Source organism: Apteryx mantelli, chromosome 3, assembly GCF_036417845.1.
Source record: "Apteryx mantelli isolate bAptMan1 chromosome 3, bAptMan1.hap1, whole genome shotgun sequence".
Classification (NCBI taxonomy): domain Eukaryota; kingdom Metazoa; phylum Chordata; class Aves; order Apterygiformes; family Apterygidae; genus Apteryx; species Apteryx mantelli.
This window is the reverse complement of record NC_089980.1, coordinates 127,541,676-127,613,764: the sequence shown is the minus strand read 5'-3', so window position 1 is coordinate 127,613,764 and position 72,089 is coordinate 127,541,676. Positions and strand designations below refer to the sequence as shown.

The following is a 72,089-nucleotide window of genomic DNA, read 5'->3' as shown; positions in this document are numbered from 1 at the left end:
CCTTTCTGCATATCCTTCCAATCTGAATTTTGCTAGAATTTGTTAATATTGAACTCAATATAAATACACATCTCCCTTTATGAAAGAAATAATGTTTAAATAACCATGTTGTTTATTTTTACCTTTGGAAGACATTCAGATATATCATTGCTATGAATATAGTATAAAATGTCAACAGAACAGAGTAATAATAACACCCAGCTGTTAGAACACTGTTTTGCAGATCTCGAGGTGCTTTATAAATGGAATCTGTGTAATTCCTCACTTCGGATAGACACAGAAGTTGAAAGAACAAGAAATTAGATTTTTTTTCCCACGATTACTCATATATCAGTTGTAGAAATCGGTTCGCTGGATTCCCAGCCCATATCTAGTGGGTTATTCTAGCTGCCTTTGAGCAATTAATACAAGCCATATTCCAGCCATAATTTAATTGGTTTTAGCTAGAAAACTTTTTGGTGCAAACAGGAACTACTTTTCACAAACATGTTTCTAACAAATGCCCATCAGTTGCAGGGTCAGATTGTTATTTTTTAAGATCTTCTTTTCCATGTTGTGAATGTCTCTAGGCTCCCGGCGGCTGGGCATTAGCTCTGAGCACGTTATGCCATGTTTGTGAGCTGGGATGACTGGCCAAAAGCCCACTGACAGCCAGCTGGGAACACTGTGAGTATCTCTGTGCATGGGACTCATCTTGGAAGCACCGCTACATTATACAGAAAAGAGAGTCCTGGAAGGGAAGTCAAGGAGACAAAGAACCAGACAGAAAAATCTCCTTGTTAGCACAGCTTTCCATTAGCATTTTTAACAGAATGGTCGTTGCTGCAGGCACGCTGATACAGCCAAACAAAAAAGTATCCAGAGAAAGCTTAGTGAATTCAACAGCATTACAGTGATGAGCAAGAGCAAGAGAAAAGAATTTACCCTGCTGTCTCTTCCATAATACTGTCTAGGGATTACGGCCTGGAAGTTGAGACTGTTGAGTTATATTCATAACCCTCTGGTCTGATGTATTTATTCACCTGCAGAATACTTAAATTAATGCTCCCCAACTTCTCAGGACTCTTTTCATACTTAAATAACATTTGGATAGTTCCTGCAGGATAGCCAGATGAAACGTGTTAAAGAGCAAGATACTGTAATTAGCTGCAGCAATTGAGTTAATATTGTCCAATGTAAAATCCAGACTGAGGCAAGCTAGGAATGTTGGCCTAAATACATGACCCCAGTACCAACTGGACAACAACATCTTCCAGGGAAGTACATTGCAAAGGTAACATATCCTTTTTCTACTTAAAATCTCTATAGAGAGAAAGGTTTGAAGTAGACATGATTTCAGATAACACAGTTGATAACACTGACCTTTGGTCCTGGAGATCTATAAAAACCTTTGCCTTTGTTTACTTAGAAAAATAAGCTTGCTGACCTCTGTTCAATTTTATGATTAGATTACTTGTCCATGGCTTACAGCCAACACTGAGCATGGCTCAGTTCAGCACAGAAGTGCTGTTCTGCATGGCCAGAGGAAAACAGTTGATTCGCATTAGGAAAATCCATGGACTTGCTCAGCCCATAGCTTGCTCAGAATCTGCCCATAGTAATTCAATTAATAAGATTTATATGCCCATTTTGGTAAAAGAAGAGAAAGAATGAATATTGGGTGAACTCCTCTGCCAGTTTAAGTGGGTTGGAGCCAATGGAATAGGCCTTGCATATGTTATACATAATGTAACTCATTATTGATTCATGGAGTATAAGACCAATGGGACCATCATGATCAGTTATTCTGACCTCCTGTTTAATACAAGCCACAGGACTTCCCTGAATCCTTACAAACACAAATCTCCTTTTTCCATAGACTGGAAAACCATAAATGTATATGTTACCTGGAGGTACTTCTGTTTATATTACTTATGGTTCTGTGAATAATTTGGGTTCATGCTGTAGGACTGTTAAGTGAACTGGAGCTGTTCTATCTCAACTGGATCACAAATGAAACACCCTATAATATGTGTAGAAGCACTTGTATGGTATAAATAATATTTTTAATTAGTCATTGAAATAATAATATAAAGTTCATTTTATTAACATTTGAAAAATAAATGTCTTCACCTCCCTTCATCAGTCTTTAAAGGAGGAAAGTTTTACATTCCCTGTGAAAAAAATAAGGTAAAAAATGTTTAGAGAAAGGGGTGATCTGACTGGTTAGAGATCACAAATCGCTAATAATAAAAAGCTCTGAATATCAGATGCCAAACAGCTGCAGAACCTCTTAAACCTAATTCCTCTTTCTTGGAGGATATGGCAAGTTTGGAAAAGAGACGATTGCCAAACCCACCATGAAATGTAGGCAGAAATTTTTCTTTGAATAAATCAGTCACCTTTGATAAAACCATACACAAGTATCTTGGCATGAGAGAATGCTGCAAATTAGTGTGCACAATGAAGACAGAGTCCATGAAGCCAATAGACACGAAAAACAAACCCAGCCCAGATATTCTAGTAAACAACCTATTCATTAGCAGGAGGTGATATGTGTAGAATTTATTGGATATATTGCTAGACATTGCTTGCTTTCCCATTACATGACAAGGTACTACGCAGCTTATTCCATTGCAGTTTGCCACCTGGTATAACAATGTATAAAATTCAAAGAGCAATTATTTGGAAAAGTCATATGAATGTTAAAAAAATATATGGAGGATGATTATGCCTGTGAGCCCTTTCCTCACACTTGCACTTTACAGGGCAGGTGTCAAAATTTCAATTTATATATTTAAGAATTATGGAAAGTTTTAAATTCTCAGTATGGAATATTCATCCCTAATAAGTGCCAAATGTCCCAACTTTACAGATACTGGAAAAGCAGTTCATCTACAACTCTGCATGAGCCCCTCAGAGTCCTAATTCTCTACTAGCTATGTAAATATAAATCGTTGTAGTAATAGTTACTTTTCAGCACTTTGTTACAGGCACATGGTGTATTGCAGAAAAAAAATAGACAATCCAGGCTTCTAGAAACCTGCAGAAGAGCTACACAACTCATGGTTTGTGAGCAGCATTCAAAGTTCCTGCTTCAGAGAATATTTATGCTGTGGAGCACCTTTCTCTCATCGATCCCTTTGCACTCCCTCTTCCAGAGCAGCAGTCCAATGATCCATCCAAAACGTGTGACCTGCAAGTGCTCAGGGAACAACAGTTTTTGAAAAAATTTTAAAAGACTTTATGCTTTCTTTTTCTTCTTTTTTTTTTCCATATATCACTGGAATAGGTCATGCAGCACCTTGTCATAGGGAAATAAGTAATATATGACTATGCCTGATTTACTCTGTAATCATTCTGTGTCTGATAAAGTCACATTCCTTCTGCCAAACGACACCCAGGATCATCCAGAATTCTTGATTAATACAGACTAGCATGATGGCAAAAAATTTTATAGAGAGACAGAAAAGAGTTCTCCTCGGTGAAGGAAGATAGGTTTGCAGAAAAACACTGGCCTGGACTATCTGAGAAGTCAGTTCAGTGCCATGTCTCTGTAAATCTTAGCTAGCTCCAGTCTTCAAGCTAGCTTCAAAAAGCAGCTTATGCCTGCCCTTGCTGGATGGCAGCGCACCTGGCTCCCGAGGCAGAATCTATAGTCTGCAGCTCCTTGGCCCCTTATTCAGCATGAGGGGGAAGGGAGATGCAATGCTGTGCAGAATCAGAATGATTCATCAAATCCAAGCCACTTAATAGAAAACAAACTACTACAGCTAATAGAAAATGCTTGAACAAAGGAGGACATATCCAGAATCTCTTTCCCAGGGACCAAAGCTTCCCCTCTACCTAGAGTTTATTCTTCTAAGTGCTACCGTGGAGCTGGGGACTCAGGGCTCAATTCAAAACTGAATCTAGAGCAGTCCTTTTTTTCACAGCTGAAAAAAGATCGCTTCCTCCTCATCTGTCACTATGGACAGCACACTAGTTACAATAGTTGCTTGGGATGAAGATTATCACTGCTCGAGTCTTTATCCTGCAGAGGTCATTGGGAAGGATCAAATATGGCTCTGTAATGTCACTGAGAGAGAGAAAGGGAATCTTGGATGCCAGTGAATATTTAATATCACACAGGCAAAATTGTGGAAAGATAAAAATAGCCCTTCCAGGAGAATCTTCTCATGTTCACTCTCTGGCTCAGTTTTTGACTCCCTGACTCAGTTTTTGTCTTTATGTTAACTGAATAGCTCGCACAGGTTAGCACTCCCTTCCCTCTGCTCCATCCTCCCCCATAGGTCCTCCACATAACCTACGGAAAAGCTAAGGTTTCTTGGGTACTACTTGGTGGCTAGGGTACTACTCCCAGAGGCTTCTACATCCTCTGTGAGTGCTCCAATGATAGTCCTGTTGGACAAAAGACAGGGAATGACTACATTTTGCCTGGAGCCCATTCTGTAAGGTGTAATCTGAGAGCAGGTAGGGCAGAAGAACGTCAAATTTCTGACTTTTGTCAGGGCATATGGATGAATTAGCCACTGAGTTGCCCAGTGATCTGAAGACTGATGCAATGAAGAGCATGCTGAGAAGCAAAAGATTAGGCACCAGAGAAACTTTAATATGGACTTGAGGATTATGGATGTTGGCTACAGTAAGGCGAGGTAGCAGCTGAAAAAAGGATGCTGTTGCACATATGAGTACTGAGATGTGATTAGTGAACTTACTAAGGTGAAATTAATTGGCTTAAGTTTTTATTTTGGAGTTTTCTTCTGTAACATTGAACAAGCTATGACACCTCTTGGTTGCTCTGTCTCCTGATTTTACACTGGGGTGATAAATTATCCACCCATGCAGGTATGCTAAGAGATTAAATGTATGAAGGGTTAGGCATTATCTTGGGCAAGGCATTTGCACAGTCACATCAGCTTCATTATTGTCTGCTTTAATAACTCCGTTGGTGAGAGAATAGCTCAGAGCAAAATTCTGACCTCCCTGTAATGAATGGAAATTTAGCAGTACTGGGCTAAGGAAAACTTTTGTTAACCTTCCTTGTAAAACAAACAGCAATAAATGTGCCTTTGCCATTTACATTTTCATGAGGAATGTCCAATGCCTTCACAAGTCATGTAAAGCAAACTTCCAGTCTACAGTCTTCAAGACATTACTGTGTAGAGCTAAGGTGAAAGATCCTTCTGAAAGCTTTCCAGAAGAAACTCATCCACTGAGACATATTTCTTTCCATCATTAGTCGTCAACCATGTACACTGGATATGCTGGAAAAACACATACTATTTCCAAGGTTATGTCTTTCCAGCTATGGAAATGGTAAAGTATTTTGGCAAAACGTAGGTGAAAAAAGTAAAAAAGCTATGCACGGATCTGTATCTTTCTCCTCTTTCTCATCCCTCTTTTTCTGCTGTTTCTCTTATGTACACCAGAGAGCAGCACTTTTATATGTCCTATGTGGTCCCCATCAACCTGTTCACATGCCTCCATGCTGGACCATCCCATATGTGAATGTTCATATCTCTCTGTGGTCCCCTGGCTATTAAGATATTGCTTCCATAGCTTTTATCTAGACATTACCTCACTTCCTAATGTATTCATATTTCTTACTGATGGCTTCTTATTAACAATATTAATTGATATATGGAGAATATATAATAATCCAAGAGATTCTACAAAATATTGTGTTTTTCCCCCTGAAATTCCAAAATAAAATACAATACTAAAATCTCCACGAAAAAGATTACTTTTTTAACAATATGTACTATTTTGCTAGAAAGGGAAGTTCTGAATAAATGCTTCCTTCTTTCTCTTTTTTCCTTCATCAGCCTATTGCAAGTTTTATTTCTGTGGAGCTTCCTGTTTTTGCTTGTTTGCCTGTCCTTTTTTTGTTGTTGTTTCAGTTTGTTTGATGTTACTCCCACGAGCATTTTGCTGAGATGAGAACATTTTCTGCATAACAGTGCACATGCATCATTTTTCCTTGGCTGTTTCCCTCCATTAAAACATTTTTATTGTCTTCAGCAATGCCCTGGACTACAGTGACACTACTGTTATTTTCATTACAATATCACTGAAGAGCCCTAGTCACATATGGCACCACAAGTCATTTGTGCTAGGAGAAAAGATAGAATCTGCCTCCAAAGTTGTATTAACATTTATACAGGTCAGATTTTAAAGTTATTTAAAAATAATTTTACATGTAACATGACCTTTAGCAGACTCCAGCCACGAATTAAAAACAGTATAGATCGTTCTTTCTCAGCAGCATCCTAGCACTCTGATAACACAACGGAAGTGCTAGTATCCCATTGCATTCATACTTTTTTTATCGGGGACCAAATAAAGTTTGTATCTGGTAAGAACTAGGTGAGGCTATCGTAAAAGGTGGATAGAGAAGACAGGAGAGGAGATCTTGGGTCACCTCACTCCAAAGAGGTGCTGCCAGTCAGGGCATCAGCTGAACACTAGGAAGGTCTGACTTTGGTCTTCTGCTCCCCTGCATGTTTCCTTGCATGACCCTGGGCACATAATTCATGATGACTGGACCAGGAGAAACACTTCAGCTTTGCAGCAGTGCGTACAGTAACCGTTCACTTTGAACTGTTCATTGAGACCTACAGCTACAGACGAGATACATCTGCACTGTTGAACAGTTCAGGCACACTCTCCAGCCCTGAGGCACCATCTGACCATGTCTATAGTATTAAATTTTTGTAGCCTTCAAAGCATGACAGTTGCATATAAACTGCCTGTAAAGAACGGTCTTTGGTCCTTGCTAAGTCCTGAACAGTGGTTGAGGGTTGTTTGGGAAAATGTGCCAGAGACTGTTGTAGAAATTAAAAAGGGGATATGATCAAGTTCCCATGCCCATGCCTGGTATTATCTAATTTCTGATAAAGACATAATCACTGGCATCCTAAACAATGCATTGGAAAAAATAGGCTCATAAGATCAAGATCCAGTGAAATCAGAATGAAAAACAAGGTCCACCTAAAACATTTAGGAGGAAAGGGTGCTTCCAATTCATCTTTTCTAGGACTCAGCCACTTCACTTTTGTCCACAGGGAGCCAGAAATCTCTGATCTCAGTTTGTCCACAAAATCCTCTTCTGAATTTCACCTATCCTTTCTCATCACATGTAACCCACGAAAGTTCAGAAGCTGAAATGCCATGCCAAAACAAGGAACGAGCACTAAAAATGCACAACCTTCTGCTTGCTAAGTCCAAACAGATAGTGCTACAGTCACAATGTCTTGCTGTGTCACCTATTGAAGCTGTTGTCCTTGGGCATCTCCTTGCTATCAGCTGTTCATCTCTTGCTGAACATAACCTTATTATAGGCAGGGTTTGCTACAGTGAAATCAAGTAATTTTGAAGCCATCATATAGACTTCTTTCACACATATATTCTGTCCTTATGTCATCTTCCTCTAGCAACTGAAGCTCAAGTAGTACTGTGCTGAGTCTGGCTCTAGCATAGTCCACAGTCCCACTGAACAATGGCATTGCTTGATTTTACCCTAGATGTCTGAAGCATGGGCTTCTCCAGTGAACAGCATGGGGCATTTTGGCAAGAACTCACCCTTGCAATAGCTCAGAGATGGCCATTGTCATCTCTATGATAGCAGCCATAGCATAAGATTAAGAAAAAGCCTAACTTCACAGACAATACCACTAAGACCTTCAAATATCCTAGCTAGATTATCCTGGTCAGTTCCTGCTATTTTCATTACTTATTACTGTGCATTAAGTATTACGTAATGTCTGTGACTTGTAAATATTTGATTATAAATTCAAATACCTGTAAAATTCACAGTCAGGTATTAGTCTTAGATAGGTTGAAACACAGATGTTTCTTGCTGGACTTAGTCCAGAAAGCCAGAGTTAACACCATGACTTCCCAGCAAAACAATTTCAGACTCTTGAAGGGCCAAAAGTATGGCTGGGACCAGTCACTCCTACCATGGGCTCAGTGTGTAGTCAGGGAAATCTTACAACTCCTTGACTGTAGTGACTGGACAGTGTCTGAGACTTTGCCATTAATTCTATTGCCTATTTTTCTGTCTCAGCCCTACTTATTCATAAAGAAAGGATTTATGTATACAAAGACCCAGTAAGAGAACACAACTTTACTGTTTAGAACTCCAAGCTGACTTTATAGTCACTGTGTCCATGTCCACACTAGTAAACTAAATGATACCCGAGGCACAGCACCTACTGATACAGCCTGGCTTGTAATCTCTTACATACTCCCAAACAGGGTGGAGGTATCAAAACTGCCTAACAGGAGTGGGCCCCTGATTGTGCTAACCCCCCAGACATGCTAGGGAGCAGTGTGATGACACAGGCCAAAAATGTGCCAAGAACTACTCCAACAGTTTGACAGGAGAGGTGATGGAGTTCAGCGCCTGCTCTTGTGTCTCCTAACTGTTTAAATGACTAGATGCACCCTGTTTGTCCCAGGGAGCTCTGTCTCTGCTCTTTCTCAGGTTTAAATCACATCTGCTTGCAGATGTTCAGCTTGTGTGTGAATGTGTGCAAGTTCTCTCATTTCTGAGCTGACCACATTGGCACTTTATCAGCCATACCTTTCCCATCCCATCCTGTCCTGTCCCTGTCACTAAGCATGCAAACTGCCCCACATCTCCCTTCTTTTGTTCACTCAGCCTGGGACATGCTACAGAGCCTAGTTCAAAACTGCACTACTGCAGCCAGTGGGGATTAACAGCCCTGCCACCACAGCTCATCATCCAGCACGTGGATCCCTCTTCAAATCCCTTTTTGTTCTTCTTGCTGCAGAATCTTCTGCTTTTCCCTGCTTCCCTCTAAAGGTCCAGATCCAACAAAGACAACTTTACCATGGTGGCCTTTACTGAGTGTGTTACAAACTAGAAACAAAGGGGTTTATGAAGAACATTTCAAATCATTCCACCTGTCATGCACTGCAGTGCACACAAGGTATCTTGGAGACATTTTCAAACTCCAGCATATAGCAGTTGTTAGTGCAAGACCGTGGAAGGTGTTTTTCTTATACAACAGGTACCAGGCAATGCATAAAAACATATTCCAGTCATATTAACTGCAAATGGTCGAAGTAACAGTTTCCAAATTTTGTGTATTTTACTACACTTTGTGCATGCCTAAAAAGTAAAGAAAATGGAAATGTCAGCTCAGTAAACCCTCTACTATAGCTCTTCCACTTATTCCAGAATAAATAGCTAAACCTTTTAAGTCACTCAGAGCATGAGGCGAATAACAACAGAGAATATTTTGTTTTGCTCCCCTTAGACCTCCTAAGTAATCACTTTCTCTGCTTCCTGAGCTCATGGATCAATGATAAATCCTCCAACATTATAACTGAGTTATAACTGCAGAGTTGTCAGTGCCATTACTAACTTATCTGCCCAGAACAACTAGTGCCTGCTTCCCTATTTGGCTAAACAGTCTTGCCCTCATCCTGCCTCAGCATTTCCTGCAAATAAAGATAAAGCCCATCTCTGTGCCTGCCAACCTACTTCTGTGACAGATACCAACAGGAAAAACATCAGACCAACAACTCAGAACAGTCAGCTGCTCACTGCAAAGACCTTCAGAATACAGAGTTCATTGCATCAGGACTTTCAGACATATGAACATTGGTTGGAAAAGGCTTACCACTTTCAGTCTCCTGAGGCTGACAAGAGATTATGAGGATGAAATCTATAAGAAGGAATTGTTTATTTGTGCTAGAAACCGAAAAAAGAACTCGATTACTTTCTGAACCATGAGTGGGATTTAGCACAGCAGTTTTCAGAGACACTTCCCTTATCAAAATGTCTTACAAAATCTGAGGGTGAGGAAATGGTTGGAGAACTCACAGCTTTTCAAAACTTAAGCTAAATGTGAAAATTGAAGGGGCTGAGAAAGAAAAGGCTAGAGATGCAGCCCAGGAACTGGCAGAGAACTGTCTTTCCATGAATAGGGAGTTGACTGAGAGAAACCTTGCAATGACCCTGGGGTTGGTGCGAAAGGACAGGGAGACTAATGTGTTTCTGAGCAGACTAGAGCCCTTGTGGAAAACATGCTTCACTGCCACTCTCCTTTCCTTGGCACTGTAGTTCAGCCTGAAGTGGCTCCATCTCTGGACCCAGCGACCTCCAAGGAGTCATCAGATGGGAAAAGCAAAGATCTCAAGGACCTGTGCTCCTTTTCACTGGGCACTGACGACAGCAGGGCCCACCTTGGATCCCTCCAACTCAAGCAGGACTTCACTGCCATATTCCAGCTCTCCAGAATCCTGAAGGGTCACCAAGCAGAAAACCCATAGCAATAAACAGCTGTAACCTATAATGTTCAGAGCTGCAGGAGCTGCCTGCATTGTACTGTCCATGATAAGTTAAAATTATAGTATTTGCCCCATTTTCCCTTTTTCTAAAAAAAAAATAATAATAATTTTGGCAACATTGATCCACCATTTTTCAGTGTTTGTGTCTTTACATTTGCAGTTTTTGGAAAAAAACAAAGAATGCCTTTACTTCACTGCTGTAATTTTAGTTTGCATTTCATAATAAAAGCATATCTATTAGACTTCCACAGAATAATTTCTAAAGCATTTTACAAAGCAAAATTCATAAAAGATGGTTTGTGACATAACAAAATATTTCTCAAATCCTAGTTAAAAATCTTTATAAAGCTAAACAAAGCAGGAATAAAATGGACACCATGCAGTGACAGCATAGTCTTCTGCACTTTAAATATTTCCTGAGCTAATCAATGACACTTTCATGAAATAATCTCTGAAAAGTTACAGAAATCCTAGTAAGAACCATATCTGCACTGGAATTTTAAAATACACCACTCTCCAGACCCTTATTTCCAGGAGCTGGAAAGTATGTGTGAACACCTGGAGCTGATGTTCCAGCTTAGAGACCTTCAAAGTTCTCTAGCTTACACTCAAGAAAATCACTCTAAAAATTGAACTGATTGGGTAGTAAATGGGGTAAAAACCATGTTAATTTTCCAAATCAAAATGCTTCCAAAGTCCAGTCAATGTCATCTCATGTGCTGTCCCTAATTGCACACTCCAGTCCCATCCTGAAACTAAGTTATTATTAAGGTATTAATCATTATTAACTATTATAATTCAGAAAATATGTTATCAAGAAAAGTAGAATCTATAGTAATCAAGGAGCAGGTAAGATTAGTAGGATATATCCGTGCCAACAAACTAACCAAGGCCTGGACACAGACCCACCACTGTCACTCAGTCATCCACAGAATTAAATTGGCTCCCTGGCAAAGTTTTGGTGAAGACCACCAAACACCCTTCCAGTCAATGCCTGGGTACAATTCAGATAGCACAAGCTAGAGATCACTCCTAGCTCTGTTTTGGAGGGGTAACTAAGTCAGCTGTGTGAATCAGAGTCATGTCATGCCAGGTGGCCTCAGGGCCAAATAACGGTCCTTGGCCCTTTTAATTTCCTAGTGCAGGTATTGTTTTTCTGTGCCTAGAGGACTTGGGAGCTTGTTTTCATTAAAAATAGAAGCACGAGTTTCTGCAGACCCTAGTACTGTGCCTCAGATCGTAGCATTATGAATCCCTGTGGAATTGCTTGATTAATACTTTGTTATCCAGACTTTCTGCCAGCACCTTGTCACTGCATCTCAGCCTAATCCTACAGCACAACCCCTTCCAATCAGGTAACACTCAGTTCAAAGGCCCCAAAGGGCACTGCACAGGGTGAGGTGCCTTCAGAAGTGTGCTGTGAGAATATTCAGTCTGAATGGGAAAGGCCTGTAAGTAACATATAAGTGTATGAACAGATTATTTCCCATCAGACAGAAAACAAAACAAAAAACAAAAAACAAACAAAAAAACATGGAGACAAAGATTAGATTAAAAGGTTATTGTTTTCCAAGTCCAGCACTCAGGAGTTACAAAATGAAACAATTAGAGTGGCCAAGCAAAGTTATATTTATTTGATCACTTTTGTATGAATTCAGTACTATACATTCTCTAATTGCACAGCAACACCCTCTTTTCTCATAGGATCTCTCTCATGTTTGAGATGAGTCTATGTTGATATTTAGGACCAACACTGAAGCTGATTTCAGTCAGCCCAAGCTGTATGTACCTCCTTTTCCTGTTTGCATCACAGCTTTCAGACGACTCCAGAGCACTACAATGTTTTCCTGAAGGGTCCTTCTAGAAATTAGTCTGCAAACTCATTTTTTCTTTTGCCAGATTTGTCTTGATATATGGGCAACAAAGAGAGGGTTCTCCTGTTAAGTTCCAGTCTGGGCTGTGGAGAAGATTGTGGTCTTGTCACCACAGATTCTTCTGTTCGTTCTTCCAAGTAGGACTTCTCATTGTCCGTCCTTCCCAACCTGAACTATTCCCAGTCTTGTTCCTTCCCCTTGTTTCCCTCATGTTCTCATGCCAACCTTGCTTTTGTTTCTCATTCCAGTTCTAGGCTCCTACTACAGCAGTAGGAGCCTAGAACTGGCCCTACTGGCCACAGTTTAACATACATGTAAGTCAGCATGCACCAAAAGAGGGATCCCACTCTCCCTCCCAAACATCCAGACAATAGGTCCTTCACCGACTCTCAGCCACTGTTTTTATGTCTACTCCCATATCCAAAAGCCTATGAATGCTATTGGTGTTTAATGAACAATTCACCCGTATTTTCAGTATGGGACAAGAAATGTGTTTTCATTATTTTCACAAATGTTTGTTCTACCCACCTGAGATTTCCCAACATTATTGGTTTCAGGTTGACAGTCACCATGGAAGATCACAGCACTGGTTGTGTGAGTTTGGCAAAGCTGTAAGGAACCAAAAATAGTGCTAGTGTCTAGCTAATGTCTGACCTGCTCTTTACAGGCAGAAGCTTGCACTTGTTTGATAGAAGCTAGGGCTTCCATGTTGCATTCTATCCTACCAAAAGACTCTTATTTAGTGGAACAACAAGTATGCGCTAAGAGGAACACATCTGTCTTCACAATGCTTGTTTGGCCCAGAGCCTACAGCCATGTCTCTATAGTTGGAGGTGGCTCTGTAGCTTTGGTAGAATGACTGTTAAAATTGACTGCCAAGTTCTGAGCCAGCCTGTTAGAAACTGTCTCCAGCAAGCTCTGTTCCTGATAATTCTTGTCCTCTCTTGTCATCTTCACAGGATGCTCCACCCAGTACTGACATCCCCTTGCTAGCGCTTGGATTTGGAGTCCCTTGTCTCACTCTTCAGTCCCATCTGTATTTGCAGTGCTCCCAGCACCTCCAAGTCTTTCGTGATTTTGGCCTCAGGCCTTTACAATCCTTTTGACCTGCCACTGTGTTTGAAGAAGGATGCAGTCTGACCAGTTCCTTAACTGGAAGGCAGCAGACACTGGGCAGGAGGAAATGCCTTTGATGCCTTTTCTCTTCCAGGGCATAGGAAAATTAAAACCAGTGAACTCAAGGAGGCGTTAGCTGCTGCCTCACATATTAGGTTTGCAGGCTAAATCTTGTTTCCTTAGGCTTCCAGATTTCTCTCAGTCACTGTTTCTCCTGTCACATTGTTTCTTCTGTCATATACTCAATGCTTGTGCTTGCCCTTTGGAAAAAAATACAGTCCAGCACTTCATCAGTACAATAATTATTTCAGGCTTCACTGTTAGACATAGCTGAGCAAGTGTGAGGCACAGAGAAGTGAATGGAAGTCTTCTTGATTTCAGTAAGCTTTGAATGAGGTATTTTTCCTTGATGAGCCCTGTTTCTTCTTCTTCTTTCACTCACTTTGGTATTTAATGTGCGTGTGAGTGCATGTGACTGTGTGCTTGTGATCTCCACCTCCTGGACTGTTAGTGCTGAGAAGGATACAAATTTGGGAGATAAACTCTAAAGACATCATCGATGAAGCATTGAAGCCAATTTCATGTTTTAATCCTGCATAAATTGTTCTGGAACACAGCCCACATTTATGATGTGTGAGAGAATAGAAAAATAATGGGATTACTCAGAAGTTTCAGATGATTATAAACATATGGTGCAGGACAGTACAAGAACAAAACATTCTGAGGGAAATATCATCAGTAAATGAAAGGTTAATAATGGAAAAAGTAAGTTTGGAACCTCATATGTGGCCTATTATCAAACACTACTGACATGAAAGAATTCCTGCAGAACTGTTAAAAGTGGACAGCTAGTAGTTTAATGATTGTAACAAGAAAACTTTAAGGCATTGGAAAGGAAACTATATGATTATAAAAGAAATCATCACATATTTAAGTCTCCTATGAAAAATGGTAGTTTTGTGCCTGGGGTTCCGGACTGGGACTCAGATCTTGATTTATTTCCCAGTTCTGCTACAGATTTCCTCTGTGACCTTGGGCCAGTTACTTTTGGAGAAACATGTTAAGGCTCCTAAATGAGTCCCTCTTTCAAAAGGGGCATAGCATCAGATTCATGAAGGAACAAGCGTGTGCTAATGCTGACTGTAGCCATGGCCACCCCCAAAGTGACAGTGTGCTGTCCCATCACTTTTTGATTCTGTACCCTGGGGGAAATGGCTGTCTTCTGAATGCCTGTGGAAAATGAGCAGGAAATGGTATGGAAGGGATCAGCTGCTGTCTGACTGTCTGCAGGTACTACTGAGCAGGCAGCCTTGGGAGCATGCTGCCTCTCATGGCTTCAAGCTTCTGCTAAATTCTCAGCAGTGACTCAGCTCTGGGAGAGGTTCTTGTGTGATTCCTGGCTCCTAGGCACATTAAGCTTTGCAGGCAGGAGATACCTGTGGTGACCTGGTCAGTACACTTACCATGTAAAAGACAGGGGCTCCTGGCTCTTGGATGTCCTGCTTGGTTCAGAAGAGAAGGAACAAGGAACAACCATCTCACCTGAGGACAAATGATTTGGATGTGGGAAGACTTCCACCTGGCTCCCTGCCCACTCCTCATCTGAGAGTTCAAACCGACATCCCCAAAGTCCAAAAGAAGTGGAAAGAAAGAGGGGCAGGGCAGGGGCATGGGGCCTCACTTCCTCCCCAGTTTGTTAAAGTTGAACTGTAGTAAAACCTAGAGCTCCTCTTCTCTTGCTGAGGTCCTCAGGCTTCAGTAACAGGATTAGGAATGAAGTAAGTGATTATTTGTTTGCCAGTGAAGGAATTAGCTTCCTAAGAAATCTTACATAGTAACCAAGCAAGGTTGTAAACCAACCAACCAATCAACCAAGTGGTATAAACTTGAAGGACCTAAGTGCTGTTGCCTCCAGACTTCAGAGAGTTTTGAAAAATGGACCTTATTCTTGTTCCCAGCCTGTGAAGTATGAATAGCAATAGTAGAATACTCTTTGTCTCCCTCATCCTATATTAGTTCATTGTGTACATAGTCTCACAATATGAAATAGGAATGTAAGAAGTAATAAACCTATAATATAGGTAGGGGAGACAAGGATGAATGTTCACTCTAGCTTTCCATATGCTATAACACTGATAAAAGGATCTTACAGGCATTTCTTTCTCCGCCTTAATATGTAGTATGGCCATAATTCAGAAACTGCTTTGGACAGGATTCACAAACTGCTGTGTCTGTGTAAAGTCAGCTGAAAGTAAATAACATACTTTCCGCTTCAGTGTCTTGGATATCTCCATTTGCCATGGTTTGTTTCTTTCTGCATGGAAGTATATGAAGCTTAAGGTATGTGGTAGATTACAAAGATGAAGACTATTAGGTTCTTGAGAATCAAAAATATCTTAGCAGAGAATGTCTCTTAAAACTATATGTTTTGTTGTCAGTGGTTTTGGCATAAGCAAAGGATCTATACAAAACGTATAAAAATGTAGGGTAAAGGTATATGCTTGTCATTCAAAATGGAATATTTTAGCAATCAATGATATTTGTTGACAGGAGTGCGAAAGTACACAGGCATTCAGAAACATCAAGGAAAATGTGTTTTACACTTTGACTAAAATGTTTTCAACCTGTGAGTCTTCACCTATACCTACTGCCTTCTCAGCAAGGCCAAGAAAGGCTGAGCTCACTGCTAGCTGAGCTTGATGTACTAAAGGAAAACTACTGTGAGTATTGACAGTTGCAAATTTACATTTCATCAAAGTCATTTGACCCTTCTGGGTGAGAGTGGAAACAATTTTACATATACAAGTAGCTAAAGTTAACAGGTTAGGTTCCATATTCATAAAAGAAATAGAAAGTTTCTGTCACTGTGACCTTCTGTATCTGCTTTTATAATCAATGTGATCAAAGCAGTCCTTGTGTCATGGGACAGAATTCCCTTCTGGAATATTTCCACAGGACTGGAGACAGCTGTTACCAAAACATATTTTTAAAAGCTGCAGGAAATCAGTCTGTAACTGATGCTTTTCTCAAGTTTAAGTCTTGAAAGAATCTTTCTGTTTCCTGTAAGGAAATGCCTCTTTTCATTTGATGTATCTGGTTGTAGAGGAGAATCCTTTCAATGTTAGACTATCACTGATATTTGTCTGAAATTGCTTTGCTCAAAATATCTGTTTCTAAATCTGTATGAAACTCATGAAGTTCAACAAAGGCAAGTGCAGGGTCCTGCACCTGGGGAGGAATAACCCCATGCAGCATTACAGGTTGGGGGTTGACCTGCTGGAAGGCAGCTCTGTGGAGAAGGACCTGGGAGTGCTGGTGGACACCAAGCTGACCATGAGGCAGCAATGTGCCCTTGTGGCCAAGAAGGCCAATGGTGTCCTGGGGTGCATGAAGAAGAGTGTTGCCAGCAGGTCGAGGGAGGTGATCCTGCCCCTCTACTCAGCCCTGGGGAGGCCACATCTGGAGTACTGTGTCCAGTTCTGGGCTCCCCAGTACAAGAGAGACATGGAGCTACTGGAGCAAGTGCAGCGAAGGGCCACAAAGATGATTAGGGGACTGGAGCATCTCTCTTATGAGGAAAGGCTGGGAGAGCTGGGCCTGTTTAGTATGTAGAAGAGAAGACTGAGAGGGGATCTTATCATTGTCTACAAATATCTTAAGGGAGGTTGTCAAGAGGATGAGACCAGACTCTTTTCAGTGGTGCCCAGCAACAGGACGCGAGGCAATGGGCACAAACTGAAACACAGACGCTTCCATCTGAACATGAGGAAAAACTTCACTGTGAGGATGACAGAGCACTGGCACAGGTTGCCCCGAGAGGTGGTAGAGTCTCCTTCTCTGGAGATATTCAAAACCCACCTGGACGCGATCCTGTACAATGTGTTCTAGGTGACTCTGCTTGAGCAGGGGGGTTGGACTAGATGATCTCCAGAGATCCCTTCCAACCTCAACCATTCTGTGATTCTGCGATTCTGTTGGCTACTGTATTTGTCCATGACAAACTGTGATTGAGCCATAAGCTTCTAGGCCAAGGAGGCCATTATGATCACCTAGTCTGACCTTAGGCATAACACACACCACATATTTTCACTCAGGGATTTCCGCAGAGAGCCTGTTTCTTCTGGTTATGTTCATCCTCCACAGGGACAGATTTACTGTCACTACTAGGACTACAAACACAAGGGAAGGACTACAAACACAAGGAAAGCATCTGAGTGACAATGGTGGCCCCTTCTGAAAATCACGGCTGTGCACCATCCTGGTCCTCCATTCTTATTTCTGGAAGAGCTACTAGTCCCAGGTCATTTTCCCTTTATTCTTTCTTCTGAACAATTCACTGTCTGTACATCTAATTACCCAGCAGCACCATAGGAACTGAGGATACTCAAAACACTGGTTCTGTGTTAGGGTTTTACAACACAGCCAATAACCGGTATCATCCAAGCATCAGACTGTGGCGAGATACACTAATGTGGTTCCGGGGAATTGAGGTGTAGAGAAATCATATAGACTGCAAAGAAGCACAGGTTCCCTGCCTGCAGACTGGCCATCTCTTTTCACAGCTCAGTGAAACTTCATCTCTTTCTTCTACTGTTGGCAGTACATTGCTATTCCTCACTGCTGCAGTTAGGAGGTAAATGATGATCCTTCAAACAGATCTCTGCAGAGTTTTGCTCCATGCTTCACTGAAGCATAAAATGTGGTGCACATTGCTGTGTTTTCTTCCAGGCAGACAAATGCATACCCTTCCCACCGCAGAATCTCACATCTGTGGGAACTCTGAAGAGGGTTTTCTAGTCTAAAAAGCTTTGTGCCCCAAAACTGCACACCAGAACCTATTTGTAGTGACCAGTGTTCAGAGTTATTGGCCCTATGAACCATTTCACAGGCTGTTGAGCATCCCCGCCAGTACAATGAACACCTACTATTTTCACATCTCCTTGCATCTCCTCCACTACCTTCACACTCTGAATAACCCAAATGGGCACTGGACCATTTGCATCCACTTTTACATTTTTGTGACAATCCAGAGAAGAAAGATCACCATAGCCAGTTTTGTTTCCTTTATTATTAATCTCTCTAAATCCATGATCTGAGGTGCTAAATACAGTAACTATGTCTTTAATTTGACCTGATGGGTAGAAATATCTGAGGATCTTTCAGCATCCCCTAGTAAGAAGTGCCTACTGCACACTTATTTTCTGTTTATGAGAGGTATAAATCACATTTATTTTAGTCCTGTTTCTAAATTTTAATTTATTTGATTCAGGAGGACCGAGGAGCTATCCTTTCTGTCAAATTTAAATAAATTAAGTTTGTTCATAGATTCATTCATTTCATAGACATTTCAGAGACACGTAAATTCCCCTAATAAGGGAATATATTGCAGGTTCTTTTAAAAAAAGAATGGGAAATAGTTTTAAGTGGTTTAACTGTGATCAGTCTGTGGGTCTACATGATTGAGGGAAATATCCATCTTATTCTGTTTTTAAATGAAGATTTTGCCTCTCAGAGAAACAAGATTTTGACATCTCAGGAGATTTTAAAGATTTTGCCTCTTGGAAAGATATCCTTTGGTCAAGAACAAGCTTTTGGCCTTAGTTCAGATTATATCACAGTGTTTAACAGGTCAAATTCACTGATTTCGATCCAAAATAAAACTAATTAATTCATAAGGTTTTTGTGGTTTGATTGTTTGTTTGTTTTCCAGTTCTGTAACTGTGATATGAAAGCGAGGGTAGAGATTTTGGTTAATGTCAGTAGGAGCCAATTAGGTAAAAGAGAATGCCACATTTTAAGAGGTGCCTTACATTCATTTTAGAAATCTGAATAGCTTTCAAAGCTAATTGTTCCTGAAGGAGGCATACTAACTGCCACAGGTCCTCTTCCTGTATTTATTAATGTTTTCTTTAAAAATGGAGTACTTTTGCCCTTTTGTTTTTGATGTGCTCAGTACTTAAATAGTAGAGCAGTAAAGACTACAAAGCAAATGAAATTATCTGTGACTAATATGCTAATCCAGGGTGCTGGAATTTCTTGTGTATGATTTGATCTGTTGAACAACATTCTGACTGCAGACACTGCATCTCTGTGCTTTTCATTTGAATCTATTTCTGAGATATACCATTTCTGTAAAGGTTAGTGTATGTGGGAAAAAGGTATTTGCAGTTTTTCATTCCGATTTCACCTAATAACTCTTTTTCAACACTGCGTTTAGAATGAGGAAACATTAATAAATGCAAAAGAGTGAAAAAATATTGCAATAGAAGAGAAAAAACACAAATAAGATTAGAAAGAGTAACCCTACAAACACTAAAGAGAGAGACTTTAGCAGATAAATATATGCAGTTTATAGAATTTGTTTTTTTCCAAATTTTCACAGTTCTCTAAAGATTCCTAAAATGTATCTGATTTAAAGCTTCCCTTTAGAGCAAAGAGTTCCCTATTTGTACTTACACATTTTTTTTTACAGGACAGGCAATGGGACCCACACAACATGAATTTTAGGTACTTACTGAACCAGTCCTCCTAAAGTAAGCAATTAAGTTACCTGTTTCATCTGTAGGGACAAGTTTCCTTTAAACTCAATGGAGTGAGATCTTGTATTTATATGGATAAGATAGTGTCCTCTTTCAGGTCTCAGAGATATAGGTCTGTTCTTTATGATGACTTTTTGGTTGAATGACAGTTCTCTAAGGAGTGCATTTTAGGGAGTCCTGCCTCAGTGCTTAGCAAAATAAGAGTCCAATATATTCTTAAACTTTCTCCTAGTGTATTAGTCTGAGGTGATTCTGTCCTTCTTAGACTTTGTTTCCGAGGCAACATCAAGCTGACTGTTATATGACACATGGCACATTCTACTTTATTGTGAATAGAGGGACAGCCTTGTATTCTGGCCAGGGAATAGGTGACCATTTAAGCAGATTGGAATGGTGCAACAGAGCTTTTCAGCTTTTCTACTTGCTGAGCAGAAAAAATATACCTATTTTTTATGAAAAATAAAGGATATCTGCAGATGTAAACTAGTCCTAAAAGAAGTGCTTCAAAGAAATGGAGGTGGAAAGAAAAAGATCACAGGGATTCCTTTAGGAATAAGAAGAAAAACTGCTTGGTTGGGTTGGGTCAAATAATACTTCAGCCAGATGCTATGTTACATGAGTTTCAGATGCTCTGCCCCCTCCCACCCCCACTAGACCCTTCAGACCTGGAATGGCCAAGTGAGCATGGGTACCACATGGATGGATGGGCAGCACATGGATGATATTTAGATGTCTAAGGATGTGTACGGAAAAAAACAAGCTCAGTAAGGTGCTATGCTAACCGGTAGAAGACTCTAATGTAGGGAACATATTAACTCCCTGTGCTCTCAGAGACATTTATGCACCTTACTCTTCAGTCTTTTGAAAACCTATTTCCAATTAGGCTTCATAACTCTGGGCCCTTTCCAGGATGTAGAAATCTATACTAAGTCTTTGTCACAAAAATACAGCCAAGAAGGTGGATTTGGTACTATCAGAGTTTAAAACATCCATATTGTGGGATGTTCATGTTCAGTTCCTGCCGGTGATGGAGAGGATTTGAAACTATGTTCTAACCTTTAAGTTAAATAGCACTCCAGGGAAGAAAGTTCTGTCAAATCCTATTGAAACTCCACTTTTTATGAAACACTGAGCTAGTGAAAGAAAATAAGAAGATGAATTCCTAGCTCTATGATTTAGGTACTCAGATGGAAAAGAAGAAGACAACGTACTGCATTCTCCAAAGAATATTGCATACAGGAACTGAAATATGAGTTTCTACTCTATTTAGGTGCATATCCTGGTGCACTGAGCACACTACTTATACTGGGTTTAGGCAAAGGAACACTTAACCTGTGGGTATTGCTGTGCTGTATGTAAGAGCTAGTCCTATGGATGATCAGTCATGGTTAGCTGGAGATAGGGCCAGTCATGCCTTTAGGCCTGTGCTGAAAACAAAACACTTTAGGATTAGGCAGTAGCTTGGTAGCGGGAGGGTAATTCTGGTATGACGTAAATGATGTAGGTACCAACAGCCTTCTCTAACTTTAGCAGTGAAGAGAAGGTTCATCTAGTTAAATGTAAACACCTATATCACAGATGCTTTCTGTGAATATATATGAACAGATCACCTAGACTTGATTCATAATTAGTGGAATGAAACCTGAATCTCTGGAAGACAACTCAGTTCATTCTGGAGTAGTCAGCATAAGAAGACTAACTCTCAAAAAGTGTCTGTTTCTACCCATTGACTAGGAAGAGAACCAAAGAGAATTAGCTTTCGATTGGTACATTGCAGTTGTCCACAACTAGGTGAGATGAATTCTTCTCTGAGTTCCTAGGGTTGAAGGATAGAAAAGGAAAGACTATGGGACATGAGGAAAGATCTTGCAAACTCTTGGGTTAAGGAGGGAGAGGGTTGTTCTTAACTTTCAGAAACTTAGAAGGATACAGATAGTCATAGATAGGTCCTTACTGTGAGAACAGAAGGACCAGCTGGGATATGGTTTTCCATGGAAGGACGTTATTGAAAAAGAAAAAAATATACACCTTCCCTCTGTCACTCTGCCCTTGTCTCTGAGCTTGACTGTCCTTCCAAATAGAAGGTATGACTACCATCTGTTCTCACAAGAGTGAGAAAGTAATTTTTAACTGCATTTGGACAAAAAAAAAAAGTGAACAGTGAAAAGCAACTTGTTGCAGCTGATCAGAAAGCTTAAGATGCACTGATTTGTGCTGAGGCATCTTATCACTGACTGGAAATGACCCAAATTGTACCAGTAATGAGTTTGGAGATGATGTATCAAATACAGGGAAGTCCACAGGAATTACTAGCCTATCTCAATAAGATGTTCTTGAAAAACCTCATAGGAACTTATCTGCCTCTGCTGTATATAAATCTGTCACAAAGATTTCTGTGCTCATCAACGGGCCTGTATATGAAAGAAAGAGGTCACAATATGTGATTTTCTAGATGCTTTTCTCTGCCTGATTCATGTACCTCTGAAATGCTATACATGATTTGTTCATTGTGTGGAGGTACTGTATTACATTAAGGATATGCTTTGTGTGTTCAACCAAAGGGGTTAAGTCCTGTCCTCTGTTGCACACAACAGCTTCAGTGAAAAGTTTTGGATAAAAGCTGGTATTATTTATTTCTGAAACCAGAGCAATCATAAATGTCCCATAGGTATAAACAAGCATTTTGCAAATATATGAGCAACACTACAATAGATACACGGTTTGTCTGGACAATAAAGAGTATGAGAAGTATTATATCCAGTGTCCACTTCTCCTGCAGTCTTTGTAGTATGTCCCCCTTCTTCTTACTTTTTGCTTAGCTAATATATATTTTGAATTTGTACAATGGGGATTCTGACTGCTAAGAGTGCTCTAAGCAATTCTCATTGGCAAAACATCCAAGGAAAAATACAGTGGAAGAGTGATTAATCTTGTGGGCTTTACATGCCCCCTGGTGGAAAAGTTCTTCTGTGTAGCCGTAAGGATTTTATGCAAAAACATCTCTGTAAACAGATGTGTGGTTTATGAAACATATCTGAGTTTCATTCTCATTTGAGGTACTGCACTATTATCAGTGTATATCCCATGAATAAGAACGCACAAGATCCCAAGTTCCAATGAGCACCTGGACTCATTTAAGTGCTGCTAGCATGATGTACATTGCTAGTACGGTATAAATTGCTGGCCTAAAATTTCTTGCAAGCAAATGATGCCAAGCTCTTAATATATATAAAATGAACTCTAGTAACTTAAGCAAAATAATCACAATTTTCCCCACAGTCTTTCCAGGATTTCAAGCTGGAGGGTTTCGAAGGATACACAATACCTTGTTACAAACCATATAATGTTTTAAAAAGTATCCAGCTGACAACCTTGGCTAACATCGTATCTTCTATCTAGATTACTTCAATATGTCATGTCCATATCACACCACTCTGTCCATGGTCCCAATGCCAAGGATTTCTGTCTTGTCCAACCTTTCCATCTGGAAGTAATGAGCTTAATATTCTGGCTCTACCCCCATAAAAGCCATGTCACAAAAAGTAGCAGTCTTATGAACTGTTGTATACCCTGAAGACAAATTTGAGATCCACATAGTCTCTCAAAGTTCTACTCAGATTCATTTAAAGACAAATTTTCCACTCTACTCCCATAAGACCTACAGCATACCATAAGACTCTAAGAGTGATTTGACAAGTATTTATGCTTAAATCCTGTCCTAGACATGTCAAAGGACCATACTTAACAGATAATGAAGGGTTATGATGTTCCTTTGGGGCAAAACACATTGGGTTATGAAATTTGCTCTTAAAATGGCTGCTCTTCTCATTGCAATTCCTGTGAAAGGCTAAAACAAAGAAAACAGAAGTTCTTTGTTTTCAAATCTATTCTCATCTTGTATAAAGTGAATGCAACATCTCTAAGAGCCCATTCCACATATGGAAAAATAATGAGGCAGGTATTCCCAGCTTGAGCTTTAGCTCTGGCGACAGCTCCATGTTCATCAGTATAGCCTGGTTGCTGAAAGCATCAGCAGTGCTTCTTTCAGTGCCTCTGTGCTGAGCTATCTAGGTCTGCTCTGAGGATGGTCTATGCTAATTTGCTTTGGTTTCTATTTTCTTTCTTTTATCACAGAGTGATAAAAATGGGACATCATGCCTAGCAGAGGTTTCATAAGCAATAGCTTAAGAAGTATCAAGAACTGTTATACCACAGATGATGAATTATTTTCTCATAAGCCATTTTTGTCTCTTCTCCTAGTCCTATCAGCAGTTTGGAAGACCTGGAATCCTGAGCGCAAAGCGTGACAGCATTCCTCAGAGAAGTCACCAGGGCTTCGTTAATATAGAGGGGGAAATTCATCTCACCTACCTTAGGCAGTTGTTTAAGATGGAATGGATCTTCCAATCCCACCACGTTAACTGTAAAGAGAGAAAGCCCTGGATAACCAGCTATGAATAATGTTTAAATAAATAAAATAAGGTGATATAAATCCCATTTTTGATACCAGGATGAAAAACAGAACTTGTTGAGTCAGCTCTCATATCTGTCATATTCTTACATTATAAGAACTCATTTTTCTAATTGCTTCAAAAATTAATTGTGTTTAAATTGAACATTTTAGCATTTAATTTTTAGCTTTGTTCAAAGCTCATCAAAATAGAAACCAATTTCAAGAATATTAGCTTACTCTTAACTAGTAAGATGTACAGGTACAGGTGAATTAGTCATATGTTTGTACAATCAATACTGTTGTTATTGAAGGCCAGAAAAAGATGAAGAATTGAAGAATGCAGTTGTTCTGAAACCAAAATGCTTTTCACAGTCCTGTCAGGTTTGCTGAGATTAAATTTTGGCAAACAGGAAGGGATATTCTGACATTGCCAAACTGTCCTATTTTATAATTTGGGAACCAGGCATCGGATATTTCCTTTCAGAACAGTTTTTCATGTTTAATATTCTTATGATGTGTTTCATTTTGTGTTCTCAATATAATTAAAAAGTCAATCAGAATCAAACATTTCTCTCTGAGACTTTTCATTTGATGTGAGACACTTTTCTTAAAACTTTCTCTTCCAGATAATTTCAAAATTTTTGGAAGTCATGCCTAACTGGTCCAGGACCAAATCTGAAAATCCTCTGCAAATTTGTCTTCTGCATAGATATGATTTATTGCTGATCTCCCACCAAGACTGTGTCAGTCATAAACCTCTTAAAAAGCTGAAAGGAAAAGAAATTCACTGTTCCTCAGAGACAACTTCATGCTTGCTGGACCAGGACTTAAAATGTGTTTTCTCAAATGTAGGAATACTCTGTACCAAAATACTTTTCTCCAAGAGATGCTGAGGAGAAATTGGTAATATTTTTAATGTCACTTTTCAAAATTTAAAGTAGTTAGAAGACATAAAATGAAATATTATCATCTCCAAAAATACAGCTGTGTTAGTTTATATCATTAAAAAGCCTGACTCATTAAAGTTCATGGTTGCTATCATTTCCCTCTGTGAAGAGCATGTTCTAGAAACCAGAAAGGGAGCTGGTGGATGTTATTGCTAGGCCACTCTCCATCATCTTTGAAAGGTCATGGAGAACAGGAGAGGTGCCTGAAGACTGGAAGAAAGCCAATGTCACCCCAGTCTTCAAAAAGGGCAAGAAGGAGGACCCAGGGAACTACAGGCCAGTCAGCCTCACCTCCATCCCTGGAAAGGTGATGGAGCAGCTCATCCTGGAGGCCATCTCCAAGCATGTGGAGGAAAAGAAGGTGATCAGGAGTAGTCAGCATGGCTTCACCAAGGGGAAATCATGCCTAACCAATCTGATATAGCCTTCTATGATGGAATGACTGGCTGGGTAGATGAGGGGAGAACAGTGGATGTTGTCTACCTTGACTTCAGCAAGGCTTTTGACACTGTCTCCCATAGCATCCTCATAGACAAGCTCAGGAAGTGTGGGTTAGATGAGTGGACAGTGAGGTGGCTTAAGAACTGGCTGAATGGCAGAGCTCAGAGGGTTGTGATCAGCAGCGCAGTCTAGTTGGAGGCCTGTAGCTAGCGGTGTCCCCCAGGGGTCAGTAATGGGTCCAGCCCTGTTCAACTTACTCATCAATGACCTGGATGAAGGGGCAGAGTGCACAGGTTGCCCAGAGAGGTTGTGGAGTCTACTTCTCTGGAGATATTCAAAACCCTTCTGGACGCGATCCTATGCAATGTGCTCTAGGTGACCCTTCTTGAGCAGGGGGGTTGGACTAGCTGATCTCCAGAGGTCCCTTCCAACCTCAACCATTCTGTGATTCTGTGAATATTTCTATATACCTATTGATTCATAGTTATCAGAATTGATACATTTTTTTATTAACATCAGTTTGTATAACAAGGTCTTGAAACACAAATTTGCTATAAGGAGCCAAATCTCTCAGTCTATTGAGTTCATTTTATGCTGCTTCATAGCTCACTTCATAGCAGTGGAAAATGATGCATACTATCTGGAGATTCCTTCTGAATATTTCCTCTAAGAAGATAGATTCTCTGATTGTTGTAAAGCCAGCAGAGATGTCTTCGCTATCTGGGTCACCTTTGCTGTACTGCTTGGCATGAGGAAAAGGGATGTATTTACAAAGAAGAAGAGAGAGAATGGAGAGAGAAAAGGATCCACTATGCCTGATCTTCCCAGGGCCTATGAGTTCCATTCACTGGCAATATTTCAAAGCATTTCCCAGCAGTATTTTGCCTGAATGTTGGCTGGGCTGTAGAGCCAACCACTCTTTCTCAGCCACTGTCTTCACTGCTTTGCTCACTGCCAGGCTAGAACTCAGCCCCAAAACGTTCCAGAGCACTTAGATATGTCTTCAGTTTTTACTGCTCCCCATTCCACAGCTTAGACTCTCCTCTGGTGCTTGGGTCGATGTAGATTGACTCCAGTGCTGAGATGTCACACCGCCTGCAGTTGGAATCTGCAGGTGGACGGGCATCTCCCTGTGAAGTCCTCTGTTCTCTGACAGGCTAAGCATAGTAAAGAAGCTCCTGTTGCCATAGCAGCTCCCAAAGTATATGCAGCTCCTTGCCTTTGACAACTATTTCAGGTTTTTCTCAATAAAAACATTCCAAAATCTACCATATTAATAAAAATCAACACCCTCAACAAGCAAGCAGGGTTCCCAAGCCCCAAACACTCCCATGCAAATTAACAATGCTCAGAAAAGGGTAAATTTCACATTTATTAAATATCATAATGATTTAGTAATCAGCCAAGACTCCATCATATGAGCAAAGAGTAAATTTGCTGTCCCTTTCCAAAAGAGTTTATAGTATTAATATAAACAAGAAACATGAGATAGATAAAAGTGGTAAGAATAAGGAAATAATGAGACAATATTAGTTGTTGTGAAATGCAGTAGCATCAGCTCTAAAATCTGAGCTAGACCATCCTGCTTCCTTTAAACTTCCTACCTGTATGTCTGTTTTTTCTAGAGTTCAGTCTCAACAATGTTCACACTCAGCATTTTTATATTAGAGAGTGAATTTAACAATCCTGAGAACAAATGTGTCTAGGATTAAAATGATTTATTTTAATGATTGCAGCTATTCTGAAGGTGGCATGAGAGTCTGGAAAATTTTTACACCAACCTGTCTGAGGATCAAGAAGCTACCTTTTGAATGTTCTGCTGATATCCAATTGTATGTCCACAGATCATATACATACATATGACTAAACAGGTTCTTTTTATGTACTACTGTTGAAATTTGAATATAACGGCTTTTCAAGTTTCATCTAATTTTTCAAGACTGTCTTTCAGAGGAAATGGAACCTAATGTGATTTAACTGTTGGGAGAGGTAGAGGGGGGTTAAATTCAGTCAATTTATGTTCATTATAAACAAATCCAAATTCCTAGCTAGTATGCTATGACTAACATATGTCACATACTACAGTATGTCTGGTGTACCCTTTAACATTTTAACAGTCCATCAGACATTAATGTGACTTAAACATCAAAAACAGGTTCATTTTGCCATTAATATCCTGAAACAAGAACATCTAATATACACATCCTGAGATTTAATCTGTAAACATAACCAAAAATGTCTGGATGAAGGGGGCTTGTTTATATTTCAGTAGTGCTACTTCCATGAAGCATGTGTCTGCTATCTTTAGTATGCAACTCTAGCATCCTACCATTGAGAGAGCCCTAATGTCTTTGATACTGTTAGGGAGGCTTATAAGTCTTCTGCTGACATACAAGTCCCTTTGTAGATCCCCTAAAGTTAAAGCTACTGATAAACATAACTTGTCTTATAAAGAGGGAAAGAATTTTAAAACCACTTCAAACATACTGGAGATTTCCCTGTTCATTATTCCACGGTGTGAAAGCAGGTTCTGAAGTGAGCTGGAATTAAGAGGACACGCTTCCCTTTACAGATGTAATGACTTATTTAATAAAAAAGAAGGAAAAAGGAAACAAGTGAAGATGCATGTAGAGGGACAGCATAAGCGTATCTGAGGAAAAGTTCATTTAATGCAAATGGTCATTCATCCCAGTTAAATCTCTTTGTTTATTTTTCTATCAGTATTCAAATACTTGGTTCTTGCTTTGATGAACACTCAAGGAGGTACATTTCTTAGGAATTAGTGTAGGACAAAGTATATGTGTGCTAATTGCCTCCAAACATGCTGTATCTATCAATTCTGTTAGCAGTGAGTGAAGCCACTGCAGTCAGGAAGAAAATGAACGAAAAGAAGAAGGAAAAAAGAATAGTTATACCCTTTGATATCGCAAAATTGTTTAATCCAGCTCTTACTAACCACAGTGTAATTGCTATGGAGTGAACTGCTTTAGTAACAGTGGCCTTGGAATACCAGCCAGATACATTCAAGGACTGAAGCACAGATGAATTGTTAGTTGGAGGCATTTCTTAAATCAAACATTGCACTGGTGGAATTTGTCAAAGACATGATTTCTTGAAGAAAAATGAAGATTTATCTGAACTTTTTACACCAGTGCATGTGTTTCCATTAAATTTTTGTCAGGAAGATTGTGCAAGCTGAGGCTGGAATTTCTCATCAAAACCAGGCAGAGAACTCCTTTCTCAAAATAGCTAATGGCATGGGGAACTCCTCTGGCATGGAAGAACAAGAGCAAGGCATGGAATACAGTCTCCTGAGCAATGTTATTTCAGTAAACAAGACAGGGCCAGGGCATGAACCTGAGCACCAGCAGATGATTGTCAGTACAGTTAAATCGTTAGCATGGTCCCTGGCAATGTTTTGGCCTGGGCTAATTGTCACTCTCCCCCAAATGTCCTGTCACACTTGAGGGGATGGTTTGAGCCCATAGAGATATAGTCAGCATGTTTTGGGGGGGTAAAAGCAATTAGCTGCATCAATACAAGCCATACTAGCTGGCCTCAAGGCAGACAGTGGTCCCTGGACAATATTACTCTTACAGCTGCAATACAGTAGTCCCTGTGAGCACATTGGGGAGTTATAAGATACTAGGGGAAAAGGCTTTTTCACATGCATTTTTGCTGCAAATTTTTCTGGAATGGTCTCAGCATTGTCCCAGTGCAGACTGAAGTGATTTCTGAAACCATGACTTTTTTGCAAAATAAAATTCTTGTTTTCTGGCCAACTTGAGTACCGATTTGATAATATTGACATAGAAACTAATAGAATTCATATTAATGAAATCCCTAGTGTGGATGCAGTAATGGAGATTAAAAAAATACTTTATACATACCTCTCTTATTCTGGTATTGCCTCAACACTAGGGGTTCACTCAAATTTCTCACTCAGATTTTGACTTTGTCAGGTTTTTTTTCATGTCCTCTTTCTACAAGCGTAGCACGAAAAAAACCCACAGGAACTGAGAGAGAAGAAAATATGGAAGAACAAAGGCAGCATGTCTAAACGTGTGTGCTGCTTGAACATATGCAACATTCAAGACAGATACCTATGTGCTGCTCTGATGAGGTTCTGGTGGTTGCTAAAACTTAGGACATAAGGAACACACTGGTAAGGCTTATGAATTATTTCAGGGGATATGGCTTTACTCATCTACACCATGAGAGCTGTGTATGTAGCTTTAAAACATGTGCATTCATCTTTCTACATGTAGATGTCTGACTTTGTCACCTGAGGGTGACTTTATGGGAAGAAGGCTCGGGCATTTCTAGAACACCAGTGCTCACACCTTCAGGCAGATGTCTAAAATCCCGGAAGATCTATTTCTCTCCATTATCTACAAGAGCAGTTTAGAAAATGATCATGCATACAGATGTCTATATTTAAAACCCCTTGAAGCTAAATGAGAAGTTTCTCACATCAAGTTTCTAACCTAGGACAATTACATTTGTACTAAGCTCTGTGGAAGCACTCGTAAATATTTTTAGTCTTTTTTGCAAAAGAAGATTTCCTTTTTTTCAAAGATAAATGCTGGCAAATGGGAAATACAATGACGGAATGAGGAAGAGAGTGGTCTTAGGAAGAAGCAACAAGTCAGAAGGATGTAAGTGAAAGTTTAACTGAGATGTTCTTATCTAAGAACAATGCTAAAACCTGAAGTGAGCCACTGAGCACACCTGAGAGAGGTTTTACAATTTGTGTTGTTTGCCTGCGTATATGCATACAGTACAAGACCCTTCTGCATCAGTCAAGCCAGTCCTTTACATCATCATCATTCTTTCAAGCTTTGGCTCAAATTATTAAAAGTTCCTTGCACCCCAACTCTTCTAAGAGCGCACAAGATGTTCTTATGCTTATTGCCTGTTTGGCTTTGTTTGCAGTGTTGTGTAACTACTGTACATTGTGCCTGGGATCAAACTTGTACTTAAAGTTTCAGTTTCTGGAGACATGTTATGTTTTAGTTTTCATTAAAAAGCAGTGGCTATCCTCTTTGTTGTATCAGAGGAAACTAAAAATGTGACTCATGAACCAAATGTAATTTCATTATTTTCTTACGTCTGGAAAGTTGACTCATGCTTGTTGAATACTTGGACTTAAAAAGGCACTCAGTCATGGATACTTCCAATAGGCTAGTATCTCTTTTCATTTTATTAAGATCAATAAAAATTAGTCACCATGACTTTGTGTTAACATCCACTTTCTAAACAAAAGTCCATGCAGAAATCAGGTCCTCCCCAAGGGTTAGCTATTGTGAACCATCTTTCTCTCCTTTCATTTTGAATTACTTGCATTCTGCCTTACAGCCAAAATGAAACCTAGTTTCTCTCCTTTGACCACATCTCAATGTGGATAGTATGGAACACTAAGAGCTTTCCATTGCTGTGGTATACGCTGTTAATTGCTAACATATTCTGCCACATCATTTTTCACAGCATTGGAACTTTTTAACTATACCACAACTCAACAAATATTAACAGGACCAGACATGTCTTGGAGGATGGTACTGCTAGTATTTCCTTCCTCCTTTGGTTCCCACCGAGCAGATGTAAATCACTTCGGGACTGCATTTCAGTTCTGAAACCTGTTTCAGTTTTGCTCAAACCCAACTGGAGGTCATGTGAAGTTTTTCTTGCTTGCTTGCTCAATAACAGCAAAAAAAGCAGCCTTTGAGCTTTAGTTACCAAGAAGCTCTCCCCCACAGAATCCAGGATACCCACTCAGGCAGTGGCATCCTACATTGTAGGATATCCATGAAAAACACAGCCTCCAATTTTTATTAAGAAACAAAATTGTATCTAGCAAAAACTTAGCCTTTCAAGACCCTGACCACATGTCCTTGTTCCCTCTGGTAGTTTGTTTTTCAAACTGTCTTCAGGACCTGGGCTGTCTTGGGTTATGCATTCTGCAATGTGCCTTGCATAGTAGGGCATGATCCTCAGTAGGGCCCTTGAGTACTCCTAAGATTCAAACAAATGATAATAAAGAGCAGATCCCAGGCTGTAAACTGCATTTCATTCACACCATTCAGATCTTGCTCCCACAAAAGGAACTTGTCTACATTCATTTAGTGCAGAATGAGGGATGGACTCAGGTTTCATGACTCTAAAAACAGAGTTTTTCTTCCTCCATTGGGGAATCTAAGCTTTCTTTTGAACAGAAATTTAGATTAAATAAAAAATATATTGGTTCTTTCACAGCCTTCTTGTCTGGGATCCAGGGACTCCTCTCTGTAATTCTGAGTTTATTCTTTGCAGGTTGTTTCTGAACATCTATGTTGCCCTGGGCAAGTGTATGTAAGTCTGTTTTCCCAAATGCAAAATGAGAACAGTACTACTTATGACATCTTCCAACCAAGGTGCTGGGCTGCCTAGCATTTGAATCAGTGCATAGTATTTATATAACTCAAAGTAAATATTCAGCTACCTGATGTAACTTGAAATAGGACTTTCATTCTATTTCTTATTTCCTTAAGAATGCAAAAATTCATGTACAAAAATATATTTCTTATTGCTAGTTGAAACACAGGTTTGTTTTAAACAGATGCAAAAGACTGGGGCGGGGGGAGGGGGGAACTCCTGGGGTATTAAAGACTGTTTTCTGCATTGGGTAGATAGACATTTTGGTCCATTTTACAGAGACTGAATGAAAACTGTAATTATTACTCCAAAAAGACTGTTACAGAACATCACTGATTTGGAAGAGTAGGGGAAAGGTAATTAACTTGAAAGAGAGGGAGAGATTTATATTAATTTTTTTCACGTAGAAATGTGTTGTTTAACAGTCCACTAATTCTTCACCCCTTGAAGAGCATAAAAGTAATGACTCTGCAGTGATCCTAACTGACCTTATTCTGTATATCGAATCCAGCTTCATCCTCTTGTTCAGGGACGTGGAAGACTACTTTCCTTCAAACAAGTGAGTACACATCACCAGTGCTCTAATTGTTATCACTGCTAACATGGAATAGTGGGATCTTACTGCCTGTAAAATGCCACATGGAGCTGTACCATCGCAGTGTTAGGGTACATAGCCAGTACTGAGGTGCTTGGATGTAGGGATTGTGAGGATTTTCTGCGGGTTAGGTTTTTTAGTCACTTGTAAGTAAAGGAAAGAAAGTTTCTTTGAGGCTGGTGTCAGCTTACAATGTAATGTTTTCCAGAATTGAGAAATCTCATCCAAAAGTAAGGTTTAAATTCTTTCAACAAGATTCCTAAGTTGCATAATACAACACCTTTCTGTCATGTGTTTCCAAAAGCTAAGTCTTGCTTGCTGTGCAACTTTAGGCAGAAATGAACATTTTTCCTGTTTGTTTTGTAAAGTTGGCTTTTAGAAACAGAGCTGGCCAGAAAACAAGAATTCCATTTCAGGAAAAATTTTCAAGGTTTTCACATTCATTTTTGTTCTGATGTAGAAGGCAAACAAGGCGTGCAATTTTTTTCAGATGAGAGCAGCCCACTAGAATAATTGATAGCACTGCGATTCAAGTATTTAGCTAGAATTAGAGAAAGGCTCTACTTTAAATTTCTGTCCTGAATGGAGCCACTGCCCTTTTCAGTATAGATCTCATTCTGGTTTTGAACAGACAATTCATCCGGGACCTGGAAGGGCCTGCCAATGAAAATTACTTAAAAATAAACATCCCTTTGTGAAGTATCAGATTTGACAAATCATTATCCAATAACAAAAAAAGATTAGCTCAATTTTCTGCTTTATAAGACTATGCATAAAGAAGAATGCATAATAATATATATATATATATAAATTTTAAATTAAATGGTGTAGAACTTAAAGAGTCAAGGTAAAGACTCATTTCTCTTCATATTGCTCATTGTTCATTTGTAACACACTGGGAGAAAACGTGTCATTACAGCAAAATGCACCAGCACTTTGAGTATATACAGTACATATACTATATAACCCTTGTGCTTACTGTTCCCATAGAACTTAGTTTAAAACTTAAAAAGCTAAAATACTAGCTCATATATTCAGCTACCTTTAGTTCCATCTGGATTTTCTGGGTTGACAATATCATGCTCGTGGTTATGTTTACACAGAAGCAGCCTCAGGACAAACTTCCACACTGGATTTGTAGGTGGTGCAGAAGATGAACAAATGTGGGCTGAGGTGTACGTGGAGCACACAGGACCCCGAATGCATGAAGGCACCTGGACAGCACCACATTACCGGGAGGGTTCAGAGAAGCAGCAGTCAGCAAGTCACCTCTCAAAGTACCAGATGAGCAAGAGGTGAGCAGCAGGCTAGTGGAAACACATTTACTCTTTCAGAGCAAACCAGGCCGGCAGAAAAGACTCTGGAGTTCTTCTGTTTGAGTGGCATTGCCATATGGGTGCAGGAACACAAGCAGCTTTACTTCTAATGATCCCAACACAAAAGCAAAGAAACATGTGAAATAGGCTTATTTGGTATCGCTCCAATGAGAAGACAGAAATATCAGCATTAGCCAAGTGGGAAGGATGAAGTCAGAAGAGAGAGCATTTTGTTTCTAACTTTAGAAGGTACTGCAAACAATGGAAAGAGAGAAGGAGGTTGGCTTTTATTTCAGAAAGAAAACTCTTTAGCATGTAGTTTACACTGTTGTAACATTTGTACTTAACATAGGCCAGCTTTATTTTATTTATTTTTACTTGTTTGCTCAATTTTAGATGGGGTAAGTGAGCCCTTAAAAATATATCCTCTAGGTTCATGATAGACATCAGAGTTGTATAAATCTCCTAAGAGATTTAAACAAAGAGAAACTAAAAAAGATGTTCCTTATTTTGCTGTAGTTCTGCCCATGATTAATGGAAGCCTCTGATGATGACTGTAACTCAGTATATTTCTTGGCACTGTCACTATGTTTTCCTTTCTTCTCAGCTGGGTCAAGTCATAGTGACTATAAAAAGTAGAAGCACAAGATTTTTCTTGACAGTTCAGTAATATAAAAGAGGGCCTGCTGCTGTACAGGGTGTTGTTTTGTACATAACTGTGGGTGTTTGTGAGGACATGATAGAGATTAGAACAACATAAATAGCAAAAATAGGGAGAATTTAGATGATTTTTTACAAAATCAACTCTGCCCCATTTCCCTGTTGGCAACCATTTCTGTGAATGGCTCTTTGTACCAACCAGCACGTTAGCAAAAAGAGGTCTCTATTTAGTTTCTGTTCAGGCTGCAGTATTCAGAGTGACTGTGATTCACGTGAAGTCAAGCATGCTGAATACAATTTAGGCAGCATAACTGCTGTGGTGTCTATGTTTCAAGGTTGACAAGATTTGCAGATTTTCTACTATCCTGAACCACCAGACCCTGGCTTCTGTGCTGGAATCTTCCAGTGAGACCCCTTGTTCAGCTCACTCATAAAGCAGTGAATATTTTACTCTTGAAGCTACAGAGAAAAGGCCATATATGACAAGATATATACAGACTTTCAGCAAGCAATAGTTGGCACAGTTTTTACTAACTTTAGTGGAGCTTTGCTGACTATACCAGCTAATTCACTTGAGGGGATCCCACAGAAAACTTCATTTAATACCCTGTACTTTAGTGGGTTTTGGTCCTTTAGCACTGGTGCAGGACATGTTGTGCATATAGTGACCATTATGGACAAAAGTGTGGACTATGTCTTCAGCTTCCAAATAATTTCAAAAAAAAAAAAAAAAAAAAAAAAAGAGGTGGGGGAAGGGTTAAACCATGAGGAAGCCAACAACTTTTTCAGGTTTTTCAGCATTTCTGTGAGCTCACTTAAGTAAAATGAGGCTGTACTGAGGCTAGTGAGACTCAGGCCATTGTAGTGACACAGAGGATCTTTTGGCTTGGTAAATAAGAGCTGCCAATGTGTCCTTTCAGTACAGGCCATGAACTCAGGAATTTTCAGGAAGTCCTAAATCCCTCAAATCTGTTATATTCCTGGAGTACAAAGCTCTGACACACTCTCAAATTTTGTGAAGGGAGAGAAAGACTACCAGGCTGAGTGTCTAATATTGTTTCTTGCCTGGCAATTTAACTTAATCTTGAGGGCTTCTTGGATATATAGCACCTTTCTATCATTTAATTCTTTCAAGGATAACTAGGCTACACCTACAGTTGTAATCTAAAAAGTGCGCTCTGACCCTGAGGACAACTGGCATGGCTTGGCGCCCCTGGACTATTCAACTCTCTTAGTCTCCAAAACAAGTCTGCAACTATAATAGCTATTAGGAATGGTCCCTGGTTTGCATAAACCCTCAGATCATGCCCATGAATTATGCAGAAGGGTGCTGGTTGGCCTAGACCTAACCTGTGCTGTGGACTACTCTAAAAATTAAGCAACATAGACGAAAATTATTCAACACCTTGGTCCGCACCCTACACTGTTTAAGTTACTAGCATAGCTACAGTCTTTGAATCTTACTCAGGTGCTCTTATACTTTTCTTACTCAATAAACTGAAAAAAACATATATGTTCCATCTGACAGCTGCAGTTGTGTGTGAAAAGAGAGAGCGATGTGCCAGACATTCGTTAACCAAAAAGTCACTGCCACAGTTGTTCTGAAACTAAACTCATTAAGAAGCTTCGTATAGCAAGTACTACTGTGAACACAGCTTCTTTCTCACCCTAGTTTCTTTACATCAAAAGCAGAGGGAAAGTTTAAACATATCGCCTCGCCTTTGCCACTGTGAGTATAGGTAATCCACTTTTCATTGGCAAGACTTATTTCACAAGTATCTGATGACTACCTATGTAAACAAATATTGCTAAAGTAACTGAATGTGCTTTGGAATGAAGACTGCGAGGTTCAACAAAGTACTGGAGCAAGAAGTTAACTGTAAACCATTCTCGGGTTCTTCTGTGTTCAAACTTTATGGACATGCTCGAGTGCTTTGTTAAACCAGTGCCCTTTTTCTTATTCCATTGCCAAGGATATTTTTGTTAAAATGTATACATATACCTATATATATATAACGTTTCACACGGCCCAATTCTGATGCCCTTTGCTTTGAGCTGCCTTAATGCACATTTATGCTATTAGATAATAAAGAGCTACTAAGGTGTCATTTCACTAAGAATTTCAGCATATGTGATGTCTCCTAAATATAGAGATGCTTAGTCCAGTTTGGGGAAGGGAATGTTTTAGTACACATTTTATGCAGTGAAAGCTGATGATTTTTATAAGCGTCAGCTTTTATAATCACAAGAAAGACTACAGTCACCCCTTTAGATTTTATTTTAAAAGATTCCTCTAAGTCTTTTCTTATGACAAACCAATGGCTTGAAATACCGGCTCCTTTTTTAAACAGAACATGATAAACAAATGGCTGTTTTTAAATTTAGACAGCCTTGGGGTAGATGTGAGAATAAGCTGTGAATTAAGCATCCCTTGACAGATGGAAGTTTGTAAAGTGAGAAAAACCAGATTGACCTTTAGTGCGGTGCTGACAAGTGAAGGATTACACCATCTTTGGTATTAGGAGCCACATGTTACATGTACCTCATCAGAGGGGCATACGTACACAGGAAACCCACTGTTCCCTGCCATTTATTAATAGTAATACTTGCCACAGTCAAAATATTTGGTGTATTTAACGCTTTGAAGGATTAAGGAACCATTCCCATTAATACTGAACACAGGAAATTACCAGCTCTCAGGACAACACCAGGTATTGTAGATGCCTTTTTTTTTTCCCCCCAAAAAAACTGTGGTTGCATAGTTCTATGCAGTCTAACTCGTGGCTCCGGTTGTATCCCTGCATGTCGGGGTGCCACAGGGGGCAGAGGCTCCCCGGGACCAGTGTTGGGGACTGCCAGCAGGGCCCATCCCCCTGCCCCAAGGGAGCAGGGCCTTGGGGGCAGCTGGGGCAGCCCCAGCCCCGGGGGGCCTTTGGACACCGCAGACCAGGGTGACGGGGTCGGGCTGAGGCTGGATTTATTAACTGATGGGATATCTGATTCTCCACTCCCTCTTCAGCATCTCCAGGGAATGGCTTAGACCTAGTCTCAGCTTCTCCTTCCTTGCTGGCTGGTGCGGTCAGTCTCTTCTGGCAGAAGCAATGATCACTAGTGGTGTAAGCAAAGAGTATATTATGACCCTTCTGGGACAAGGAGAATTTTTTTGTGATGACAGCCCTGTCCTGGGACAATGTATGAAAGCGTATAGTTCATATGCCAACGTTTAGAAGCGCTGGGAATACAGACACTGCGTAGCCTTCTGTAAGCAAATGAGTACGCACTCCTGAGGATGTGCATCTGAAATATCATGCATGTGGGGTGGCCTCTGGCTCCTCGTGACCCTGTGGGTCAGCTCCACAGAGCCTGCTGCAGCTCCTGCCTCTGAAAAACCACTCTCTCCCTTGAAGAGGTTAATTTTTCTAAAAGCGTTGGAGGTTTCCACTGCAGTCCCAGTGGCTTCCTTATAGAGACACAAAAAGATATGTAAAAACAAGCATAGATGAATCTGATTTTGCTTGAATTTCAAGCAGGCTTCAGTTTTCAGACCTGAAAAGAATTGCTGAATAAATCTATTTTCAGAAAAACAATTTTTAATGCCCTATTAGAAGAAATCTTGTGAAAGGTCAGCAGCAACATTCCCTAAGGCATTAATGAGAGAAGAAGCAATCCTTTCAAGAGATTCCTTCTCATTCTAGCAATACTTTTTCCCCATCAAAGTCTTTTCCCCCTCAAACCTCTCCTTCACTTACTACACTTCTTATTATGCTGAATATCCTTTCACACTTTGAGCCTCATCTTACATGCTTAGACATTTCACGTGTCTTTTTGTCTAAGTTCACTTGAGTGTTGCAGCCCTAGGAGACTGACAAGCTAGATTAGTAGGGATGTTTTACTGCCATGGCTACAATAAATTCCATTCTCATTTTAGAACTGTCCCTCTAATCCAGGCATTTTTGCAATGATAGCTATGGGTGTGGTGTTATAACATGTTTATTGGCACAATGAAGTTAGGGGGGACCCATTTTATTTTTCAAGGAGAAAGTGGAAACAGAGGTGTCAGGGAAGATGCTCACATTTATCTCATTCAGCTAACAAAAATGCAATAATAATCCTCCAATCCAGCCTGCTTCCTCTTAAGAAAGGGTTTTCTTCCTTGCTATCCTCTTGCAATTCACTTCTTTCATTCTGAACTACTGTGGACACATTCAGTTCTTTCATGCAGAGGCTTTTCTGCGAGCTTCTGTATTAGTTCAGCACCTCCTGTAACATAAAATAATTTATCCCCCCAAAATGGGTAGTGTTACTCAGATGTTGTGATGGTGGTCATTAGTTTAACATAAAGTGCTTTGTCCTGGCTGCAACTCTCTCTTTGCCATCAGAAACTGCTGAGATTTGTGAATGGACAGCATCAGACAACATCCATGAAGCCCAAGGACATTCAGAAATACAGGGGAATGAACAATGCCCCATGTCTTCTCCAGAGCCATCTCATTAAAATACAGATATTTGCTTAGTGGTCTCAGGTAGAATTCAGTCTGAAATTGAGACACTTAAATTCATGAGTGTGATTTTTTTTTCAGCTAAAGACCCCTATGGATCAGTTCAGTTGCATAAACATCAGTTTCCTGTGACACTTGAGATGTTTTATGAAATCCAAGAAATTTGTATAGGCAAATTGCTGGCAGATCCGACACAAGACATGTGGGAAATTCACAATCTTCTGGCGCTGCAGCTGGAAACAACTGGAAAGTTTTAGGAGATCTGAAATGGTCTTGGCCACCTATGTGTAGGGAACTGAACCCGTCCCTTAAATTCAGGTGTCTAGATGCAGGTGTCTATGGACATGCTTGGTGTATAAGCTTGGGATTTTAATTAAAAGAGTCAGTAATCAATACAGATCTAGGTAACCTTGTCAGAGGAGATGAGAAAGCAATGCAGCAGACCAGCTGCTGAGGACTTGATTCATTTGCCCACCATTACATATCTAGTGCCATTAAAATGTCTGAGGGCATCTAAAACATTAGCACAAAGTAGTAGATAAGACACAGGGCTCACAGGTGACTCATGCTTTTCTGGAGTAGTATCTGGAGGCCAGAGAGACATCATAGGCTAAAATGACCCTGTATGTCTGTCCTTAGACATCTGAATCACATTTGAAATGTCTACTTCAGGATGAGATAATAGCCTTTCTTGCCTCTAGTATTGAATAGATCTCTGTGGGGTAAAATGGTTACACTGAGGTATCTCAACCTATGATCTAAATCTTGCCCACCTCATTTCTTCTTTAGTTAGCCTTGGATTTGTCTCTGAAGTTAATTTATTGCAATATGTTTTTAAGAACTAAGATAAAAACCCATAAAAGAACACTAAATTTGTGTTTACTTGGTGACTGGAGCAATGTAGCCCAAAATGTTAGGGCTCTGTTTTACTGTGCTTCTGCTCAGCATGACTTTGGTAAATGGAGGCTGCCAAGGGGCTGTCAAGCAGAGCTCCCTAATATTTGGTTTTGCACTGGGGCTCATGCATTGCTCTGGTTTCCTCCTGCTAGTTTTGATTCTTGCAGCATTGCCTGTGAGAAGAGCGCAGCCAGCAACGTTCTCCCCCTCCCTGTGACCTTGTCCCTGTGCCAGGGTCAAGAGAGGTAGGAGCAGGGGGTGGCAGTGCAGGAACCATCTGTGCTGCCTTTTTGTGCACGGAGGGCTCCCACACTGCGTGGCCTCTCAGCTGGACAGATCTGGCTGATGTCCAGCTCCTTTGTATGGTTCCAGTAACACACAGGAGTTGGAACACACTGGGGAGTTTGGCCCCAGCTCCTCAGGATTTGTGGTTTAATGGGCTAAATTGGGCTGGGTAGTGAATGTTCACTCTAGCTGATTGCCTTATTCGAAATCACCATTTTCAACAGAAATACAGCTTCAATTAACACTTCTTTTTTCCTCCAGTTAAACAGAAGTCAGCCCTGTACAAGCCATAAAGACTTACTGGCAAATCAGGCTTCTTATGCTCCTCAGCCTAAGAGGACTGTGCAATTAGAAAAATGTATGCAATATATGTAATTCAAGCTTCTCCATGTTAAGTTCTATTCTGAACCTGAACCTCAAAGCTCTTATATGCGAGCACCCCATTTTCCCCTTCTAACTCTAACTCCCTGTCTTCTCCATTTGCCATTTTGCCCTGGTGAGCTCTCATTCACTCTCATTACTCCCACCCTGCAGGAAAGAACACAGCTGTCTTAAGCAGTTTTGGAAATAAGGACTTTTTAGGACTTCCTGCCTTTTGGTCCTGGAAATACTAAGCTTAGTGTCTGTCTCCAGTTTCCACCAAATTCATTGCTACGAAGAAAAGGAAAGCAGTGGTCATTAACAGATGGGAAGGCAAGGCAAGGTGAGGTAATTTTGCTATAACTGTGGTTACTCATCACAAGGCTGAAGGGCAGATCTTCACTCAGCAAAAAATGTGGGAAAGATTTCATTCCTCAATTCCAAATAAATATAAAAGGGAAACTTTGGTTTCAGGCCGTGTGTCTGTTGTACTCATTTTGGATGTAGGCAGCTGGCAATAATCCTCTAGCAAAAGGATGGGAGTGACTGTGATGTATGACTTAAACACACATATACATACAAAAATATGCACTCACTGCTCTGTGATGGAGAAGTACAACATGAGGGAGATAGAAGATGGTGTTGATGGTAAAGACTGTTTAAGATTTTATTTGGAATTAAACTTGGAAACTATTTTGGATGAGGGTCAAGGGCTGAATAGTCATGCTCACTAAAGGCCATGGGGAAAAAATTAGCTCTGGTTCTCGGTGTGGGTAGGTAGGGTTACCATATTTCTCTCCAGGATTTCCTGGACAGAAATAATGCCCATGTGCTGCCCAGATAGTGTGTGCACATGCAGAAAATCTGATGTATTGGGAATGTACTGGGTTTACTGTGTATGCACCAAGTGGCACACACATCTGAATATTGTGCATATGATCTGGGGTTGAATTCCACAGGCACAGGAGATTCATCTGGCAGTTGGATTATGGCAAGCCTCAGAATCTTGAAATATCTCTTGGATCAATTTTCTGAGCAGAAAAAATTAAATGTCTGAAGGGAAATCCAGATATACCGTGACCCTTGCAAACATATGAGCCTCAAGAACAGAAAGATGCCAGCGTAGATGACATGTAAAGGTAGCATACAAGGGCTCGCAGAATTAAAGCGACTGCACAGATCCTTCCATTTCTGTTACAACTACAGAAAGACGCGTGGAATTTCCCAGGAAGTTTGAATGACATCTGTGAGGCACTTCTACAGCCAGTCCACAGTCTGAGGGAGGACCAATGCCGGAGCCTGGATTTGATCTGGAGGTGAGAACATTACTTCCTGAAATATTCAGAGGTCTCCCATTCAAAAACCTACATCTTTGCCCCAAGTATCTGGTGGGAAGAACTGCCTCCTCAAGTAGGATGGGTGCCAGCTGTAGTAAGGACCACTATCTTGATGTCACACCCACCAACCTTCTTGTAAAGAGTGAAGTCCAGCAAATGCCTGCCCTTAAATCAGCTATTACTGTGGCCTACCCACTTCTAACAGATACCAAGTGCATTGTTGTGGCTGTGGGTGATGGTTGGGCTCTGGTAGCAGAGCCAATATTGATAATTTTAAAAGGAAAAGGAGTTCCAAAAAGAATTTATGTATAAAAGATGCACATATATGATTCTATAACTACATCCTGCCTTGCATTCTGATTGCTAAGCATTCAGTATTCTTTACAGGAAATTAATAACTTTACAAAGCATCTGCTCCATCCACCAGCTTTAAAAAATAATATTGCTGTTGTAAACCATGGATTACTCATTCTGATAGGGGTAATCCCCTTAAAATTAGCCATTCTGTAGTTTAACGAATTGATCTTTCCTTCGATGTGTTTTGCACTGGGAACCAAATGATTAAATGTTCAAAAACCACATACTATTTTGGACCAAGAATTAGAAATGTTGAAAAGATAAAGATACCTGCAAGTAGTTTTCCTTAGATGAAACTTTACCATTTGTATATCTGAGAGTTAAAGGCATATCCCAGCATATTGTGTCCTTCACATTAACTGTGTAAGGAATCACACATTAAAAACCACAGAAAAATCTGCCCATTTATATTTTAAGGCCTTATCACCAACGGGAATATTAGTTTTCCCATGTTACAGTGTTTCATAGAGGCAAATTAGTCATTTAGTAGAGCTAAGTGGGAATTGCTCAGTAAAATATTTTGTGTTGGAAAATGCTAGTTTGTCAAAGTGGAATCTTTCCATGGCAGTACATCAGTTTGTACCTAGTGTCCATTGGGACAGTTTGCAGAATTAAGGTTAGAATTTCTGCTGATACCTTTCTTGACTCAGAACACAGCTGTCTGTCCTGTGATCATAGCACTCACTTGAGAATCTGGAGAGCAAAGTATCTCCACTTACCAGAGATGTTAGAGCCAGAACTCAGCTGGCTGCTATGTGTATCAATAAAGAGTCATAACTGCTGGGCTACTGAGAGTAGTATTCATGTGTCTTCCCCCTTCTACACAACAGTTGCATGAAAAGCATCAATAAGAAGGTTCTGGATTTATCACACAGTCAAAGAAGGGTATTTATTTATTTTTATTATTTATTTTTTATCACAGACTTCACTCATGGTAGGATGACCCCATCCAGCTCTAGCAGTACTCGTTGATTTTCGAGTAAGAATTAGCCTTTGAGATTGCTCTTGGCCCCAGACTTTCCAAAGGGTGAACTAATATATGGATGAAACAGTATATTATTAGCTTCGCTGGCATCTGTTTCCAGCCAGTTGCTCAGGTCTGCCATATGCTTTAATAATACTGCTATTAAAGGAAAATCTCTTCTAGTACAACTGATGCGAGTCAATAGCTTATTGCTCTTTGCAGATGTAATGCTCTTGGTGGGAAATGGTAGGCAGTAGGTTGGTATCTGGGCTCAAAATTTCATTTGTAAGCTCAAATTTGATGCTTATTTCTGCCACATTTTGGCATGCGTAAGGGTTGTATCTGTCTTTATTTAAGGAAATCCTTTATACATTTTCAAAGTATAAAGCCTTGAAACACAGGCCAACAATGAAATTAGTGTAAGTATTTGGAAAGGTTATTCAAAGTTCCACTGTTATCAAACTCTTTTCTTGAAAATCTGTGTAAATAAATGATATTTTGGAAACTCTCAGCAAACATCTGACATTTGCGTTTATTTACATTTATTTTTGTTTGAGAGCCTCTTCTAGATTATTGTTGTATTTGATTCTTTTATATGTTTAAGCTTGCTTTTCAGGAACTGTTCTTATTGGAAATTTGCTGCTTTATGGCCTTTTAGACCCCTTAAGTTCCTTATCTGAGTGCTTCTGAAGGCCATGACAAATGAGATAAAACCTTGGCTCTTGAGGGTGTTTGTGCAGTACAAGTATGATGCCAGAATGAAGAAAAAGCCTGGTGGCTTTTCTGAAATATCTTTAAAGAAATCATTCCAGAAAGAGCCCTGCATAACTCTCTGATTGTTCAAGGTTTGTCATGACAGTCAATGATTTATGGGGAAAATGATGATAGGACAATTGTTCCAAACAGTTCAGCAGTGGTCTCATTTTATTCCCAGGAAATGTTATTATTGGCTACACTGCTAAGTGAATTCAACTGATTACTGACCCCAAGTCCAAGGGGTGAAGGGTGGTGTGTGTCCACGTTGCTCAGTCATCTCAGATTGGCTGCATCAACACAGCGTACTGCATGGTCCTGGATCTCTGCTGGGCCCCATGTGATTCCCCCATGACCTTAAATCACAGCAGTCTTTTGTGTGTGGTTCTTTGTTCAGTTCAGAGTGTCAGGAATAGTGAGGACTGTGTTGCAGCCTGACGGAAGTGTGTTTGCCTAGCATGCGATGGAAGGTATGAATTGTGTGAACTGGGATATGGCACAAGGGTATGTCTGAGGATGCAAAGCCTGGTAGAACATGTCAGAGGCCTGTGTAGGATAGAGGGAGACAAATCTAATGACTTCCTCCACATCACATCTTGGAGTGGTTCCAGAAGTTAATCATCCCAGCAAAGATATGAGGTTTTGTTTCCACAGGACATAGTTGATTCACTTCAAAGAAGAACCTGTGAGCAAATTAGCATTGAAACAATGAGTCTGCACATGACCAGAACCAAGAAGTGACCCATGGAACTAAGTTAAATGATAGTTTAAGCATATCCAGTGACTTCAGTGAGAGTTAGGATGGGACAATGCTGAGTGAATCTGAAAATCCTGCTTTATATTTTTTATCAAGTTTAATATTTAAGCTTTAGGTAAAGGTCAATCTCCAGTTATACCACTGAGAACTTTGGTGGGACAAAGGACCGTGGAACAGGACCTTAAGAAAACAGCCTTGTGAAAATGAGGTTAATGAGAACATTTAAGATTTGTTAGAAAATATCCTTTTTTTATCCAACTGATCTCAGAAACTTGCTACGGATAATCTAGTTAAAAATACAGAGACATTTAAACACTCTTGATTGAAGCACAGGACATTTCCTGAAGATTAATGACTGCTTAGTAGGAGCTGTGGCCTGAAATTCAGCTGAGAGCCATTAGTTTCAGCTAGCCATCAATCCTCCAGATAGGTTTGGTGCCAGAGTCATTATTACAATTAGGAGTTTAAAATGTATGTGTGTAGTGTACTTTCTGTGCATGATGAGGATGCCATTTTGACAGGATACTTCTGGAGAATTACAGTCTTCTGCATTTGGCTAGCTAGATGGCTTGAGGTCTCTTAAGGGTATTCTAATAATCTGAAATAATTTAAACACTCAATTATTCAGTACCCTGGAAGATCAGCTGTGAACATCAGACTCAGTCATGCAAACATTTCAAGTAAGTAGCACCTCATAAAGAGAACGGCTACTTTGTCCCTGTCCCATCACTTTGGGCTGGGCTGGCTTCTGATGTTTTCATTCAGGTAGTTGTTAGCTTCTGCCTAATTAAGGAGTTAAAATCCAGCTGCTAATAATTGACTGAATGAAAGTAGTACAGAGAAAATCAGATTCAGACTTCTATGCTGGTAATGATTAAGGGGTTATTACCACGCACAACAAAGTCAATGGTAAAGGCCCTGTTAGAGTCAGTGGAAGCAAGAGTGAACACCTGGTCCTTTTCATTAATGTAGTACACAAAATAGAATGGATTATATGTTTCCATATTTCAGTAGAAATTTTTCCATAATGATTTCTGGACTATTTTAACCACACTGACAGAGCTTTAACTAGCTATTTTTTAGTTATGGCTGTCAGTTCTCATTTCATAGATTTCATTGATAAGGCCAGATGGGATTATCCAATCTAACTTCCTGTAGGCTACTTGACCTTCCTCAGTTATCCTGATACCAACTGAAAGGTAAAGTATGTCTTCCAATTTTGCTATGAAGCTGTCAGGAGCTGAAGAATCTGCCACCTTCATTAGTATTTCTTTTCATTCTTCTATTACTTCATTGTAAGCATTGTAAGCATTCCCCCTGTTCCTAAACTGGACTGGTTTGGCTCCAGCCACAAGCCTCAGTTCTTGTATCGATTACTCAGCTTTCCCTGGTAATTATCATTTGACATTTCTTCCCCAAGAAGACACTGTAATCATACACTGTAAACAAATTAATTTCTCATCTTCTTTCTGATAACCAGCAAAATCCAAACTCCTTTAATCTCTGTATTGGGTCATTGGTGCTGCATATGGAAGTAAGAGCACTTTACTGCTCCTGCCTTTATAAATGTAATGATTGCATTAGCCATTTTTGCACATCAGAGCTTATACTCTGTTGGTTTTCCACCAGGACATAAGGATCCTTTTTGGAGTCACTGCTTTCCAGGATAGTGAAGGCAAGTTCTGCATTCCTCGCTCTTTAATGCATAGCTTCACATTTGGCTGTACTAAACATTTTGTTTAAATTGGCCCTGCTTCCTAATTGGTCCAGAACATTCTGTCATTAATTATCACACTGCCAATCTGTATGTCATTGACTAATTTTATCAGTAGTGGAGCTGGTCAGAAATGTTCCAGTTCAGCAATGTTTTGCTGAAAAATACTGGTTCACAGAGTCTGAAATGTTTCTTTTGAAAGATCTTGGGTTCAATAAACTTTTGCCAACAGGTTTGCCCTGAAGCTGAAGACCCTGAAAATGGCTGGAATTTATAGACAGCTTAAGTCACTATCCCAGATAATTGAGTAGTAAACACTATTTTTTTTTAAAGTTTGTTTAATTTGGAAATTTGACATCATTTTGGGACTGATTCAAATCCCATTAAAGTCAGTGGGAATCTATGTATTGACTTAATTTGCCATTGGAAAGGTCTTTTTTGTGTATGTAATGCTCAGTTTTAATCATCCTCTTTATAGACATCTAGTTTCTTCCTGGCTGAAAAGTTCCCTACAAACAATAGTAGATCATCAACAAAATCCTGCAGCTATATTTGAAAATGATCTGCTTAATTGTGCAGTGCTGTAGAAGTTTATCAACTTCTTTGGTTTATTCCTAAGGGAAAAGAAACCTCTTTTCCTTTCCTTCACTTTTGTAACCTTCTGCTCTCACCCAAACACACAAGTAGTTGCGAAAGAATGCAGAAGAAGGGATGGGGAATGGGATTTGAATAAAAGCAAGGGACTGAACAAAGGCTTCCAGCTCTTTGCAGCATTGCTTCTACAGTTCATCTTGAGAAGCATTAAATTCACAATGACCGTGGGAGGAGGAAAAGGCACTGAACACGTTAGACTCATTTTATCAATGAGGATTACTAACAGTAAAATATTACGTCCTCTAAAAGGGAGCAGTGTAATGTTCTTAATCCAGGTGACAATATTTCTGACAAATCATGTCATTGGTGAGATGCAGGACAGGAAATCCTATCTGTAAGTTATTAGAGAGGTTATGCTCTAGTTTCCTAGAAGTTTAAATGTTTAAATGTGATTTCTAAGGCAGCTCTTCTTCTTGATTTAAGGTTTCCACATCTTCATAATGTTGTGTATAATTATACTTGGATATTTTTTAGTATTTCATCTTAGGTATTCATATCTGACTGTTTGTTCATATTTTCTTCTTACTAGTGAGAATGTGTTCAGCAGCAGGTATGACACTGTCAGGATTTTTATAGAAATGTGTGATTCCTGTAGCAGAAGAAGTATCTGTGTGGGTGATTAGCAACAGGAGAATTCTATGCTCAGAAGAAATACAAGAGTCATTTTGTACAAATGAGAAACTGCAAAGGAAATGTGCCAAACTGAATGTAAGAAAATTATCTGCCATAAACAGTCATTATTCCTGAGGGAAGGTGAGGGGAAAGGACAGGGGCAATCGTGTTCTGCTATTAAAAAAGCACATATCTCTGGTGAACAATCAACCTGGAAATCACACCCGTTGCCACTTTCTATTAGCCCTGTTCAGATAAGGGATTATTCTCCTTGAATAGTATGCACTACCAACTGCTTCGTAGTTCATAAGTTTCCTCATACAATGGTGAGTGTAAATCTAGACAGCTATGGTAGCTCGGCATTCTTGCTGCAGTCATTTTCCAGTTTGACAGGCTACGAGGGAGCATATAAAGCAGCAAAGGAAATGCAAGACATCTGTAACAAAACCAGTGAACATGCTATTGATTTGTTTCCCTTGCTGGTGTGGTCCTGGCATTGGTCTCTTTCTCCAGAGAAATGAGTTAAAGAAACAAGTCCAGTAGAGAACATGGAATTTTACTTCCATTCATCTTCCTTATTTTGCAAGCACCACATTCTGCAAATCCCATGCCAGTAAAGCTCTTGGATCAGTCCTCAAATTCTTCTGGATCCTTAAGGGAGGAGATGTCAGAGCTGGCCAAGAATCTAAGTGGAAACTGATGACAGAAGCTGACATTAATCAGCTCCACAGTATGTTCTGCCCAGCAGGTTTCTTCCAATAAATCAAAGGGCTTCAGATCCAAAGGGCATTTAACCATTAGAGAGCAAGTGTTCACTGTGGTCTGCAGCAGCTAAATATGATGAATTTTATATTCATTTTCACATATAACCCCATCCACATAGTGTGTTTGTGTGTTATTACATGTAGATACACTGGGCCAAATTCTCAGCTAGGGTAAGTCAGCAAAACTCCACTGATTTTACTAATTTACATGAAGCAAAGGTTTAATCCACTATATATGAATAGAATGAAATGGTGATAGTTTTTTTTTGTTGTTTTTCTTTCTTTGTATTTTTTCCTGATGGTGACGTGAAAAAAAACACCCTCAGGTTTGCAAGATTTTCTACCATTCTTGTGATAAGATGTTTCCTCATGGTGAGCAAAGAGAAGTGATTAAAGGTGGTAAAGTTAACCAAGTGAAACACTTATGTTCGGATTGCTTGCCAGTGGGAGTATGAATCCACAGTTACTCACAGAAGTAATTCTGATTGCTTCAGTCAGATTGCTTCAGTAACACTCATCAATGGCAAAAGGGTCTTGTCAGGCTGAAAAGTCATTAGGCTCTTCTTTGATTAGTTTATTTAATATGCATTAATGTCAGAGATGGACAGGTAGGGTATTCTCTGGAAAAGAATGATAAAAAATGCTCTCTTTGATAAGGGATTTTCTGACCTGGGGAAAGTGCTTTACATTGCATTCTTTGCATTGGGAGAAATCTTCTCTGATGAGGGATATGCACATAAGCTGGTTAGCTAGAGATCCCTCATTCATGATCCTGTGGTGAAATGCAAGGGCATGCTAGAATTTTTCAGAAACATCTGAGAGGTTTAGAAGATTTGTGCCTGCTGATTTCACCAAGCCACAGGGCTTAAAAATACCTAATACACACTTAAACACAGGACCTAGGCATATGTTATTTGAAAACTTTTCCCCACAAAAATGTGATTCTTCAAAACTTCTCAGACTATCCCAATTTGGGACTACCACTACTAGGCCTAAAAGCAGGGATCAAATATACCTCACCAGATTGAATGACATGCTTCTCTGCAAACATTGTGCCTATAACTTTAATAGGGCTTTAATGTATGTACCCTGTAGACCAGGAACAGAAGCAGATACAAAATGTGGTGACTGGCAAATTACAGAAATAAATTTAACCAGATCATAATGGTATTTTTTTACACCCACTTACAGGGATGAATTTAGATGGAAAAATGTGCATTCTCCCTCTTTCTCAGACCTCCTCCGTAAGCTCGTAGGAAGTTCCTATCACTCTAAGAAGAACTAGGCAACCAGTTACCTTTCAAACATAAAATACAGTGTGTGAATAGACAAAGACCTCTTTAATCCTAAATATTATTTCACACCAGTACATAGCATAAATGCTGATTAAATTTCCCAAAGTTTACATGGGAAAGTCCAAGAATGACTGTTGTTAACTCCAGTAATGCTGTAATATCAGCGGTTGATGTGAGACAACTGACATTTCAAGTGCGAGGTCTTATGGCAAGCCATGGTACTTCTTCCCATTTCACTTAACTTTCTGTTCATTGACCTTGCTTGCCAAAATATTCAGGCTACCTGGAGCACTGCAAAAATCTTAGCAGGGAAAGTGCAACATTAAGAATCTGTAAAGGTAAACTAAAGTGGGTTCCTGCCCTGCTAAAAATATTTCAGAGAGGGTATCTTAGGAATTTACTGTCAAAATGCTTTTGTCATTATTAAAAAAACACTCATTGGTTGGTGCTAAGCCATTTTGCAGAGATATAGCAATTAAAAATATTCCATTTGGTCAAAGAAGGAATATCTGGTAGATGTAAGACAAAAGTTCTTTCCCTCATTAAAAGGGTCAATAGCACAGTGACTGACAGTATGATGTAGGAAAAAAGCAGCGCAAAGACCTGAACTAGACGTCTACTCAGCTCTATAAGTCAGTGCAAAGCGGCTTTCAAGAAGTATTTACTTTTTTGTAGACATTTGAAAGGACTCAGTTTCATACTGAGACCAGGAAAATGTTGAAATCTCAAAAAATTTCACAAGATGAGAAAACCCCTTTCTCACCAAGCTGCTGCTGTGTTGTTAACCTCAATGTGGCAAATAATCTGGCACAAGTAATATGATATAAGCTATCTTCAGGTAAGCAAAACTTTAGATTAGTAGTGATGTACTATACTATAAAATTGTGGGATAGATTTATAAGAGTGTCCAGGGTAATTGCTGCTCACCTTCAACATTACTTCTCCTTAGTGTGGGACATTTGCTCCAAGTTATGTGAGGAAAGCATTACCATGCTATTAACCAGATGGCAACTAGAATCCACCTCTGCTTATTCAACAGAAAAGGAAAACTGTTCTCCTTCTCCATTTGCATTGTTCAAAATGTTCTCACTACTTTTTTCTGAAAGAAAATTAAGTTTTCACCTAAATATGTGTGTGCGTGAATGTGTGCGTGTGCGTGTGTGTGTGTGTATACAAAGCTTGCTTTCCCCAGCTACCTGAAATTTTTTGGGGAGGATTAACTATCTTCTGGTTTATGTTGATTTTTTTTATTTCATTTTTTTAATGTTTCTGGAAAATTTGATAGTTCTTTTTCTCCATTTTTTTTGCCACAGACACATTAGCATTTTTGTGGCAGAAAGAAGAGACTCTTATTTCTCACCTGCTCTTGTTCGTCAACAGCATAGAATGAGAAGAATCTTTTCATCTTGGACATTTGATTATGACTTCAATACAAACAATGAATATTCTTGCTTATATGAGGCAGGATTAGCTGAGATTAGTGACTCTGTTCATTTTACCAGTCTAAAACCGTGCATGCTTCTCCCATCATCTGCAAAGAGGGCAATGTGCAGGCAGGAAGACTAGGATTCTGACTAAGCACTAATTCAGCTAACCACATCACCTACTGGCAGGTGGGGGGAAAGGATGAATAAATCAGGTCCTCACCTGGGATTTGAATCTTTGTTTTAGACAGTCTGATGGAGAACAGACTTTCTAGTGTCTTCCCCCTCCATAACCCTTGCATACGTTTGGGATTTTTTCCTTTAAGTTTTGATAGAAGTTATGGAAGTGGACAGTTTGGGACAGGGTCTGCAGGTGGTTGTACCAGTTAGCACAGAAGTGAAAGGAGCAAGCCGTCCTCATAACTGATCTGCAGAAGATATTGGGAAGAGATATTTGGAAGGAAATGACTTAGGTATTTGGGTTCAACTTTTTGCCTTATTCTGTTAACAATTTAAGCCTGTTCAAACTCAGGAAAAAAAGCAAGCTAAATGGATTATTGTTAGAGTTTCTGAATGATGTTTTTGACAAGGAGAAGGCTGGTCAAAAGCAGAGCCAGCTGTAACATTACAGTGTGTACAAGAAGAACCCAAACTCCATATTCAGTCTGGAATTGCATGCTCAGCTTCGGAAGGAGTGAACCCACCAGGAATTAGAAGGCTTTTCTTCATGTTGATATTTGTTTGTTATTATGCCTTTGCTTCACTTTATATATTAGTAAATGGGAGAGCCTGAGGTGCAGAGAGTGTCAAGGGAACGACCAAGGTGATAGTTTGCTCACAGCTTTGGAACATTGTCCATCTGGAGGCAAGAGATTCATTCCAGATTCAAGCTCCTCAGTCTAAATCATTGCCCTCTTAGGTGCTGTATCTAATCAAAGGAGCTTGATGGGTATCTCCTAACAGCAGTTCATTCATAGTACTATTTGAATCTGGGCATTAGCAGTTAATCTTTCTACCCTAACAGTCTGTGGAGCTAGAATGACCACACACCTAACACAGACCCTTTAGCTGGCTGGGACAATTCCAGAAATTGGTCTTTTTCAACCGGAATTTCTAGGCTATGAGAACCGCCTTCTTTTCTGTAGTACAGCAATATGGTGACTTTCTGAAAAAGTCTGAATGCTCAGCAACATTTTATTACTTTCTTTATGAATGATTTATTACATGATTGTGTACCTGGGATGGTCTAGAAGCTTATTTAGTTTCTTATGAAGCAGATGGAAAACATTACATTGAACAAAGGCTGGCACTAGCTTTTGTTTTGTGCAATCCTGGAGCCAATTTATGTGTTAAGCTGAAAGCTTCTAAAAGCAGAGGACACAGACACAGAAGCCACCTTCAGTCCATGTACAGGCAGCCATGTTATCACCTATGCTGACCATTCATTCAGTCAGATGATTCTCTTCTGCCTGTCCTCCTCTCTCACGCTCTTTTATTGCATCAGATGTTATTACTATTTTTTTTTTTGTCCCAAATCATTTACTTATGCACTTCGGGGAAAAGGAATTTGGGGAATGGGCATGAGAAAGGAGGAACCAAGGCTCAGTTGCCTGTACTACCACAGGCTCCCTGCATGACTTTGTTCAAGTTAGTTAAGCTCTCTGTGCCTTAGTTCACCATCTGTTAAACTGAGAAAATAGTTGTTCTCTGCTTCACAGAAACGTTGCGAGGCATTTGAGATTATGAAGCGTTCTGATACTCACAGTGGGACCAGTAACTTAGACCTAATGAACAAAGGAATACAGGAACTGAGAGGGCAGTTTAGATAGGATTTAGGTGCCTAAATCAAAGAGTAAGATTGATAAAAAAGTCTTTGTAATAGTGTGGGGCCATAGGGATCTTTATTTTTGCCAGTAAAGTTACTCAGGCACATGTATTTCTACTACTGGTATACTCAGAGCTAACACTGTTTTGACTGAGATGAGTATCTCATCATTTATCTCCTATTTGAAACCATCTGGAATTCAGAGCTTAGGCTAAGTACCCCAAAAAGGGAGAAACCTACTACAAAATGACAACATTGAGTGCAAGCCACAACACAGCCATCAAAACACTTAGCCAGTGGATCCCAGGTTTTATATCCTACCTCAGGATTAATTTACCAACATAGAAAGCAGGAAATGTAAATGTAGTGTTCTTCTCAGTTTGCTAGGGGCTTAAATATACATCTCCTATATGCCACGAATGTCCTAACTGCCAAGCAATAGGAGACACTGATGTGCTCTTTGCTGTTTTTCCTGAAGTTGTACTACCACACATAAAAAAACAAAAACAAAAACAAAAACAAAAACAAAAAACAAAAAAACCCTGAAGGATTCTTTGGGAGAATAGAGAGAAAGTACAAAAGAGAAAAAAGCCTTGGTAACCCACTGATGAGTGCTTGCTCCTGTGAGATGGAGCCTTGCTTTTGGTCTATTCTATTATGAAAGTTATCTAAGGACAATCCTAAGGATAAAGCATATTGTTTGGAATTGGGGTCCACCACTCTGCTATCAGCGATACAGTCAAAGCCAGGGTCCTTCCTGCATACTCTCTCTCTTCTGCAGAGTCTTGCATTTTCATCTCCAACAGTGAGCAGCGGGGCCCTGTTTCTTCACCCAGCTTCTCATTGATTTTTCTGTGAGGAGAAAAGAAAGCTGACTTGAACCTTTCAGGCTGAGGAAGGCTTACAGGCCAGGTTTCTCACTTCCCAAGGGGGTTCTCTCTTTGCTGAGGTGGCTGCCCTTCTGGAGGTGTCTGTCAGCTACACTTAATTAACCATACCCAAAGAACAAGGCAGGTTTAGGCAGGCTTTCACAAAAACCACTTACAAGGAGCTGTTAGTTAAGGAGAGAGGCAGTATTTTAGAAAAATCCCTCCCCCCAGTGTGTCCTACCCAGTGCATGCTTTTGTAGCCCATTTTTAGGTGCCTATCCTCCCCATCCATTATTCCGAGACTTGGAGATACATCTCCAGCAGTAGAATTTGCAGTGCTGAGTTAGTATCTAAGCCCCTTTACTCAATTGGGCCTTAATTTTAAGCACTTGAATAATTTCAATGGCCTATAGTAAAACCTGGCCTTAAACGCTTTATTAGATTTGAAACATTTATTTTACCAGCACTTCATAAACCTTATTTATTTGAGTCACTGTTCCATGAGTTCCTTTATCCCTAAGTCCTTCTCACAATAGCATTGGCCCCCACAATGAAACATATTTCAGACTTCGAATCTTACATACTAACATTCCTGTTAGCCTAAATGTGGCAAGATATTCCATTAACTTGTTCTTTCCCTCATATGCTCCATAAGTGGCTTCAGCCTGTTATGGCTCAGAACTAGCTGTCAGGACATATGAGCTCTGCTCTCAGCTGTTTAACAAAGTTAATGCATTACCTTGAGGAAGTCCATCTATCTTAGACACATATGAAGGGAATGAACATAAAATAAATATAAAAACACTACGAAGAGATATGTGCTTCTGGTGGCCTGATAAAGGAGATTCTGTCAAAACTGGATGCCCTAGCATGAGGCAAATAAAATCTTCTCACAGAGGTTTTCAAAGGCATTTATCTCTTTCCCATATCTATTTGGGGATCTCCCTCAGACACTTTAGCAGGCTAATTTGTTAAGCATCTACTAGTTAAGGAAGACATACCACCATTACCATGGGATAAGAGCTCCCAGGGTGAAAGGAAATTGCTCACCAACTGCTTTGAAGAGGTAAGAAAAACAATCCTACCCATTAAACTGCAGGGTAGAATTTGCCTGAATGCAAGTGTCTACTGCAATTTTATACCCTCAAGACTATCCAGGACACCACTATGGAGCTGGTTGATATTAGCTGGGACCTATGGGAGATCCTTCTGTAATGACAAGTGGATGGCCAAGGTCAGATCAGATGGCATCAGACCATGCATGGAGCATGTAAATCGAGCTCTCAGTTATTTTCTGTGGTGAGGGATGACATGGGACAGTGTGCTTTTCTGTGTCCTCTTTGGGGAAAGGAGAAAACTCTACTCTTAGTCTTGGGGAAGGGAATGAGTCCATATGTACGCCAGACCAGCTGAGAGCTCATGGGACAACTGGGAAAAACTGGTAAAGGGCTGGTCAGTAGAGGTTTGGCTCTGTGTGTACAGTCACAACAGGCAACTAGAAAACAAAGTGAGTAAAATAGTTGGTAAAATTCCCCTCTGCTCTGTCCTGACTGTGAGAAAGGATGAGCTGGTCATCTGAGTTGATAGGCTGATTTTCATTCTAATCAACGAGTATCTCTCTTTCCTCTAAAGCATTTTGCCCTCTAGGTATCTATCTGTATCACCTATTTCTGTTGCTCTAAGAAATCATCTTCAAATTTAGTAGATATGAATTTCTACCTTTAAATTAAGTTTAGCATGAAAATCTTGTAACACATCTATACCTATATATATAAAGGTAATGGAAAAAAACTGTGACCTCTTAGAAACTGAGGGACCTATATGATAACAAATGTTAAGGAGAATAAGGAAATGATGAAATTGCATTGGGATGAAATGTCATTAGAGCTCAGTAAGCAGTGGTGCTAATATACGAGGTGCCTGACAAGCACATAGCAAAGAAATGTTATCCCTGGGAACCTGAGGGAGGTTAGCAAGCTGGTTTCATATATGCTTGTGGAGAACTCCTAACAAAGCATGTGTGTTGCAGGAAAAAGAACAATTTGCATTGTGGAGTATAATAGCACCATACTTCTTATGATACTTGATAAAATGGAGTTAAAACACTGAAGAATCTTTCTAAATGTGACAGTCTTTCTTTTGGGACCTGTTGCTGATGCAAACCTTCAAATGTATCTTTTTGCCTTCTTCATGACTTGAGACTTTGATACTCAGTTTCTCCCGCTCTGCAGTTTCATAAATGTACCATGCAGTCTGGCGTACATTAAGAGAAAGAAGGTGAATATCAACATGATGTCAGTGGTGCAGTGAAGAACAGCAAAGAGCACATCAGACATCTGCATTCACAGCTCTGGGTGAACTTCAGCCAGCCTGAATTTGGTTCAAGTTCATGCAAAATTTATTTTACTATGGTTTGGATACAAAAATTGAGTGAAAGTAGGGCATTTCCGTGACTCGAACCCAAAGCTTAAAGTGAAACTTGGAGCGTGTGAACCTTTGCAGCCTGAAACCAAAGAAAATGTTTGCGTGAACCCTTGCTAAGCAAGCCCGCTGTGTTTCAGAGAAGCTCTAATAAAAACCACACTGCCATGAATCACTGAATATTCCGTACTTTGACTTGGTAAATTTATGTAAGTTCCATGACAGTCCTTTTTAAGGGTTCATTTTTCTCTGAGCTTTGAGCCAAATCATGAAGTTGCTGATGAGCTTTGCTAAGCCCTTGCCCAGCCTAATCCTGCTAAAGTCACAGGGAGATTTGACTGAATAGAGAGCAAACAAAAACTGAGTCAGGGTTTAGACTTTAGTACAGTAGCCTGAATTTATGCAATTTATTTTTGAGAGCTTGAATAAATCTGTTTCCACTAATGTGTATTAAATGCAAACAAATTAAAGAAAACTATATTCAAAATTTGGTGAAAGACCAAATTTAGGTTGTTTTCCCTTCTCTCAGTCATGTTTGTACACATCATGAGATGGTCTTGAATTACATAGTTAATGCTATTTTTTTGTAAAGCACTTGTTTCATTCAGTGTCAGGACTGCTCTGGGGACAGACAAGTTCTGTGTAATTGAGTAAGGTACTCTCTCCTGGGCTATCTCTGCCTATTTTAGATGTTAGATGTGTAGTGAATGGGATGCGTTTTCCCACAGAGTGAACTTCTTAAAGCAGCTGAACATTTTCTTCCAGAACTAGATTTCCCCTCATCGTTGCTCTCAATTTCAGTGATGCCAGAGAAAAAAACATTTATGCCTTCTTCTCTCAGTTGATAAGTAACTGTTTCTTTTTTCTCTAAAATGAGACACTGAGCTATTCTGAGAGCATTGCAAACAGAAACCCTAACAACTGTATTTTGAACACATCGCTACACCCATACTGTGTGACCCATACTGAGGGCATGAGCCTGCCGTGGTTCTGCCTTGAGTCCATGAAAGGACAAAATCTGGGTGTGCATCATCTCTCACTCCCAAAGCCGACCACAAAGAGGAAACCCAGATGAGACCAGACCCAGGACTACACAACACGTTGCAGAGTGCACCAATCTGGCAATTTAACCACATGACAGCTTCCCTCTGCTTCCTTGCCCAAAACCCCAAAATTTCTCCTGTAGTAAACTCTTCCCAGCCTGAAACTCTAATCCCAGTTTCTCTGATTTACAACATCCTTCTCTTCACTTTCCCACAATTTCCTTTAACTGTAGATTTCTCTCTACCAGCTAACTGGCTCACAGATCCATTCCCAATTCCTTCATCATGTTTTAGTCTGTTTTCTGGGTCAGTTCCAGTCACATTTCCCTCCCCAACTCATCCCAATTTCCATGGTTTCCTTTTTTCATATCCCACTGTCCTCCACCTTATTCTGACTTTTGTGTTCACATGACTCAAAATCACAAATTTGAAGGCTCTCTCTTCCACTCTGCCTGGCTTCCAGCTGCGAGAGCAGCGTGGCTTTCCTACTTTCTGGTGGCTGACCCATCTGGGAGCAGCCATGGGGATGAGAGAGGAGGAGAGGAGGTTTTGTCTTTCTAGCTGTGGAGAAGAACATAATTAGTTATTCTATAGGGATGGCTCATTTCAGTACAAAATGAAGTGTTCAAGCATGCTTGGTAAGTATAGAATCTCTTGAGATCCTAGGAGCTAAAATTGAAGATATTGCTACTGAGAATGTGTTAACTGATTTTGTTGTTGTTGCTATTCTTTTTCCAAAGAGCTCATCATTTGGGAAAATGTGGGCTGATTCTCCAGAGGTCAGCAAAGACTGCACAGATGCACAGACCATGCCTCTACTATTTCTGACCTCCCACGTACAAAGCACAAGGAAGCTCATGCTACTTAAACAAAACAATAAGCAGCAGTTATTAATGTTTTAAAAGCCTTTTTGTGTTTTTTTTTTGTTTTTTTTTTTCCCAGCTGACACTCTGAAATGCATGAACTGATTTGATTGACAGCTACCAAAAAATAAGCCTGAGGCAAGCAAAGTCATGGAAAATTTCATTCCAAATGTTTAATGCTCTGGCAAAGCTATAAGCAGCTGAAAACTGGATCATATAATGGTACATATCAGACAACCTGAATAATATGGAGGGCTACCAGCCAGACCTATAATTAGAACTGGGCAGGAATTAGTTTTCCCATGGCCTCCAACATTTTTTTTCAGTTGTTCACTGGCACAAACCCAACAACTTTTGAGGTTTTCATGGAAAAAGAGAGAACAAACTCACTGCTATTTACATGGTGATCAGAGAATTCACCTTCACCCTCTATTTCCTGGGGATGAGCTCTAACCATAGATGATAGCATGAATTTACTTTTTTTTTTTTTTCCTGGTACAGCTGCTTCATTCTGTATAATTTTTTTCAGTGGTCCAGAGAAAGTCTCTAAAACTCAATAGCCAAAGATAATTTGTTATCTTGTTCTCATGAAGCTCAATGCTTAAATGCCTTTATGGTTCCAGACCTTAATCTCTAGTCCAGCAATCAGAAGGCTTCCCTGGACTCCTAAGAGTCTTTAGTCTGAGTCAGGCTGATCGCGAACTAAATGAGTTCCCAAGCTTCACTTCTCACTCAGAAGTGGGGTTTTATTTTTTTTGTGGTTTTAACCAGAAATTTTATCCCTGACATGAGGAATCTTTTCTAAGCAGTTTTGGCCAAACCTGAAAGTTCAGCTTCTGACAGATCAACACTGTTCCAGAAGAATTTGTGAAATAATTTCTAGAAGCCATTGGAAAACAAAAAACAGTCTTCTAAAATCTGTCAGTATAGCGCCAGAGAAACTGGTGTAACAGCTATCATGTCTGCATTGGCACCACACACACACTGCCACTTCAACAGAGGTAATTCAGCTGCTTTTTTTGTTGTTGTTTTATGTGACTGAGCTTTAAGAGATTTAAGTTAATCAGTAACAGTGAAGTTATCCCTATGAACCCATAGCAGAGCCAGTCAATGTTCCATATTTGGTTTGGATGTTATAGCTGCACGCCTGAATTCCTGGTGAAGAAGAAGCCATGAAGATAACAGCTTCTACTATTAACACCAGTGCTTCTACCATTCCCTGTGGTTTAGTGTGTCTCTCTTTTTCTGTAAGATATCCAGGTGAATAAACACAGCACTAGTGTCCAACATACATTCAATATTTCTTTTTTCTATATCTCACTGCAAGGATACCAATAAAACCAAAGGCATTAATATTGATAGTAGCACAGAGAAAAACATACACAGAAATAAGAAAGACCTCATTGTATAGAAATTGTGAGATAAAACAATGAGCATATTAGTGGTCCAATATGTAATAAAACCTCCTCCCCAGAGGAATGTAAGTAAAGAATCATATTATTAGTTGGACAAGCTTCATAATGTCATGAGTCTCTTCAGAAGCAATGATGATCTTTTTTTTTTTTTTCCCCCCCTGGTTGCTTTAACATGGTGCAGGATGTTATATGATTTCTATGACACCAGGGAAAATTTGAAACTTCTGACCGCTTGAGTTTAGAGAGTGCGTTGCTGACATCTGGTGGAAATATAGTTTAAAACTGTAAAACTTTAAAAATGTTTTTATTATCACAGAATAATTCATTTTATATGAGGTTGTTTAGCAGAGTCTGGAAGATTAGAACTGTAGAAATATGGAAGATGGGGAATGTACAATTTATGAAATCTAGAAGATGAGAGCCCCTTCAGCTGTTTGCTGCTCTGGGATTCGACTCATTCATTCTTTATGTTTTCTCACTAAACTCTTTCAAAGCTCTTGGGTCAACCCCAAAACAAAGTATGTGTGAAGTCTCAAAAAACTGGAATATTCTCCAGTTAAATCTAAAATGCTTACAGACTACTTTACAAAGATCTTCAATATGGATATAAACAAACAACTCTAAAATAAAAATCTCTGTTTAAATGAAATTATATGGATGAATATCACGTCCTGATAGTAGTCATAAAAAGAAACAAAAAATGCCTAATCATGTTGTAACTTAATGCTAATTTACTTTGGGGAAGGGAGACCAGTTTCTTACTTTATATGTTTTTAGTAATTACTGATCCAAAGACATACAAAAAAACTCTCATAATAAATTATTGTTTCCTCCATCCCAAAACTTCAAAAAAGAATATACACATTTTCTCAAGCATTCACTTGTGTTTCATTCTGACAAAATAAAAACCCAAGAAATGAAAAGCTTTTCTGCTCCCCAAACCGAGAAAGCAGGATCTTCTTTCAGAATACTTCCACTGAATAAAAATTTCAGAAAAATATTTGATGGAAGATATTTGAACAATTACTTCTTATTTGCAAATTACAGAATTATCAGGGAAATAAATACAGATTTTTAAAGGTATTTCTGATAAGACAATTCTTAACAAATTCCAATTCTTTGTAGTTCTGAATCTCATAATAACTGAAAAGATCAATGATTTTATTTATGTATAGTCTTTTATTATGAAAAACCCTACATTAGACATTCTGTGTTAGAAGTAGATCATATAAGAATTTTCCACCCAGATTTGATCTCCGTTGTAAGGAGCTGGAATTTTTAAGCCATTGTCTGGGTATAACTGCATATGCCTCATCAAGGAACCTAGCATCACTACCCTGGGTGTTCATAGCAGTATTTAGTATGAACTGGTTGTCTGCCAGATACATGAGGTAGTTGAAGTTGTGCTGGAATTACAGAAGCTGTGAAATATTTAAAAATTGGATTTTGACTGTTATTTAATGGTAAAAGAAAACAAGATAATCAGCACGGGAACAAAAAAGTTTTCAGCTGTGAGATTCCTGTGTTTCACAATGCTGATAATGATAGATGTTACCAGGGAGCCTCACTCACAGCGGGGCAGGATGCTGACGAAGAACAAAGCCAGAATCTGCTGCCAGGAACAAGGCAGCAGGTGGACAAATCTTCTCTGTATGATGATCCCTGAAGGTCTAGGACCCAACTAGAAGTGCTGGAGAATCGTTCTTCTTCAACAGAAAGATAGTCTGCTAAGCACTGTTATTTTTTCAGATTGAATGAAAGCACAAAAGAATCTGTGAGCTGAATTTTACATTGCAAAAATCAAACTGGAAAGAACTTCTCTCTAGTGCAGCCCTTCTGGAGCCAATTGAATGTTGCTGGGAGACGATCTGGCTAAATAAGTTTGGAGGGAAGGTCAAACATTCTTCTTTTATTATCATACCCTGTACTGTTACAGGGTCCTTTCACTTGGCTAGAATAAAACCAATTCTGATGCTAAAATAATTAGAATATTAGTATATTTGCTGTTTCAATGTGAATAGTTCATGACATATGTCTCTGTGGAAACCTTTTGCATATGTTAGGTACCATCTGTCAGCCATATTTTTATCTAATTCTCTGTACTATTTTTAATATAATTTTAGCCTTTTTATGTATGCTTAATCTGTGCCCCTGCCAAAATGGTATATTACAGGTTATACAGTCAGCAATACCTAGAGCTAATGTTGCCAAGAATCTTCTATTGTATAATACCATTTCTGGTTACTTATAGCCTTTCTGAATTGTAATGGTATGGGCCTAAAAATACCTCGCGTCTCTCTCAAACTTGATCTTAATTTTGATTATCTTAGCAAAAACTGTTCAAGTTTTTTCGAAGAAGAGTTAGGTAAAAGAGGTTTACCAGCTGTCGGTATATTCCTCATATCAGTTCACTGCTTTCATTGCACTGCTTTGGTGACTCATCATTCAGCCTTCCATCCTCTCAAGACTGGTAGATCATCGCCTTCCAGCCTGTTAGCAGACCTGAGTCCCGAGGAACATCTTTTTCCCAGATTTCAGTGCAGGACTAAAACTGCACATGTTCTTTCTGTATAAGATCTCTGAGAATTTTTTCTCTTGCCAGCAACACAGCTAAAAGTCTTGCCCTGCTGCCAGTGTCTTGCACCTCAGTTGTAGAAGAATCCTTTTCTTGGGCTCGACAATCTTGCTCCACAAGCACCTATTCAGAATATTTCTGCAAAGACCAGTTGCTTGTTACTTGTAGTCCTCTCTTTACACCCTCCCACTGACTGATTTTCTCAGTTGTGTCAATTTTTACTTTGAAGGTCCTTCCTAGCCTATCTTTCCATTCACTCCTAAGCTTTTAAAGCAGACCATAGATACATTTGATGGGACTGAGCAATTTTTCCTGTATGTATGAATATTTTATTTACAGTAGAAGTTGTTCTGATTGATCTGAAAGTGTTCAGGAGCAGTTCATTCACTGAGTCAAAGTTAGTGACTAGTTTGAATGGAATTAAAACCTTAAAAAAAATCTTAAAGCAGTTAATTTTGCTTGTTTCCTCTGGTAATTTAAGTGCCTATTAGAAAATGGAGGATGGTAGGACATGCGGAGAGTATGGATCATAGCATGTCTAGTAATGACAACCTAGATTCAGATATCTTCTCTGCTTGATCAGGAGCATCGTTTTACTTGCCTCACACAATCCTCTCATTCCATGCATGCCCCATACTATGGGCAACAGAATTAACCTGTTTCTAACTCCATTCAGAGTTCATTCCATCCAAAACAGTGCAGCTTCAGTGTGAAAGGCTGAGAGAAAGAGATGTTTTTTCTTCCAATAAGCATAGTCCAGGAGCTAGGAAAGAGGAGACTGTACATTTGCAGTGAGTATGGCTTTCAGAAAAATCTCAGAGATCACAAAGCTTAATGTAAAATTGCAAGAATCCATGAAACTTACAGAATCTCACATCTCAGATTTAATGGATCGATATTTTATAAATAAATGAAGTCCAGTCATGAAAATGCTATCTCCTCCAAATATGTCTCGAGTAAAGCAAAATCTGATCTGTTGATGGAAAGGAGTAGCTTATATTGATCGTTAGGAAAGTAAAGAGCTCTTGTTAAAATCATGCAGTTACAGAGAAGAAGGGGTTAGCTTGAAAATCTGATGGAACTCAGCTCCAGTCTGAATTCCTTTCAGACATGACAACACCAAAGCTCATAAAAATATCTCCATAAAATACATTTGCATTAATAAATGATCATCCAAAAGACTCTCTTTTTTTTTTTTGTTATGTCACTAAAGCAGATACCCTTGGAGTCACTTGCAACTTCTTAAGCCTCCTTTTTTTTCCTACAGCTTTATTTCAAATCACACAAATGCATACAGTGCTACTATAAGAATATATTCCAAATAAGATGTGTACAGAAAGGAGTCTCACTCAAATATCCATTTACATCAACAATTTAACTGCACACCACAACTTGCTGAAAATGAAACCCAAACAAACATTTCCAGAGAAAGTATGCTTAATAAATATATCTTTTGCTGAATGACAATCTACAACCTGGGAAGGAGAAATGATAGAAAAATAAATATATATTGGTAGCTGATCATTGCCCTGTCCCATTTCATCCATCTTCAGCATATGTACCATGGACTTAAAATATCAAGACAAGCAAACAAGAAAAATGGCGAACAGATAGAGGAAAGTTATTCCTGTGCACCAGTTCATGATAAGACTAAATTTGCACTTGAAAATAGGGCAGGGTTTGAATATCTACCTTCTGTTTACAGGCCATGTCCATAATATTTTAAGAAATCATGAGGATTTAGCTTTTTGTGAAATATGACACAATGTTCAATTGGTTTATCGAAAAAGTTACATTTTTGTTACAATTGATGTAACGCCTTGAACTGTTGAAATTCCCTATTAAAAAAGATCACATCATCTATTCACAGTGCCATTGTAAATGGTGGTTGTGGGTCACAATTCCAAGTCATGACACTATTCCTCTTCTATCTGTTGCATTGCCATATGATTCTTGGAAAATGTAAAAGCATGACACTATTCCTCCAATTCGCACTCTATTTTCCATTTAGAGAAATGCCAACATCATATAAGAAATGTGTGAATCATAGCAGAGCCAATAAGAAAAATATTTATCTTTCTCTCGTGGCTATCACAGTTTACAAGAATATATTCTAATTAATAACTAATGGTGGTGGTATTGGTGGAGAAAGAGGAAGCTGTAAAAAATAGAAATTTTATTTATAGACCAGAAATAAAAGGAAAACTCTACTGAGAATGGTCCATGTGAATATAAAGACCAAAAAAAGCAAGAATCAAACCACTGTGTGATACACTTGAGGCTCTTATAAGACAAAATTAAATCTTATCATATTAGTATAGTATTTAAAAAGTCAGTGGACCCATTAAATTCAGCACAGTTAATAAACAGCAACTAGATAGCAAGATAAAAAAGATATATGTAGTCTTGAGGTAGAAGTGAAAAGGCTAAGTTTGTTTGTACAGCTCCTTTTAATTTAAAAAGCTCTATGTTGTGCCAATCATCAAGTTAGTGATACCACAGCAGTAATCATTAAAAAGCTTGTAACTGAGAAACATCAAACGAGATTATCTAGAGCCAAGCAACTTTCTCAGACAAAAGTCTGACTCTTGTTGCAGTGACAAGTTAAATAACACTCAGATCAGAGACAAATAGAAAACATAAGATTTCCAGGCCGATGGAGAAAATAAGGTTCGAAGTATGACAATGAGCAGTATTAGGAAACATTATAGGTGGCATTGTTAGAACAGCTGGGGAAACTGAAGGAAGCAGATGATTGATACATCAAGGTTATCGGAAATGAAGATGAGGATTTGATATAATGAATGACGCAGACAGAAAAGCTAACTTGCAGAGCAATGCAAATTATTAAATGAGAGAAATAAAGGTTGAAAGATATGAGAGCAGTCAAGCAAGATTTGGAGACAGATTAGAAAACAACACAGAAGAAAAAGAATTCAGGAGGGGGAAGGGGAAAAACAAGTTTTATTAACAAAAAGGCAAACTCACTTCAACGGAAGTAGGAAACTGTTAGAGCAAGGCCAGCTGTGGTGCCATTCCCAGAAGCAACATGTACCATCCCTTCTGAGAATACCAGCCAGGAAAGACACATGTCCTAGAAAAACAGAAAGCTTTTAAAATACATCAGCTGTCTGATGAGAATTTAATACTTATGTGCCGTATTGCCTCAGAGGGGACATTACATACCCGTCCTCCTCCTTTCTGATTGTGCTTATTTTCTGGCGGCTGTCGAAGTGGAACTTACAGTTTACATGGTCTGTTTGGGAAACAATCTTAGTCCTGGACAGCAGTCTTCTATTAATAGAAAGTCTGAAGATGCATCTGACATATTGCCAGGGAATATTTTCCTGCAGGTCCTCCCTGAAAAGCAGCTTCTGAATCCCTTACATTAGAAAAGAAGCTATAATTATGGTCCATGCCAAGTATTCAGTGCACTGAGAAGTTTATTTTTATGTTTGGTATTTCAAAAGATAATCTGTGGCAGCATTGTAAATTGTCAGTCCTTCTTGTATCTTCCTTTTCCATTCTGTTCACTTTGAAAACAATTCAGAAGTTGGATGTCTGATATTTAAGAGTGATGCCTCTAGGGGTCCCATATAATTTGTGATTTGAGACCAGAACTGATTGTTTGTGAACTTCTAAATTATAATAGATATTGTCTGTAAAAGTTGGGCTTTTCACCGATAATATGTGGCACTGGCTGAATGTACTCTTCCCAGGAGGCAGACTTTTTTAAAGGCTGCCTCGTCATTGCTTTTCGTCATGTGGTGGCTCCTTATGCAAGGTATCCAGCAAAATAAAGAGGCAGAGGAGAATGCTAGGTAATAACATTTCAGGATGAGAGTTCATTTTTTTCTGATTAATTACTATACATCTCCCTTAATTAGATGAGGCACACTCTATACCCAGTATATGAAAGAGATGTCTCCATATCAGATCTTAAACATGTTGTCTATCAAAATATTAATTTTTCTAATTTCATAGAATATCTGATCTTGTAATTATGAAACATTTCAGAAAAAAAGGTACAAGGAAAACTCTTAGAATTATAGATTATGAATTAACTATCTGGCAAGCCTTTTTTTTTTGGGGGGGGGGGTAAGATTCTGTTTCAGGAAGCAGTCTTTATTCCTGTGAATTACATGTTACTCACAAATGGTATAGTTTATATAAATGTGACCAGTTTTTATGAAAACCCTCCAAATTTATCCATTGTTCATAACCTGTCTGTGTTTTAGAATTTGCTATTCATCATTCATGGATTCTCAGAGACTGTCTGGCATGTTTTGACTCATGGTGTGATGCAGTATGTCAAAACCAAAGTTCCTGCATTCACAGAAAATCAAATCTCAAATAACCGAACAATCTGAAATTTCAGCAGACTGAGGCTCTTTGATAAATACATCTGTGCTTTTCAGTCAGAAGACAAAATGTTACTGCAATGTCTTGCCTGAGTTTTACCCTGGAGCTTTAGGTTAGAAACCAGAAAGCAAAAATCCTTTTGTCAGCGTGCTACATGATTTTAAAGTAGGCAATCATTCTGCCTAAACTGACTTCAGAAGTTTCCATTTTGCATCGTAGCATAATGTCAGACTAATTGGAGCCAAATTTCCTATGTAAGAACCTGAAACTAAGTTATTTTTTAATAGTGTAAATTACTTAATGAGTTTTTGTTACAAAAACATTTTCAGCAAGTCTCAAGGGACTGAAATTCCTATCCAAGAAGCCTAGCAACTCACCACTTTGTTGGGTATGAAACAGCCCTCTGACTCTTGAAGCACATTAGATCCTCGTAGAACCCAGGCACTTGAGTCTTTCCCTTTTCCAGATAATGTCTGTGAAACCTACTGGCAAAGTGATTGCTTCATTCCCCATATAGTATCTGTCCCAGATCTGTCCAAGATCAAAGTGTCCAACAGCCTCCTGGGCTGCATTAGGAAGAGTGCTGCCAGCAGGTCGAAGGAGGTGATCCTTCCCCTCTGCTCACCACTGGTGAGGCCACATCTGGAGTGCTGGGTCCAGTGTTAGTCTCACCAGTACAAGAAAGACATGGACTTACTGGAGCAGGTCCAATGAAGGGCTGCGAAGATGGTTAAGGGACTGGAGCATGTCTCGGATGAGGAGAGGCTGAGAGAGCTGGGACTCTTCAACCTGGAGAAGAGAAGGCTCAGGGGGTTCTGATCAGTGTTTATAAATATCTGATGGGAGGGTGTCGAGAGGACACAGCCAGACTCTTCTCAGTGGTGCTCTGTGACAGGACAAGAGGCAATGGGCACAAATGGAAACACAGGAAGTTCCGTCTGAATCTAAGGAAAAACTTCTTTACTGTGATGATGACTGAGCACTGGAACGGGTAGCCCAGAGAAGCTGTGGAGTCTCCATTCTTGGAGATATTCAAAAACCATCTGGACACGGTCCTGGGCAACCTGCTCTGGCTGAACCTGCTTGAACTGTGGGGGGTTTGGACCAGGTGATCTCCAGATGTCCCTTTCAACCCCAACTATTCTGTGATTCTGTCATTCTGTTGTGATTCTGTCATTCTGTTGTGATTCTGTCATTCTGTGTCTGGCCTGGAGCCTATTGTGGACGTATGCCTTGCAATAGCACATTGGAGAGCCTACTGTCTTTCCTAGTGCAATAGTGTTTGGATCTCTCCAAGCTCAGTGTTTCCTTGCCCAGTGAAAAGACTGGCATTCTTGTAGAGTGTAGCAACTCAAGTCTTTCCTATCTTTCTGCTAGGCAAGCAGGAGAGCTCAAATCTTTCTCCCCCTTCCTGCTTGCTCTGGGTGCAGAGCAGACCAGACAGATTAGTCCATCTTGTAAATTAAGCAGCGCTTGGGTATGGACATGGGCACTTGAATTCGACTGACTATACAATTACATTGTCAGAATGGTGGTCAGGGTGATTTTGGCCCAGTCAGCAGGGTACAAGCAGTTCCTAATTCAGAAGTTTGAACGGGCACAGAAGCATTCCCAGTAGAGAGTTCAGATGTCACCACCACATTCTGAAGGCAGAGAGTTTAACAAGTATGGACGTGGTCAGACGGTGCCTTCTGGGACCAAGAGACAAAGAACAGACCACAGCAGTCTTTACGAGCATAGCTATAGCCATAAATACTAATGTCCAGATAAGTAATAAATGCTGCCTAGATCTAAAGCAGAGAAAAAAATAATAGGGTGCAGTATCCTTGAGCTTGTAGCCTACCTCTTAACCAGATAGCCACTGATTCAGCTCAAGATGCTGCAAATTTAAATTTGATGTTGATAAGTACTGAAGACATCAGATGAGCTGGTCATTTTCATAGAAATGACATTGGATTTGAGTTACCTCAGACTGATTATTTTAAATTAAGTGGAAATTTAAATCATATTCATTAACATTCTTAATTTCCAAAGGGCAAATTTTGATAGACAGTGGAAACTAGATACTCAGCTCAGCTGGACTTGAATTTGATACTTAAATATAGAAGAAGCCTTAAAGTTAAGGGTGTAGAACTTATCATGAATCTCTGTCTCAGGAAAAAAAAAAGAAAACTTGCAGGAAGTGGTTCCAGATCTGACCAGATGAATAGTCACAGAAAAAAGGATATTAGAAATAAGCAAAGTGCCTGCAATGATTAGGGAAAAAATGACTGATCATCAAAGAAAACTGCCTTAGAGGCCAAAAAATGAGGAGATAAAGTGAGAATAACAAAGAGTCAAGCTGAGTTAGACCTTGCAAAGGATATTAAAACACATAGCAGAAGATTCTTCAGCCATGTAAATGAAAAGAACAAGGGTGGAAAAAAGTAGGGACAGAATATAGTGAGGATAGAGTAGAAATTAAGAATAAATCAATATATGCTGAAAACTGAATTATGCTTTAGCTCAGATTTCAGGGAAATAGACATAGATTTTGATCATGGGGGGAAAAGACAGAATGCAGAAAAAGGTATAGAAATGGAAATTTGCACAGTCAAGGTAGAAGTAAAATTTAAGGTGTGCAATGTACTCTAGGAGGGCAAAAAGGGAAAGAAAGTATACTAAGAGGGGATTGACAAACAAAATTTCAAGTGGAGCAGCAGGCATTTTTAATAAATGTGTAAAGCCTGGGTGGTGCTTAATGTTTGGAGAGGAGCAAACATCACACACAGAATAAAGAGGGTGGAGTGAGAAAGTGATCAGAGCAGCCACAGGGCACCTAGATTTTATTTCAATAATCTGTTATCTTAAAAAAAAATTCAGAATAAGTGAATTATTAAAGGTATGGAGGTCAATTACCGAGAGAGTTTATCTGAGACAGATAATGATAACCATTGGTTTTCTTTGTTGAAATAAATGAATTTCCAGAAAGAGGAAATGAGACAAATATAATCTTTCTGGACATCAGTAAAAACTTTTGATGTGGTGGCCCTTGGGAGATTATCAGTAAAGCCAAAGAAGATGGGAATCGGTAGAGACACTGCAAAGCTTCTTAGGTTTTGGCCAGAAAGGGCACCAGAGCAGCAGACACTAGAAGAGCTCCATGAGTGGGAGGAAATGGCTTTATTCCTCAATGATCATTTTTGAGACAGAGCATTAATGTTTCCACTAATGGCTTTGATATGACAGGTGAGCCGTGCCAATGAAGCCTGTCAGAGGCACAGAGTTAGGAGAGAGAGTGAGTATGGATGAGACTGAAAGAGACAGAAGTGGGTGATCTTGAGAATTGTAAGAGTGGGCTGGGATTCAACAAGACAAAAATCTTTTTTTTTTTTTTAACGTGAAGAGCTTATCATCTGGAAGCCACTGGGGTGATGAAGAATTTCACCATACTAAGTTCATTGCAAGATTACTGCCAAAATGATGCAGAGAGAGATAAGCATTGGTAGCATTTTACAAAGCACTAATGAGATGTTAGGTGTAATATTGTGTACAGTTCTGGTAACCCACAATGAAGAAAGATTAACAGATGCAGAAAAGGGCTACTGGTATGATCAGAGAACAGAGGGTTTATTTAATCTGTCATATGAGAACTTGTACAGCCTGGCAAATCAAAATCTAGAAGCAACATGATTACAATCTATAAATACATCAGAGAAGTAAAGATCATGGAGAAAGAACAGTGATTTAAACCAAAGGATGATGTTGGCACAACAACAGAAGGGTATAAATTGGTCTCTGAATAAATTCAGTCTGGAAATCAGAAGAAGATTCTTGTTTATTACAGCAGTTATGTCCTGGAACAGCTTTGCAACAGGAACAGTGGGAGCAGAAAACCAAACACTATTAGAAGGGAATGTGAAGTTTTATACAAGATACTTTGGCACTTTATTTGCATACAACATTGGCAGACAGGTGGCCTGTCCAGCAGCTCATTTCTACATTATGTTTATCATCCTGCGCTATATATATATATGCATGTATATGTATGTCTGGTTATATGTATCTACATACACACACACACACACACATTCACACACCTCCAAGGCAACTCCTGCGTGTACTACATTATACCAGCGAGTCCTGTACAAGTCCAGGAAAATGATATGAATAAGCTGATTATTGGGATTATCAGAAATGACTTGTATTTGTGAAAAGCTAGAAAGATTTATGTGCTTGAAATCCCTAGGGAGAGGTTAGAAGCTGTGAATGCAGGAAATATTCTGGGCTCTTGTTAGTCCCTAAAGGACTGAAAGAAAAAGCTGATGGGAGACACTGGCTGCCAAGAAAAGGGGTGTCAATTCAAAATTGCATATTGTCTCTAGGCAGGTTACAAAACACCAAGATGCTTCTTTGAAACAAACTAGACCAAAGAGCTTTTGAATTTGGCATGTTACCTATTAAAAACAGCTATTGACACTAAAGGAGACAAGATCTAACTAGCAGAAGTAGAAGGGGAAATACAGAAAAGCAAACCATATCTGGTTGTTCTGCTCTTAACCTAAAAGTCATTTGATACCCAATTGGATGCAGCTGCAGTGGTGATATAGGGAGAAATATCTCAGTGATACTCTTGCTTGATCATTCCATTACTGCCATGCACAAAGCAGAAATCATAAAGACTGTGAGACTGGTAAATTAGTGCTCAGTGTTATTTGCTGCCAATGAGACTAACATCCACACAACCGAATTCTTCTTCTCTCCAGAACAGTGTGGCGACATCCAAAGTGATTTTTCAGAAGGCTCCCTGGCCCACTCCAACTCCTAAACCTCCTCAGAAATTGTTTGGGAGAGTACTCATTGACCTGGGTCAAAACCACGCCAAGGACTCTTAATAATTTAACAATATATATGACTGACTGATGTTGACTACCCCAGGAACACTCTCTGGAACTGTTTAATTTACAAGCGCAGATAAAATCAAGGGGTACTATTGCCCCTAGTTCACTTGATCCGCTAGTAAATCTGCCCCAGCAACAAAGACAATGTGGAGGCCAAATCAAAAATCCAGTATTAAATAATTTTCCCAACTGTTGCTTAGAAAGGTAAAACTTCTCTACAGTGCAGAAATAAGAAAATCATCTGGATCCAGCATGCCAAAGAAATGCATCATATTGGAAACTTCAAGAGGCCTCTCTACAGATGTCTGACCAAAAGGGGTCAAACTCATTCAAAGCCTATACTGCATGGATTAGGACCCTTGACTGATGAGAATATCCACAGCATATGTTAGAGCTGAGGATCCTTGCAGGCCTTCTGTAGCTCATATTACGATTACTGACGGGTCTAACAACATGAGTGCTTGGTTTGCATGCATACACATGGGCACCCAAATGGGAAAGGAATGA

At 39.5% G+C, this 72,089-nt stretch overlaps 1 long non-coding RNA gene across 1 annotated transcript; it reads right to left on the bottom strand.

Annotated features, from left to right (window-relative positions):
- Positions 1-13,817: 13,817 nt before the first annotated feature.
- On the bottom strand, positions 13,818-65,586 carry LOC136991693 (uncharacterized). Its single transcript, XR_010883913.1, has 4 exons — positions 65,527-65,586; positions 65,329-65,434; positions 24,206-24,255; positions 13,818-13,901 (listed from the first exon to the last, which is right to left on the bottom strand). It is a non-coding gene; the product is annotated as an uncharacterized lncRNA (long non-coding RNA).
- Between the last annotated feature and the right edge of the window lie 6,503 nt (positions 65,587-72,089).